Below are 72089 nucleotides of genomic sequence, written 5' to 3'. Positions count from 1 at the left end.
TTCCCCTCGAGGATTTTTCATGGAACCTAAGAAGCTCCAGGCCATCCTTAGTTGGGCGCAACCCACCAATTTAAAAGCAATTCAGCGCTTTTTAGGGTTTGCGAATTATTATAGGAGGTTCATTCATTCTTTTTCTGACCTGGTTGCTCCCATTGTAGCTCTGACAAAGAAAGGAGCGGATCCTACCAACTGGTCGCGTGAAGCTGAGTTGTCCTTTCGGGCCTTTGTCTCGGCTCCAGTCCTCAGACATCCCAATCCGGAATTGCCCTTTGTTGTGGAGGTTGATGCCTCGGAGGTTGGAGTGGGGGCTATCCTATCTCAAAAGGATCCGGAGTCTCTGGAACTACATCCTTGTGCCTTTATGTCCAGGAAATTCTCCTCCGCTGAATCCAACTATAACGTTGGTAATCGGGAGTTACTGGCAATAAAGTGGGCTTTCGAGGAGTGGAGGCATTGGCTGGAGGGAGCAAAACATACTATTTCAGTATTGACTGACCATAAAAACCTGCAATACATCGAATCAGCTAAGCGGCTGAATGCCCGGCAGGCTCGTTGGGCTTTATTTTTTACTCGTTTCAAATTTATAATCACTTTCAGGCCTGGTTCCAAGAATACCAAGGCTGACGCCCTGTCACGCAGCTTTCTTCCGGTTCACAATAACAGTCCTGTTACTCCCATACTTCCATCTTCAGTCATTTGGGCAGGCCTCACACAAGATTTATTTACCCAGTTAAAACAGCTTCAACACCAAGCTCCTGGAAATACTCCTGCTGGTCGTCTTTACGTCCCTGAGTTTTTGAGAGCTACTGTTTTGACTGAATTCCATGATAACAAAGTTTCCGGGCATCCGGGGATCTCTAAGACTTTGGAGTTAGTCTCCCGCTCAGTATGGTGGCCTGGTCTTTCTAAAGACGTTAAGGAGTTTGTTTTTTCATGTCAGGTTTGTGCACAGCATAAGGGTCCCCGTTCCTTGCCTATCGGGCAACTTATGCCCTTAAATGTCCCTCTCAGGCCATGGTCTCATATTTCCATGGATTTTGTGGTAGACCTTCCCCTTTCAGCCGGATTCCGAGTCATATGGGTGGTAGTGGACCGTTTTAGCAAGATGGCTCATTTCATTGCTCTTCCCCGACTGCCATCTGCTCAAGGATTGGCAGTTTTGTTTCTCCGCCATGTTTTCAGACTTCATGGCTTGCCCACTGATATTGTTTCTGATCGGGGTCCACAATTCATCGCACAATTCTGGAAGTGTTTTTGTGCTTCATTAAAGATGAAATTGTCGCTAACATCTGGTTACCACCCACAATCCAATGGGCAAACCGAGCGAGTTAACCAATCACTGAAACAGTATTTGCGTTTGTATTCAGCCAAACTCCAGAATGATTGGTCCGAGTTTCTTCCGTTGGCGGAGTTTGCTTACAATAATTCTTGTCATTCCTCCACTAATGTGTCTCCATTCTTTTCAGTTTTTGGTTTTCACCCCAGAGCTAATTCTTTTTTTCATCATTCCTCAGTTTCCTCGCTAACCTTAACCTCCCATCTCAGAGCCATTTGGAAAAAAGTGCACCTTGCTCTCAGAAAAGCGGCCTTTCGAGAGAAAAAAATTTCTGACAGGCTCCGACGTCCTTGCACTTTTAAGGTGGGAGATAGGGTATGGTTGTCGACTCGTAACATCAGGCTTCGACAATCCTCGGCTAGATTGGGACCCAAATTTATTGGACCATTTCTTATTATTAAAAAAGTCAACCCAGTTGCTTTCCGGTTACGTTTACCAAGATCTCTCAGGATTGAAAATACGTTTCATTGCTCCCTGTTGAAACCATACGTTTCTTCCAGTAGATTTCCTCGGAGGATCTCTCAGGGTAGATCTCCAGTGGATGTACAGGGACAACAGGAGTTCTTGGTGGAGAAGGTTCTCGATTCCAAATTGTCCCAGGGCCGGCTTTATTTTCTGGTTCACTGGAGAGGCTATGGTCCGGAGGAAAGGTCTTGGGTCCTGGACAAGGATCTTCATGCCCCGAGGCTCAAGAGGGCATTTTTTCGGGAATTTCCTCGGAAACCTGGCTTTAGGGGTTCCTTGACCCCTCCTCAAGGGGGGGGTACTGTTAGGCGCCGGGGTCCGCTCGTCTGCGCGGCCCGGCGCCTAGCAACCAGGGACGCCGTGCGCGTACAGCCACCGGCTCCCTGGCAACGCTAGACGCCGGGCGCGCTGAGCCGCACGGACCCTAGCAACGGGGACGCCACTGGCGGACCGCGTTCCCCGTTGGTGGGTCCATTTGAATTTATGGTGCACCTGGTCTCTGGCCGTGCAGCAAGGCAGCTGCACGGCATTTATGCTATCAGCTCTGTCAGCAGCTGATTGGAGGACTCCTGTTTAAATACACTCTCAGGGCTTCTCACAGACGCCGGTAATAGCTTCCTGCATGCTGTCTTTGTTTGCTGAAAGGCTGGTTCCAGTCCTGCTGTATCCGGTCGTTCCAGTCTTCTGGAGTCCTGTACTTGGGAGTTGTCATCTCGTCCCTGGAGTCCTGACTGATCACCGTTTAACATCCAGTGGTGTTCGTGAGTCGCGGCTTTGCCGTGTGCAGCGGCTTGGCCGCTTTACCCTTTATTATTTGTGTTTGGAGCATTTTGCGGAGGGTTCCGCTTCCACAGGTCCACTCTGGTATCCGGCGGTGCTGGGTAGGAGTATTGGACAAGTGGATTTTGGTTGTCTTTTTCCCTGGCGGTTTTTCCGCACATACTTTAGGTTTTGTTAGTTAGCTCGTAGCCCCTGGCCTGTTTGTTAGTTAGCGGTCCTCTTGTTATCATCCTGCCTCGGATTTCCCTTTGTCTCTCATTAAGACCGGGGGGCACTGGAGTTGGGCAGACATAATCCGCCCTTCAAACGTGGCTGCCAAGGGCTCAAGAAACCATAGTCTCGCAAGGGATTTCCGATAGCACGGGTGAGACAACAGAGTTAGGGCGCCAGGGGCTATTATTCTTTTCTGCTCCCGTTACCAGCATTCCATTCCAGTGCTCCGGCCATTATCATAAGATCTCCTCTGGCCAGGAGTGCTGGAATCATAACATTAAAGAGGAGGTAGAACGCCCACTGAGTTTTCTGTCCAAAGCACCCGGGTGCTATAAGTGCCCGAAATGCACCACTTGCTCTCATATGATGACTGGATCCTCGTTTAGACATCCTTATGAGGACGGGAATGTGTCCATCAAACATGTTCTTATATGCACTTCCTCTTATATCATCTACATCATAGTATGCCCGTGCAACTTGGTATACGTGGGCAAGTGCATTAGAATGATGAGGGAACGAATGGCCCTCCACCGGTCTGCAATCAAGAAAGCCACCTTGGGAAAAGTTGTTGATCAACCAGCCGCTAGACATTTTGTCGAAGCAGGACACTCCTTAAACGATCTGAGACACATGGCCATTGACCATGTAGAAAAGTCTTTGAGAGGAGGTGACCGTGAGAATAAACTTCTCCGGCTAGAAGCTAAATGGATCCACAAATTAGGCACCATTAGCCCAGTGGGCCTGAATGAAATTATGCCATGGAATTTATTCATCTATTAACAAGCCTTGATTTGTTGTGGTTTAGACGTATTATTCCCTCAGATTTAACATTGTCTTTGTTCAGATTCTAACGTACAATTCCCTATCGTCTGGTGGTTTTCCCGTATATTAACAGCTGGTTATTTAGTATACTGTCAGACACTAGGGTGCTGGGTTTCTTATAATACTATATTTTCCCCCTCTGTTTATTCTGTCAGAGTTACTTTATTTTAAAGTGCGTCTTTTTCTTCTTTCTTATTATGTTCCCGGACTCAGGAGCACTGTTTATCTACTCAGTTATATTTTTTCTGTACACACATTACAGGCAGTTCTCTCTCTTTTTTTGGCATATGGGCCCTCATTCCGAGTTGATCGGTCGCAAGGCGATTTTAGCAGAGTTACACACGCTAAGTCGCCGCCTACTGGGAGTGAATCTTAGCTTCTTAAAATTGCGACCGATGTATTCGCAATATTGCGATTACTAACTACTTAGCAGTTTCAGAGTAGCTCCAGACTTACTCTGCCTGTGCGATCATTTCAGTGCTTGTCGTTCCTGGTTGACGTCACAAACACACCCAGCGTTCGCCCAGGCACTCCCACCGTTTCCCCGGCCACTCCTGCGTTTTTTCCGGAAACGGTAGCGTTTTCAGCCACACGCCCCTGAAACGCCGTGTTTCCGCCCAGTAACACCCATTTCCTGTCAATCACATTACGATCGCCGGAGCGAAGAAAAAGCCGTGAGTAAAAATACTTTCATCATAGTAAAGTTACTTGGCGCAGTCGCAGTGCGAACATTGCGCATGCGTACTAAGCGGATTTTCACTGCGATGCGATGAAAAATACCGAGCGAACAACTCGGAATGAGGGCCATAGTCCTTACTAGTTTGTTGGATATTTCCTTTATGTTAATCTCTCTGTTTTAATCTAATTTTTTCCTATACAGTCTATCTTACTATATCATATATCAACTCTAAGGACTTATTAAGTTTTGATGCACACTGCCTGTGCTGTGTTTTAGGTGCAGGGTACTGTATTTTCTTTCTATCGTTTCACAGCGCACTACAATTCCCGTTAAGCTCAGCGGCAACAACGGAGCCCTGGTTGTCAAGACTCCGGGCAGCCACTTGATGATGACGTCACTTGATAGCGCCGAGCGGCAGCTCCGTTTGGCGCTTGCTGCATGCACACAAGGGGCTTCTATGCTATAAAGGTATGTGTTATACTGTTATTCACTGTTGAACACCTTGACAAAGGGGCATGTGAGTCCCGAACGTCGGACTTTCTATGTGTTGTTTAAATACAATATATTGACTTCAAGACGCCGAGTGCCGCTCTTTCTTCCTTCTTATGTATATATATATATATATATATATATATACAATGGTCGAAGTGGAGCGGTATACGGCAGTATGGTATACCGCCACTTCTTCCACTGACCCGGAAATGCACTGAAAGTGCAGCAGGAGGCGAGGGAAGTGGCCATCCTGCTGCACGTTGTGCTCCCCGTAACTGCGCGGCGGCCGGAGGCTGAGTGAAGTTCTGTATTAGCTCACAGCCGCCCTCTGCCGCTCACCACTGCCCACAGCACGCCACCAGCCGCTTACCACACGCTGCTCGCCGTCAGCCGCCCGCCGCCGCCAGCAGCCCACCGCTGCCAGCCACCAGCAACAAATGAGGTAATGTTCCCCTGCTGTCACTCTCACCGTCGTCACTCTCTCTCCCCGTCGTCACTCTCTCCCTGTCGTCACTGTCGTCACTCTCTCTCCCCGTCGTCACTCACTGTCGTCACTCTCTCACTGTTGTCACTCTCCCTGTCGTCACTCTCTCTCCCTGTTGTCACTCTCTCTGCCCATCATCACTGTCGTCACTCTCTCTCCCCATCGTCACTCTCTCCGTCGTCACTGTCGTCACTCTCCCCATAGTCACTCTCTCCCACTCGTCACTGTCGTCACTCTCTCCCTGTCGTCACTCTCTCTCCCCGTCATCACTCTCTTTCCCCGTTGTCACTGTCGTCACTCTCTCTCCGTCGTCACTCTCTCTCCCTGTCGTCACTCTCCCTGTCTTCGCTGTCGTCACTCTCTCTCCCTGTCGTCACTCTCCCTGTCTTCGCTGTCAGCACTCTCTCTCTCCCTGTCGTCACTCTCTCTGTCGTCACTTTCGCTGTCGTCACTCTCTCTCCCTGTCGTCACTCTCCCTGTCTTCGCTGTCGTCACTCTCTCTCCCTGTCGTCACTCTCTCTCCCTGTCGTCACTCTCCCTGTCTTCACTGTCGTCACTCTCTCTCCCTGTCGTCACTCTCCCTGTCTTCGCTGTCGTCACTCTCTCCCTGTCGTCACTCTCTCTCCCTGTCGTTACTCTCCCTGTCTTCGCTGTCGTCACTCTCTCTCCCTGTCGTCACTCTCCCTGTCTTCGCTGTCGTCACTCTCTCTCTCCCTGTCGTCACTCTCTCTCTCTGTCGTCACTCTCCCTGTCTTCGCTGTCGTCACTCTCTCTCCCTGTCGTCACTCTCCCTGTCTTTGCTGTCGTCACTCTCTCTCCCTGTCGTCACTCTCTCTCCCTGTCGTCACTCTCTCTCCCTGTCGTCACTCTCCCTGTCTTCGCTGTCGACACTCTCTCTCCCTGTCGTCACTCTCTCTCCCTGTCGTCACTCTCCCTGTCTTCACTGTCGTCACTCTCTCTCCCTGTCGTCACTCTCTCACCGTCTTCAGGAAAGCCATCTGGGTGAGACTGGACATTGAGAGGCCATCAGCGTATGATAATAAGGGACACACATCTCAGGACACCCGACATGACAGACACTGATCCAGCCGAGCAAGATAGAAGCCCAAGAGTCACCCAGAGCAGACGTACACTAATACTTATATTACTCACTTACAGAATACGATACAAAAATAAATAGTAAATAGGGTGTGAGAACGCAGACTATTTTCTGTGCTCACTGGATACACGGAAGCATAAATATAATTACACAGTGATCATTTCCTCAGGTCTTACAGCCAATATCACAGCTGGGTTTTACTAACAGGAACTTGCGGCAATTTATGGGCTGGATCTTGCAGCGATCCTTCCCTTCAGCAATTGGTGATCTACAATGTGCAAACGCACGTGTCAGCAGCCTATGAAACGCCAGAAGAGCCTTCACCGCACTCTCCAAATAGTCAATGTTGTATATAGGAAATAGTGTCCCACAAGCAGGTATAGTATATTAAAAGTATATTGTGAACAAAGTCACAAAATTTTGTGACCGCGTTAACAAGTCCTTGAGTGTTGTCCCTTTTCTCTGTATATGTATAATGATGCTATTCATCCCAGCTCACTTAGTGGCCACCTACATCTCTACGACAAGAGGTGGTGGTGGTGGGTGTGTGCAGGTTAGGGGGCGCTAGGCTGAAGCTCTGCCTAGGGTGCAGAGAGTCCTTGCACCGGCCCTGCATGTGTATAATATTATATGTTACAGGGCAGTCCTGCAGTGAGAAGGAGAAAAATGTTGACATCCCTGGGTGGTCTTGAGCCACCAACCTTTTGGTTAACATCCAAATGCGTTAACCAATTGCGCCACAGAGACCTGTGGTGCGAGTTTATATTTTATATATCTAGTTGGGAAAGATTGCTGTATTACCATCCCATAAACTATTGCAAAGTTTCTACAGCAGTGGTTCTCAAACTTTTTTGAATCACGGCGCCCTAGAGTAGCAGAATTTTTTCATGACACCCCTAGGCCAAATGTTTCTTATTGAGAAATTGCTAAATAAATATTGGACTAAGTAAATTGTGCTTATATGTCATCCTTAGGGTCAATTACGTGGTGAGGGCAGTGGTGCAAGTAGAAAAAATGTCTTACAGGTACTGTGTGCGCGCGCCCAAAAAATGGGTGCGGCCAAATGCCACATGGGGCGTGGCCAATGAAAATGGGGCCGTGATACACATATGGGGGGAGGGGCAGATACACATATGATCCCAATAGTGCCAAATACACGTTTTACCACAGTGCCAGATATACATTGCCCCACAGTGACAGATATACATTGCCCCACAGTGCCAGATACACATTGCCTCACTGTGCCAGATACACAAAAGCCCCCAGAGTGCCAGATATACATTGCCTCACAGTTCCAGATACACATTGCCTCACTGTGCCAGATACACAAATGCCCCCACTGTGTCAGATATACATTGCCCCCCAGTGCCAGATACAGAAATGCCCCCACAGTGCCAGATATGCCCCCAGTGCCAGATACGGAAATGCCCCCACAGTGCCAGATACAGAAATGCCCCCAGTGCCAGATACACATGTCCCCGCAGTTCCAGATATGCCCCCAGTGTCAGATACACATGTGCCCCCAGTGCCAGATATGCACCCAGTGCCAGATACACATGTCCCCCCAGTGCCAGATATGCCCCCAGTGCCAGATACATATGTCCCTCCAGTGCCAGATATGCCCCCAGTGCCAGATACACATGTTCCCCCAGTGCCAGATATCCCCCAGTGCCAGATACACATGTTCCCCCAGTGCCAGATATGCCCCCTGTGCCAGGTACACATGCCCCCCAGTGCCAGATACACATATGCCCCAATTGCCAGATACACATGCCCCCCAGTGCCAGATACACATGCCCCCCAGTGCCAGATACACATGTTCCCCCAGTGCCAGATACACATGTCTCCCCAGTGCCAGATACACATGTTCCCCCAGTGCCAGATATCCCCCAGTGCCAGATACACATGTTCCCCCAGTGCCAGATACACATGACTCCGCAGTGCCAGATACACATGCCCCCCAGTGCAGATACACATGTCCCCCCAGTGCCAGATACACATGTCTCCCCAGTGCCAGATACACATGTTCCCCCAGTGCCAGATACACATGCCCCCAGTGCCAGATACACATGTCTCCCCAGGCCAGATACACATGTCTCCCCAGTGCCAGATCACATGCCCCAGTGCCAGATACACATGTCTCCCCAGTGCCAGATACACATGTTCCCCCAGTGCCAGATACACATGTCTCCCCAGTGCCAGATACACATGCCCCCAGTGCCAGATACACATGTCCCCAGTGCCAGATACACATGTCTCCCCAGTGCCAGATACACATGTCTCCCCAGTGCCAGATACACATGTTCCCCCAGTGCCAGATACACATGTTCCCCCAGTGCCACATACACATGCCCCCCAGTGCCACATACACATGTTCCCCCAGTGCCAGATATCCCCCAGTGCCAGATACACATGCCCCAGTGCCAGATACACATGTCTCCCCAGTGCCAGATACACATGCCCCCAGTGCCAGATACACATGTTCCCCCAGTGCCAGATACACATGCCCCCCAGTGCCAGATACACATGTTCCCCCAGTGCCAGATATCCCCCAGTGCCAGATACACATGTCCCCCCAGTACCAGATACACATGCCCCCCAGTGCCAGATACACATGTCTCCGCAGTGCCAGATACACATGGTCCCCCAGTGCCAGATACACATGTCCCCCCAGTGCCGGATACACATGTCTCCGCAGTGCCAGATACACATGTTCCCCCAGTGCCAGATGCACATGTCCCCCCAGTGCCGGATACACATGTCTCCGCAGTGCCAGATACACATGCCCCCCAGTGCCAGATACACATGTCCCCCCAATGCCAGATATGCCACCTGTGCCAGGTACACATGTCCCCCCAGTGCCAGATATGCCCCCAGTGCCAGATATGCTCCCAGTGCCAGGTATACATGCCCCCCCAGTGCCAGATATGCCCCCTGTGCCAGATATAAATGAAGCCCCCCGCCAATCCCCTGCTGCTCACCGCTGCTGCTGCTGCTGTCCTGTGTGTGTGTGAGGGGAGGAGAGCGCAGCCTGCGCCTCTCCTTCCCCTCAGTCTCCGGCGGGTGCGGGTGAGTTCAATTCAGCGCTGATCCATGAGCCAATCAAAGCTTGCGGTCCAGCGGCCTTGGCTGCCGGTCCGTGAGCTCTGATTGGGTCACGGGCGGCGCTGAATTGAATGAAGACACTGAGGAGCAGGAGAGGCGCAGGCTGCGCTCTCCTCACCTCACATCAGCGGTAGCGGCAGTGAGCAGCAGAGGGAGGGAGGGGAGGAGCGGACGGGAGGAGCGGCAAAACCAATCATAAAATATGTGACAAACAGAAACAAATCTTGTCCCTCACCCAGCGGTGCAAGTGTGCGGGTACGGGTGGGTACGGCGTACCCTTAAGAATTTAGCCGTGGGTAAATTATTAACGACATTATACCTAATCTTCAAAAATTGTCACAAACAAAGCCCAGGTCTCTGTGATTTTCCCTTGTGTTGCTGGAGTGAGGTGAAGGAGGCATTCATGGGTTTTGATGGAGTTAGGTGAGGGAGGCATTCATGGGTTTTGATGGAGTGAGGTGAGGGAGGCATTCATGGGTTTTCATGGAGTAAGTGAAGACAAGACGAGCATCGACTACTGCTGATATTGGTTTGGGAGTGCTGGAGAAATACAATCGTATCAGAAAGCTGGTAGGTCCGACTTACGACAGAACCTATATAATGGCAACAGATCTTCAGGGTGTGCAGGCTGAGACTGAAGAAAAGATACATAAAGATTTGTTATTCACATATATTGATCCTTGTGTTCAGCAAAATGTCTGCCTGAGTGTAGAACATACTTGCCTACCCTCCCGGAATGGCCAGGAGGCTCCCGAAAATCGGATGGCCCTCCCGGCCCCACGGAAGGTGGGCAAGCCTCCCGCTTACCGTACTGCCTCTCCACGACCCTCCTCGGCTGCCCGCAGCAGACAACAAGTGGGTGGTCCGAGGGGGTCCGATGACGCAATTCGCGCTGAATTGTGTAATTGTAGCTCCGCCCCCGCTATACAGCGCCTCTTTTCTCGGCACTGCATAGCGGGGGTGGAGCCACGATGATGCGATCCTGATGCCACGCCCCCCATACTGTCCACTACCCTGTTGGCCACGCCCCCGGAGGAGGGGGCAGCAAAGTAGGTAAGTATGGTGTAGAACATTTTTTAAAAACACCCGACAGACTTTCAGCATTTTACAGAAAGTCGTACAAGTGCACCCGCCTGCTTGACAATGTTTTGAAGTGACATTTACCAGGAGCGGCACCTACGTCATGTACCAATCTCATCTACGTGTTGGGTTCCAGATTATGGGGGTTCTACGATCATTTACTCTGACATGCGGGGGAACGGCCAGCACAGGGCCAGTCCGCTCCCCCGCATGTCAACCTCTACCCCCTCTTCCCCCGCACAGGTAACAAAGCATTGCACGGCAGCAATACTTTTATACCTGGCGAGTGGCTCCCTGTAGGGGAGTGTACAGGTGAATGTATTACTAGCTATTGTGCTATTGGATTTGGGTGTTCCTATGATGTGTGTCTGCTGAGATACAGGGGGATGTATGTCATTGGGGTTTGGATCGTAGAGTCGACAACACTTAGGTTGACAGTGACAATGTCGACTCGAACAAGGTCGACACGGGAAAAGGTCGACATGAGGTTTTTTTATGTTTTTGGTGTTGTTTTCTTCGTAAAGTGACCAGGAACCCCAATTAGTGCGACGTGTCCCCTCTCATTCCCAATCCTAGTCCTCATGGATCGTAAAGTATGAAAAAGTTTGAAATAAATGAATTTTTTTTTAAAAACTCATGTCGACCTTTTACCATGTTGACCTATAGACCACGTCAACCTAATGCATGTCGACCAATAGTGGTCGACCTAATGACTGTTGACTTAAGTGTGGTCGCCCTTAAGACCGGATACTATGTCATTGTATGGTGAATGTAAGGTACCTCTATGACGTTAGTATATGTGTGTGCAACTCTGGCTCTGATACTAGCCAGTGCCTCCCTAGCCATGGACCTCACCGCACGTCACTGTCTGTATCCCAGTGTTCCCACTGGATTCAGAGAAAAGGGTTTAATCCAGATAAAAAAAATATATTTAATTTATTAAGTGACCAGAGGAAATGCAGCTATTTGTTTTTAAATAGTATTATATTGTATATCAGTATATTTAAAAATAAAATAATATGCATTCTAATTAAATGACAAAATTCCTTTAATTGGGTACATTTTTGCTTTCCCTAATTTCCACCTGACCGTGTGGCCTAATGGATAAGGCGTCTGACTTCGGATCAGAAGATTGAGGGTTCGAGTCCCTTCATGGTCGTCTTTTTTTGTTTGTTTTTTGTTTTTTACATCAATGTTGTTTTTTTCTATTAGAGAAAAAAAAGTCAAGTTTTTAATGTATTATTCCATGTGTAAGAATATAGACAGATTTCAGAAACATGAGCACAGAGATTGGAACAATTCTGGGAAAATACATGGCGCCGCCCTTGGAGGTTCATCATAAAATGTCCGCAAAGACAAAAGGTAGCAAAGCGGCACGGGATGTGTAGCCTGTAAGGGTAGCTAAGCACATAGGACCGATAAGGAGAAAATGTTTCCTACGTTGTGGTTATGGTGCCATGTTAGATCCCACAAGTTCATTAGTGTTGGGTGTGGATGTAACATGATAAGGGCATGAATAAAATCTGAGGGTGCCACAATAGAATTTGAAGGACTCCCAAAAGTGTCTAGGGATTGACACCATCCCCCTTACTAACATACTGGGGGAGAAGCCCATCTCTTGTAGTATGCAGCTCTGCCGCTCAGTGCCTGCACTTCCTGCTCAGAGAGGAAGTGATCATCAGTCTTCACCTAGTAGCAGAATTTTACATTGGAGCCCAAAAATGTCTGCTCAGTTTGGGGATTTAAATGCCTTACAGTGTTTGTGGACCCCCAGGGACACTTTGCTATATGGCAGATGTTAGCATGGTCTGGGGCAGCTACACCATCTCTCCAGCTGAGAGTCCCCTCATTTTCTGGGCCCTTAGCAGCTGCCACTATGGTGGTTATGCCGATGATTACACATCTTATAGCTTATGGCAACCGGCATTGATTACCTGTTACACAATGGAGGCAAATATTTGGTGAAATTAATAAATACTCATAACGCCTCGGTTATACAGAAACTACATCCCACTACTTGTTTTATGCAGTTTCCTACCACTTACATTTTCTAGTCCCTTGTTGATAGGTGGTGACTGGTCCACACTAATACTACTTTCAGACATAGCCTTTTGATCCATGTTATTGCTGGGAATTGCGGCTTGACCCGGGTCTCGGATATGTCTGAGCAATGTTCCGGGTCAGGCCTAATAGCAATTGGTTGGGACAGTAGCGCTTAGTGGTGATCTCATCTGCAAGCGTCCACTGTTAGATGGAAGACCTGGTTACTGGAAGACCTGGATCTGGTGTGATCGGTAATGACTCAGATCCATCACCCAGGTGTGAAAGGGGGTAATCATTGAAATCTCACCTTCAACCGGTGTTCAATGTCCTGGATCTAAGCCATGTTAAAGCCGGGGCTTATATGTGAAAGGGTTAAATGACAGGGCCAGGTTTCCCCCTTACAGTGAGTCTGGCACTGTTTCCCACTTTGGCTGGGGGAACACCACACTTCTTGTCCACCGCTTTAGTCGGGACCAACCCAGATTGACTATCCTTTGGGCTAGAAAAGATCTGCTCTACTGTTACTTTCTCTGACGTCCTAGTGGATGCTACTGGACACCATTAGGTCCAGAGGGATGGCACACAGGACCCGACCTCGTCGTCCGTTCCCGGAGCCGCGCCGCCGTCCCCCTTACAGAGCCAGAAGCAAGAGGGTCCGGAAAATCGTCGGCTGAAGACTTCTGTCTTCTGTCTTCTGTCTTCTCCAAGGTAGCGCACAGCACTGCAGCTGTGCGCCATTGCTCCTCATGCACACCACACACTGCGGTCACTGATGGGTGCAGGGCGCTGGGGGGGGGGGGCGCCCTGAGCAGCAATATTAACACCTTGGCTGGCAAACTGACACAATATATAGCCCCAGGGGCTATATAGGTGTATATTAACCCCTGCCAGAAATAATAAAATAGCAGGAGAAAGCCAGCCGAAAAAGGGGCGGAGCCATCTCCCTCAGCACACTGGCGCCATTTTCCCTCACAGCTCCGCTGGAAGGATCGCTCCCTGGCTCTCCACTGCAGTCCTGCACTACAGAAAAGGGTAAAAAAGAGAGGGGGGCACAAATTAGGCGCAGTATAAGATTATATGCAGCTATAAGGGGAAAACACTTTTATAGGTGATATCCCTGTGGTATATAGCGCTCTGGTGTGTGCTGGCATACTCTCCCTCTGTCTCCCCAAAGGGCTTTGTGGGGTCCTGTCCTCTGTCAGAGCATTTCCTGTGTGTCTGCTGTGTGTCGGTACTGCGGTGTCGACATGTATGATGAGGAAAATGATGTGGAGGCGGAGCAAATGCCTGTGAATGTGATGTCACCCCCTGCGGGGTCGACACCTGTGTGGATGGACGTATGGAAGGAATTACGTGACAGTGTCAACTCTTTACACAAAAGGTTTGACGACATAGGACAGCCGGCTACTCAGCTTGTGCCTGTTCCAGTGTCTCAAATGTCATAAGGGGCTTTAAAACGCCCGCTACCTCAGGTGACAGACACAGATGTCGACGCGGATACCGACTCCAGTGTCGACGACGATGAGACTAGGTTACCCTCCAATAGGTCCACCCGTTACATGATTGAGGCAATGAAAAATGTTTTACACATTTCTGATAATACCCCCGGTACCACAAAAAAGGGTATTATGTTTGGTGAGAAAAAGCTACCTGTAGTTTTTCCTGCATCTGAGGAATTAAATGAGGTGTGTGAGGAAGCGTGGACTTCCCCCGATAAGAAATTGATCATTTCTAAACGGTTATTGGCAGCGTACCCTTTCCCGCCAGAGGATAGGTCACGTTGGGAAACACCCCCTAGGGTAGATAAGGCGCTGACACGCTTATCAAAAAAGGTGGCACTACCGTCTCCGGATACGGCCGCCCTAAAGGAACCTGCTGATAGAAAGCAGGAAACTACCCTTAAAGCTATATACACACACGCGGGCATTATATTGCGACCAGCGATTGCATCGGCATGGAGGTGCAGTGCTGCTGCTGCGTGGTCAGATTCCCTGTCGGATAATATTGATACCATGGATAGGGACAATATTTTGCTGACGATAGAGCATATAAAAGACGCCGTCTTATACATGCGTGATGCACAGAGGGATATTTGCCGGCTGGCATCAAAAATAAGCGCTACGTCCATTGCCGCCAGAAGGGGGTTATGGACTCGGCAATGGTCTGGTGATGCCGACTCAAAACGGTACATGGAAGTTTTGCCCTATAAGGGGGTGGAACTATTTGGGGAGGGTCTTTCGGACCTCGTGTCCACAGCTACTGCTGGGAAATCGACCTTTTTGCCACAGGCTACCCCACAGCAAAAGAAAGCACCGTATTATCAGGTACAGTCCTTTCGGCCCCAGAAAAGCAAGAGGGCTAGAGGCTCATCCTTTCTGCCGAGAGGCAAAGGTAGAGGGAAAAAGCTGCAGCACACAGCTAGTTCCCAAGAGCAGAAGTCCTCCCCTGCGTCCGGTAAGTCCACAGCATGACGCTGGGGCTGCTCAGGCGGACCCGGGAACGGTGGGGGCCCGTCTCAGAAATTTCAGCGCTCAGTGGGCTCTCTCACAAGTGGATCCCTGGGTCCTTCAAGTAGTATCTCAGGGGTACAGGCTGGAATTTGAGACGTCTCCCCCTCCGCCGTTTCCTAAAATCTGCCTTACCGGCAACTCCCTCTGCCAGGGAGGTGGTGTTGGTGGCTATTCAAAAACTGTATTCACAGCAAGTGATTGTAAAGGTACCCCTCCTTCAGCAAGGAAAGGGTTACTATTCCACAATGTTTGTGGTACCGAAACCGGACGGTTCGGTGAGACCCATCTTAAATTTAAAATCCTTGAACACTTATATCAAAAGGTTCAAGTTCAAGATGGAATCGTTCAGGGCGGTTATTGCGAGCCTGGACAAGGGGGATTACATGGTCTCCCTGGACATCAAGGATGCGTACCTGCATGTCCCCATTTACCCTCCTCACCAGGAGTACATCAGATTTGTGGTACAGGGCTGTCACTATCAGTTCCAGACGCTGCCGTTTGGGTTATCCACGGCACCGAGGGTCTTTACCAAGGTAATGGCCGAAATGATGATACTCCTTCGCAAGAGAGGAGTTTTAATTATCCCGTACTTGGACGATCTCCTGATAAAGGCGAGGTCCAAGGAGCAGTTGGTAGTGGGGGTAGCACTTTCTCGGGAAGTGCTACAACAGCACGGCTGGATTCTCAATATTCCAAAGTCACAGCTGGTCCCGACGACACGTCTTCTGTTCCTGGGAATGATTTTGGACACAGACCAAAAAAGAGTGTTTCTTCCAGTGGAAAAAGCCGAGGAATTGTCATCTCTAGTCAGAGACATCCTAAAACCGGGACAGGTGTCGATACATCAATGCACACGAGTCCTGGGAAAAATGGTAGCTTCGTACGAAGCAATTCCATTCGGAAGGTTCCACGCATGGACTTTCCAGTGGGACCTGTTGGACAAATGGTCCGGGTCCCATCTCCAGATGCAACAGCGGATAACCCTGTCGGCAAGAACAAGGGTGTCGCTGCTGTGGTGGCTGCAGAGGGCTCATCTACTAGAGGGCCGCAGATTCGGAATACAGGACTGGGTCCTGGTGACCACGGATGCCAGCCTTCGGGGCTGGGGTGCAGTCACACTGGGAAGAAATTTCCAAGGACTGTGGTCAAATCAGGAAATTTCGCTTCACATAAATATTCTGGAGCTAAGGGCCATTTACAATGCCCTAATCCAAGCCAGACCACTGCTTCAGAACCAGCCGGTACTGATCCAATCAGACAACATCACAGCGGTCGCCCATGTAAACAGACAGGGCGGCACAAGAAGCAGGAGGGCAATGGCAGAAGCCACAAGGATTCTCCGATGGGCAGAGAATCATGTGTTAGCACTGACAGCAGTGTTCATTCCGGGAGTGGACAACTGGGAAGCAGACTTCCTCAGCAGGCACGACCTCCTCCCGGGAGAATGGGGACTTCATCCAGAAGTCTTCCAAATGCTGGTAAACCGTTGGGAAAGACCACAGGTGGACATGATGGCGTCCCGCCTCAACATAAAGCTAAAAAGATATTGCGCCAGGTCAAGGGACCCTCAGGCGATCGCTGTGGACGCTCTAGTGACACCGTGGGTGTACCAGTCGGTTTATGTGTTTCCTCCTCTGCCTCTCATACCCAAGGTACTGAGAATAATAAGAAGGCGAGGAGTGAAAACTATACTCGTGGTTCCGGATTGGCCAAGAAGAGCTTGGTACCCGGAACTTCAAGAGATGCTTGCAGAGGACCCTTGGCCTCTGCCGCTCAGACAAGACCTGCTGCAGCAGGGGCCCTGTCTGTTCCAAGACTTACCGCGGCTACGTTTGACGGCATGGCGGTTGAACACCGGATCCTAAAGGAAAAGGGCATTCCGGAGGAAGTCATCCCTACCCTGATCAAAGCCAGGAAGGATGTCACCGCAAAACATTATCACCGCATTTGGCGGAAGTATGTTGCTTGGTGTGAGGCCAGGAAGGCCCCAATGGAGGAATTTCAACTGGGTCGATTCCTGCATTTCCTGCAAGCAGGGGTGACGTTGGGCTTCAAATTGGGGTCCATTAAGGTCCAGATCTCGGCCCTGTCGATTTTCTTCCAGAAAGAACTGGCTTCACTGCCTGAAGTTCAGACTTTTGTCAAGGGAGTTCTGCATATTCAGCCTCCTTTTGTGCCCCCAGTGGCACCTTGGGATCTCAATGTGGTTTTGGAGTTCCTGAAATCACATTGGTTTGAACCACTTAAGACTGTGGATTTAAAATATCTCACGTGGAAAGTGGTTATGCTGTTGGCTCTGGCTTCGGCCAGACGTGTGTCAGAATTGGCGGCTTTGTCGTGTAAAAGCCCTTATCTGATTTTCCATATGGATAGGGCAGAGTTGAGGACTCGTCCTCAGTTTCTCCCGAAGGTGGTCTCAGCTTTTCACTTGAACCATCCTATTGTGGTGCCTACGGCTACTAGGGTCTTGGAAGATTCCAAGTTACTGGACGTAGTCAGGGCCCTGAAAATTTATGTTTCCAGGACGGCTGGAGTCAGAAAGACTGACTCGCTGTTTATCCTGTATGCACCCAACAAGCTGGGTGCTCCTGCTTCTAAGCAGTTTCTTGCGCGCTGGATTTGTAGCACTATTCAGCTGGCGCATTCTGCGGTGGGATTACCGCAGCCTAAATCAATAAAAGCCCATTCCACAAGGAAGGTGGGCTCATCTTGGGCGGCTGCCCGAGGGGTCTCGGCTTTACAACTTTGCCGAGCAGCTACTTGGTCAGGGGCAACACGTTTGCAAAATTCTACAAATTTGATACCCTGGCTGAGGAGGACCTGGAGTTCTCTCATTCGGTGCTGCAGAGTCATCCGCACTCTCCCGCCCGTTTGGGAGCTTTGGTATAATCCCCATGGTCCTTACGGAGTCCCCAGCATCCACTAGGACGTCAGAGAAAATATGAATTTACTCACCGGTAATTCTATTTCTCGTAGTCCGTAGTGGATGCTGGGCGCCCATCCCAAGTGCGGATTGTCTGCAATACTTGTACATAGTTATTGTTACAAAAATCGGGTTGTTATTGCGAGCCATCTATTCAGAGGCTCCAGTGTTATCATACTGTTGTTAACTGGGGTTCCTATCACGAGTTATATGGTGTGATTGGTGTGGCTGGTATGAGTCTTACCCGGGATTCAAAATCCTTCCTTATTGTGTCAGCTCTTCCGGGCACAGTGATCCTAACTGAGGCTTGGAGGAGGGTCATAGGGGGAGGAGCCAGTGCACACCAGATAGTCCTAAATCTTTCTTTAGAGTGCCCAGTCTCCTGCGGAGCCCGTCTATTCCCCATGGTCCTTACGGAGTCCCCAGCATCCACTACGGACTACGAGAAATAGAATTACCGGTGAGTAAATTCTTATTTTTATAATTCAACCATTCAATGAGTGGGAAAAGCAGCGATTTCCAGAAAAAAACAAAACTATTTCAATCACTAGGTCCAAATAATTTCAAATAGCTGTAATCTGTTTGGTTCAATAACATTTGCAAGATTAGAAAGCTCCGTTAATAAATTGACAATTTTATTTTGTCCACTCTCAGCGATTTGTCATAATACAAAAAATTAAAACACCCCTTACTGTATTCCATTGACAGATTTGTTCTAGAGTTGGCAGTTGGTGTGGCCTAATGGCTGTCTTCTGATTTTGTATCATGAGTTACAGGGTTCAAATCCATAAATGGTCAATTTTTTTTTTAAAATATATAGTAAAGGTTTATTGTAATGCCCTTTTTTTTTTTTAAATTAACCATTTTTTTTCCAGTTTGGCAAATAAAAAAAAGATGCAGGTTGTGTTGCTATAGTGAATTCGCTCATTGACCACGTACAATATTATTGGGAAAATCAAATGTGCACGAAAATGACCCATTGCATCCACGTCTTGGACATCTACTGTTGAATGTTTTTAGTATGTGATCCACAAACCTAAGTTTCTGAGTAATGGATATGGATAGGCCTCTCCAGCTGCTGTAGAACTACAAATCCCAGCATGCCCTGACAGTTTTAGCATGCTCTAACCGCAAAACTGACAAGGTATGCTGGGAAGTATTTCCACAGGTTGGCCTACCCCTGGTATATATAATATCATATGATTGTTGAAGCCAAGTTTGTTCACAAAAAAAAAATCATGTCAGAAGTGGGATTTGAACCCACGCCTCCATACAGAGACCAGAACACCCATGTGTAGGGAAGAGCTTCCTCTTGAGTCTGGCGCCTTAGACCGCTCGGCCATCCTGACAACTGATGATGTATGTGACCTCTGACACTATATCTGTAGAATGTAATCCACAGACCTGAGTTTCTTCTACTTATAAAAGACCTTTCTAGTGTTATCTGGTGCTCATTGCAAACCTTTGTGTCAGTAAGCAGATGTAGGAATTGGAATTGTAGGGAAGAAATCGGTCTCCTAAATATAGTCAGATATACAGTACCCGATGTTGTATATTAAATTACTCACCAACCAGTGAAGAAAAAATAATTCACATCATGTGTCGGCGTTCAAGCCTACCCAGGACTCTACACCAACCTTTTGGTTTACAGTCAAATGCACAAACTGATGGCACAGTTGAAAATGGCCGACATTCATATCTCTAGGGAAAAAACTCAAATGATAAGACCTGTGTTGGTGGTAACTGTTCTTCTTGGCTTCTGAAGGGCGCCCCTAAATTTCTGCTGAAACACCTAGTGAAAATGGTGGATATTGAGCGATGTTCTCCCTAGTAGTTCCACTGGACTCTACCATAAGGCATTCATATTGTTAAAAGCTTCAATTCAGTGTTATCTTTTTTACGCATGCATCCCTTTCCCCATGTGGTTCTCCGGTCACAAGATGAGGATTATCTTATGCTGATGTCTTCTCAATGCATTATCTCACCCAGATGTCTTTCCTGACTTCATTCCTGCCTCACAGTGTGAGAGGGTGCATTCTGCAGAGGGGAATTAGCTCAGATGGTAGAGTGCTCACTTAGCATGCGAGAGGTAGCGGGATCGATGCCCAGTTTTTTTTTTAAAGTTTTTTTTTAAACCCATCACATTATTTATTGGAAATCTCCTGCGCTATATCACTGAGGCTAATAAGCCTGAATGCATTATTTTATTGCTTTTATATTTCCTACAGAAGACCAGACAAATGCGGAGTTGCGTGTGGGTGTGTTGGGAACCATGAGCAGGCTGCTACATTGCCCCAGTCAGCCCCTACCCACCTGCTATTTATTCTGTGTTCTGGTAAAACATTGCAGTGAATTAGCAGCAGCCTCTCATGTGCCCTCAGGAGATCACTGGTCCTCAGTCCTGGCTGACACTAGCTGCAGCCCCGTCTGCAGAGTCAGTAACCTCTCATGTGCCCTCAGGAGATCACTGGTCCTCAGTCCTGGCTGCCACTAGCTGCTGCCCCGTGTGCAGAGTCAGTAACCTCTCATGTACCCTCAGGAGATCACTGGTCCTCAGTCCTGGCTGCCACTAGCTACAGCCCCGTGTGCAGAGTCAGTAACTTCTCATGTGCCCTCAGGAGATCACTGGTCCTCAGTCCTGGCTGCCACAAGCTGCAGCCCCATGTGCAGTCAGTAACCTCTCATGTGCCCTCAGGAGATCACTGGTCCTCAGTCCTGGCTGACACTAGCTGCAGCCACGTATGCAGTCAGTAACCTCTCATGTGCCCTCAGGAGATCAGTGGTCCTCAGTCCTGGCTGCCACTAGCTGCAGCCCCGTGTGCAGTCAGTAACCTCTCATGTGCCCTCAGGAGATCATTGGTCCTCAGTCCTGGCTGCCACTAGCTGCAGCCCCGTGTGCAGTCAGTAACCTCTCATGTACCCTCAGGAGATCACTGGTCCTCAGTCCTGGCTGACACTAGCTGCAGCCCCGTGTGCAGAGTCAGTAACCTCTCATGTACCCTCAGGAGATCACTGGTCCTCAGTCCTGGCTGCCACTAGCTACAGCCCCGTGTGCAGAGTCAGTAACTTCTCATGTGCCCTCAGGAGATCACTGGTCCTCAGTCCTGGCTGCCACTAGCTGCAGCCCCGTGTGCAGTCAGTAACCTCTCATGTGCCCTCAGGAGATCACTGGTCCTCAGTCCTGGCTGCCACTAGCTGCAGCCCCATGTACAGTCAGTAACCTCTCATGTGCCCTCAGGAGATCACTGGTCCTCAGTCCTGGCTGCCACTAGCTGCAGCCCCGTGTGCAGTCAGTAACCTCTCATGTGCCCTCAGGAGATCACTGGTCCTCAGTCCTGGCTGCCACTAGCTGCAGCCCCGTGTGCAGTCAGTAACCTCTCATGTGCCCTCAGGAGATCACTGGTCCTCAGTCCTGGCTGACACTAGCTGCAGCCCCGTGTGCAGTCAGTAACCTCTCATGTGCCCTCAGGAGATCACTGGTCCTCAGTCCTGGCTGACACTAGCTGCAGCCCCGTGTGCAGTCAGTAACCTCTCATGTGCCCTCAGGAGATCACTGGTCCTCAGTCCTGGCTGACACTAGCTGCAGCCCCGTGTGCAGAGTCAGTAACCTCTCATGTGCCCTCAGGAGATCACTGGTCCTCAGTCCTGGCTGCCACTAGCTGCTGCCCCGTGTGCAGAGTCAGTAACCTCTCATGTACCCTCAGGAGATCACTGGTCCTCAGTCCTGGCTGCCACTAGCTACAGCCCCGTGTGCAGAGTCAGTAACTTCTCATGTGCCCTCAGGAGATCACTGGTCCTCAGTCCTGGCTGCCACTAGCTGCAGCCCCGTGTGCAGTCAGTAACCTCTCATGTGCCCTCAGGAGATCACTGGTCCTCAGTCCTGGCTGACACTAGCTGCAGCCCCGTGTGTAGTCAGTAACCTCTCATGTGTCCTCAGGAGATCACTGGTCCTCAGTCCTGGCTGACACTAGCTGCAGCCCCGTATGCAGTCAGTAACCTCTCATGTGCCCTCAGGAGATCACTGGTCCTCAGTCCTGGCTGCCACTAGCTGCAGCCCCATGTGCAGTCAGTAACCTCTCATGTGCCCTCAGGAGATCACTGGTCCTCAGTCCTGGCTGCCACTAGCTACAGCCCCGTGTGCAGAGTCAGTAACTTCTCATGTGCCCTCAGGAGATCACTGGTCCTCAGTCCTGGCTGCCACTAGCTGCAGCCCCATGTGCAGTCAGTAACCTCTCATGTACCCTCAGGAGATCACTGGTCCTCAGTCCTGGCTGACACTAGCTGCAGCCCCATGTACAGTCAGTAACCTCTCATGTGCCATCCGGAGATCACTGGTCCTCAGTCCTGGCTGCCACTAGCTGCAGCCCCGTGTGTAGTCAGTAACCTCTCATGTGCCCTCAGGAGATCACTGGTCCTCAGTCCTGGCTGACACTAGCTGCAGCCCCGTATGCAGTCAGTAACCTCTCATGTGCCCTCAGGAGATCACTGGTCCTCAGTTCTGGCTGACACTAGCTGCAGCCCCGTGTGTAGTCAGTAACCTCTCATGTGTCCTCAGGAGATCACTGGTCCTCAGTCCTGGCTGACACTAGCTGCAGCCCCGTATGCAGTCAGTAACCTCTCATGTGCCCTCAGGAGATCACTGGTCCTCAGTCCTGGCTGCCACTAGCTGCAGCCCCATGTGCAGTCAGTAACCTCTCATGTGCCCTCAGGAGATCACTGGTCCTCAGTCCTGGCTGACAATAGCTGCAGCCCCGTGTGCAGTCAGTAACATCTCATGTGCCCTCAGGAGATCACTGGTCCTCAGTCCTGGCTGCCACTAGCTGCAGCCCCGTGTGTAGTCAGTGACCTCTCATGTGTCCTCAGGAGATCACTGGTCCTCAGTCCTGGCTGCCACTAGCTGCAGCCCCGTGTGTAGTCAGTAACCTCTCATGTGCCCTCAGGAGATCACTGGTCCTCCCACCCCCTGCCAACTCATATCAATGAATTGTGTGCTGCAGCCACCAGCCGCTATAAGAAGAGGCCCCACTCTCAGCCGGCTGTCAGGAAGAGGAGGTGCACCCGCCTACTCTCCGCATCACGCCCACCCGCTCCCGCACCCACCACAATCACCTGTTGCCGCTGGGGAGCTGTGTAAGCGTCCAGGGGAGTGTCCGCCATGGCTGTCAGCGGGGAGGGAGAAATCATTGCCAGCTTCCCGCTCAAAGCTGCTGCTGCTGCTCCCGCACTGCCAGGAGGCTGTCAGGCCTGAACAATGGCGCTGTCTGTGCACTGCTGTCAGATGGTGGAACACTATAGGACTGACAGCCTCCTTCCTGCCCCGCTGCTGCTATTCCCGGGCAGAGGGAGGGGGGGGGGGGGGGGGGGCGAGAGCACTGAGATAGCTGCAGCACCAGCAGCTATCTATAGAACTCTGGCTGCATAAGAGTGGCAAATGTTTTTAATGCAGCATAAATGACCCCTTGCCCACTGTTTTTGCTCCCCGGCGGCAGAGATCTCTGCAGGGAGCTGATCCAGTCAGGCGCTCCGGAAATTGGTCCAGTCCGGGTTTCACCGAATCCCCACTGCTGCTGACAGGGGCTGAGTCATGAGTAACATGAGTAACGTACGCTACTTTGCTGTGTAATGTGAGTAACGGCCGCTAAGGTGCTGTGTAATGTGAGTAAAGTATGCTACTGTGCGGTGTAATGTGAATTGGTACTATTATGTGCCCACACCCCTTTCCCATGAAGCCATGCCCCTATATATTTGATGCACGCCTCAGGCACGTTCTGTCCCTATTTTTAGTTGGGGGGCGCCAGAAGAAAATTTCGCCCTGAGTGCCACAAGGTCCAGAACCACCCCTTGATCTTGTATTGCTAAATATATTACCCAGCCATATTACTGCATCTACCTGGTGCAATGTGTATAAGAGGCTCTACCTGGTGTAATGTGTATAAGGGGCTACCTGGCGCAGTGTGTATAAGGGGCTTTACCTGGTGCAAAGTATATAAGAAGCTCTACCTGGTGCAATGTGTATAAGGGTCTACCTGGTACAATGTGTAAGAAGCTCTACCTGGTGCAATGTGTATAAGGTGCTACCTAGCTAAATGTGTATAAGAGGCTCTACCTGGTGCAAAGTGTATAAAGGTCTACCTGGTGCAATGTGTATAACGGGCTCTACCTGGTGCAATGCGTATAAGGTGATACCTAGCACAATGTGTATAATGGGCTCTACCTGGTGCAAAGTGTATAGGAGGCTCTACCTGGTGCAATGTGTAGAAGGATCTACCTGGTGCAATGTGTATAAGAAGCTCTACCTGGTGCAATGTGTATGAGGTGCTACCTAGCTAAATGTGTATAAGAGGCTCTAGCTAGTGCACTGTGTATAAGGGGCTACCTGGCGCAGTGTGTATAAGGGTCTCTACCTGGTGCAAAGTGTATAAGAAGCTCTACCTGGTGCAATGTGTATAACGGGCTCTACCTGGTGCAATTTGTATAAGGTGCTACATAGCACAATGTGTTTAAGAGGCTCTAGCTTGTGCAATATGTATAACGGGCTCTACCTGGTGCAAAGTGTATAAGAGGCTCTAACTGGTGCAATGTGTATAATGGTCTGCTTGGTGCAATGTATATAAGATGCAATGTATATAAGTAATCCCACCTACTTTGTTATTGGCTCCGCCTACAGTTGGTTTGGTGCCACCCACATGAGGCCACTTCTAGATTTTTTTCCAGGGACACTTTTGTTTCCCAATGTGCCCCTGAACAACGGTATAGCTAATCTTCAACATTTTTCCAAACTGGACTTTTAAGAAAAACAGGGAGTGATAAAGAATGGAAGACCAAAGCCTGAGCCAAAGGGTCTACTTCAAATGAGAGGACAGAAGAAAATGACACGGTCATGTCAACTGGCGTGGTACCAACAAAATGGCTGACTGTGTCACCTTTACCTAAGTTCCCCTGCCTTCTGTTCACCACTGACAATGGTGGTCATTCCGAGTTGTTCGCTCGCAAGTTGCTTTTAGCAGCTTTGCACACGCTAAGCCGCCGCCTACTGGGAGTGAATCTTAGCTTATCAAAATTGAGAACGAAAGATTAGCAGAATTGCGAATAGACACTTCTTAGCAGTTTCTGAGTAGCTCCAAACTTACTCGGCATCTGCGATCAGTTCAGTCAGTTTCGTTCCTGGTTTGACGTCACAAACACACCCAGCGGTCGCCAAGACACTCCTCCGTTTCTCCGGCCACTCCCGCGTTTTTCCCAGAAACGGTAGCGTTTTTTCGCACACACCCATAAAACGGCCAGTTTCCGCCCAGAAACACCCACTTCCTGTCAATCACATTACGATCATCAGAACGAAGAAAAAACCTTGTAATGCCATGAGTAAATTACCTAACTGCATAGCAAATTTACTTGGCGCAGTCGCACTACGGACATTGCGCATGCCATTAGCGACTAATCGCTCCGTTGTGAGAAAAAAATAACGAGCGAACAACTCGGAATGACCCCCCATGTTTTGGACTAACGCAGGATTGTGTGACTTCAAAAATCTACCAAGGTGCCTCAGCAAACATGAAACGTCGACACATTAAAGCCAAATTGCTTTAAAAACTTTTGGAGCCTCAAGGGTAGATCTGTTCTTTGTTTGAACAGTGGAGATTAAATATCAGACTCCACAATGCTATGGTAATGGAAAACAGTGACATTTTAAGATACCTTATAAATATGACTAGCTTCCTAGCCAAACAGGAGTTAACATTTTGTGGCAATGATGAGAGTGCAAACTCATCTAATCGTGGCAACTATGTGGAGCTACATTGGTGCTTGAAAGTTTGTGAACTCTTCAGCGTTTTCTATATTTGTGCTGAAATTTGGCCTTAAACTACCTCAGATTTTCACACGTGTTCTAAATAGTAGATAAAGAGAACCAAATCAAACAAATGAGGTAAAATTATTTTTAGACATGCTCATTTTTTATTGAGGAAAATTATCCAATATCACATATCTGTGAGTGGCAAAAGTATGTGGACCTTTGCTTTCAGTATCTGGTATGACCCTCTTGTGCAGCAATAACTGCATGTAAATGTTTCCAGTAATTGTTAATTAGTCCTGAACATCGGATTGGAGGAATTGTACCTAATTTCTCCGTATGAAACAGCTTCAACTCTGTCATGTTGGTGGGTTTCCTCCCATGAACTGCTCACTTCAGGTACTTCCACAGCATTTTGATTGGCTTAAGGTCAAGACTTTGGCCATTCCAAAACTTAAAATATATTCTTCTTTAACCATTCTTTGGTGGAATGATTTGTGGGCTTTGGGTCATTGTCTTGCTGCATGATCCACGTTCTCTTGAGATGCAACTCATGGACAGATGTCCTGACATTTTCCTTTAGAATATTCTGGTATCATTCAGAATTCATTGTCATGTGCTGCAGAACAAAATAATGGACATTAGATTTTGCTGTGCACAAGTCTGCGACTCGGAGGGAGCTATAGAACACCAGAGACAAGAGTTTGACAGTTTCTATAAATGTTTGGAGCAGAAGTGCATCACACTTGGCCAGGCAGATGATGCATGAAGTAACCAGTTGATTAGGAAAAGATGCTTTATAACACGCTGGACAATATCAGTGTTGAAATTAAAGCTATGTTATCATGTTGCTGAGCAAAATTTCCTTGGTTTGGTCAATTGCACAAAATTTGATGAAATGTCAAAATTTTTGATGATGCCAAACTGCTGAGCCTATCAAATTATGCAAGGTGCTTTGACCTTGTTAGACTAAAGGGGCCTACACACCTTAAGATTTTCTGCCCAATCTTGCTGTTTGGAACGAAAATCTGGTAATGTATGAGAGCAAAGGACAGCTGACCATACACTAGAGAACAGACAAAAAAAATGGTAGTTCAGACAATTTGGTTAAATCTATTTGATTTAACCAATTTGTCCAAATGACCATTTTTGTTTGTTTTGTCCATTTTCTGGCGTTTGGGAGCAAATGATTGATTGTCATTTTCTCCCATACATTACCAGATTTTCTTCCCAACCAAATTAGACAAATAATATTAATGTGTGTAGGTCCCTTTAAGGCTGTTTTTTATTTTTTGGATTTTATAGCTCACAAATAGTGAGGAACGCATGCAAATCATCCAGACAGCACCTCAACTTTGAGGCCCAGAATGATCTGATGTAGATGGTTCTTGAGGTGGCCAAGTTACTCCAGCTGGGGCTCACTGTCACATCCTGGGTCCCTGTGAACTCAGCTGATGGTTGCGAGAGGGGTTACTGGGTTGGAATGCCACAATACTCGAGGAGGGGGAATATAGGACCTCCTCATGTACTGCTAGAACCGGATGTTGATGAGACCTGACCAGAGGCGCGGAGTCTAGCCCACTGAGAGGTTTTCACCAGTGACACCCTCCTATGAGGATTTGGGTTTTGTGCCACCTGATGAGCAGGTCGCGGCCCCCTGGACACAGATACCCGCTAAAAGCTGAGGAGTCAGAGGATAGATAGCTAGAGGTAGTCTGTGAGATATGAAGTAGTCTCTGGTGGAACAGTCAGAACTAGACATTAGGTACGGATTGCCTGGAGGACCTGAGAACCTGGAGAAACAACAAATTACAGTATATAGAATTTCTGATTATACTTGAAGCATTGGAGAACTGGAAGTTACTTGAAGAAGCAATCAATGGTAACCGATGGCATATTGTACTTGAGACACTGCAGAAATAGAAGATAGTTGAAGAAGCAATCAATGATATCCAGAGAACACGTAGAGATATCTGAAGGTAATCGGCACTGGAGCACATGTAGAGATATCTGATGGTAATTGGCATTGGAAAACACGTAGAGATAGCCGCTGCTGTCCTGGAGATTGCTGAGAGCACACAGCACCAGGAAGCACTTGGAGAAGTTTGATGAGTGATAATAAATATTGAATTAATGTTGATTAACTCTGGGCGATAATCAATGTAGAAATGCTCTGGGAAACACAGTGGCACCTGGAACCTGTAGCAGTAGCATGCACTGAAGAAGTACTCAAGGACCCTTCCTGTTCTCGGAGACCAGCTTTATACCCTTAGGTAGGATTCCATTGGAGGAAGGAGTCAGCTGAGGATTACTAGCACTCCTATTGGTAAACAATCCGGTCAGCTGACCAGGTAACATGGAAACAATGCACAGAGAGACCTAGATGCTGTACACAAGATTTGGTCAATTACTCACATAGAGAAATTCCTACACAGGTGGCTTAATCAGGAGTGAGCAACACAAACACATCCTGTAGATAGGAAACTGAATACTGCATAGAGCTTACAAGACTAAGTGAAATCCCAAAACACCTGCAGATCAAGAGGTAAGCTACAATGAGCACCTAGTATAAGCATGAAATAGTCCAGGATCCTGATACTCACTGTATCTAATACTACAGCGTCACGTGATAGGTCGGTCTCTGCTTTTAGGCAATTTAAAACATACAGTCAGAATTGAACTCATCAATGACAACTTTCATCCCTGGAAATCGTCCCTGTTGAGACGGAGAGACTTTTAAAGGTAAAGGAAAATACAAAGGACTTTTACAACTGCCAGCTGTGTCTGGAAGAATAGGTGAATGGGCCTCATTTACAAGTAAAGGTAAGACCATACAACATATGTTTGCATTTGTGTTGAATAAATATGAATAGAGGAATTGTATTCAGAACGCTGTGTGATCCTATAAATATGTTTTGGTGTTAGGACTAAACTAGATAAATGAGTTTCTATACAGGAACATAGCCACCTCTTGCACAAATCAGTAATTCCTGTGTTGTTAAGATACAGGTGAATGTATTACTAGCTATTGTGCTGTTGGCTTTGGGTGTTCCTATGATGTGAATTCTGCTGAGATACAGGGGGATGTATGTCATTGGGTGGTGAATATAAGGTACCTCTATCACGTTATTAGATGGTAGCTCTGATACTAGCCAATGCCTCCCCAGCCATGGACCTCACCGCACGTCACTGTCTATACCCCAGTGTTCCCACTGGGTCCAGAAAAAAAGGTTTTTACCCAGGTACAAAAATACAATTAATTTATTAAATGACCAGAGGAAATGCAGCTATTTGTGTTGACATAGTATTATATTGTATATCAGTATATTTAAAAAAATAAAAAGTACAAATTCTAATTAAATCTCAAAATTCCTCTAATGATGCAAATTTTTGCCTTTCCCAATTTTCATCTGACCGTGTGGCCTAATGGATAAGGCGTCTGACTTCGGATCAGAAGATTGAGGGTTCGAGTCCCTTCATGGTCATTTTTACATCTGTGTTATATTTTTTCCTATTAGAAAGAAGAAAAAAAAAGTCAAGTTTTTAAGACTATAGATAGATTTTAGAAACAAAAACACAGAGATTGGGACAATTCTGTGAAAATACATGGAGCAGGTCTTGGAGGTTCATCATAAAATGTCAGCAAAGACAAAAGGTAGCAAAGCGGCACAGGATGTGTAACCTGTAAATTAGTGTTGGGTGTGGACTTAACATAAGTAATACACACAAGGGCTTGAAAGAAATGTGTGGGCCCCACAACAAAATTCGAAGGAACCCCGAAAGTGTCTAGGGCTTGACACCATCCCCCTTACTAACATACTGGGGGAGAAGCCCATCTCCTCTTGTAGTATGCAGCTCCGCCACACAGTGCCTGCACTTCCTGCTCAGAGAGGAAGTGATTATCAGTCTTCACCTAGTAGCACAATTTCACATTGGAGTCCAAAAATGTCAGCTCCCAGTTTGGGGATTTAAATGCCTTACAGCAGGCATTCCCAACCGTGGTCCTCAAGGCACACCAACAGTGCAGGTTTTAGTGATATCCAGGCTTCAGCACAGATGGTTAAACCAAAATAACTGAGCTACTAATTAAGTCACCTGTGTTAAAGCCTGGATATCACTAAAACCAGGACTGTTAGTGTGCCTTGAGAACCGAGGTTGGGAAACAATGCCTTACAGTGTTTGTGGTCAAACAGCAAAGAGCTCATTAGACACAACCCCCCCCCCCCCCCTCCCCTGCTGACCAGGGACACTTTGCTATACGGCAGACGTTAGCACTGTCTGTGGCAGCTACACTATCCCTCCAGCTGAGAGTCCCCTCATTTTGTGGGTCCTTAGCAACTGCTGCTATGGTGGGTATGCCCATAATTACACACCGTATAGCCTCATGCCCCCCGGTTTTATTACCTCTTACACAATGGAGGCAATCATTTTGTGAGATCAATAAACGTACCTCATGCTTCCGTTATTCACAAATCAAATCCCACTATATGTGTTATGCAGGTTCCTACCACTTACATTTTCTAGTCCCTTTTTGATAGGTGGTGACGGGCCCACACTAATACCCCTTTCAGACATAGCTCTTTGACCCAATCTATTGCTGGGTATTGTGGCTAGACCCGGGTATTGGATATGTCTGAGCAATGTTCCGGGTCATGCCTAATAGGAGTTGATTGGTGGAGACAGTAGCACTTAGTGGTGACATCACCAGGCACCCACTGTTAGATGGAAGACCCGGACACTGGAAGACCTGGATCTGGTGTGATTGGTGATGACCCGGAAATAAATAATGAGTGGGAAAAATAGTAACTTTCAGAAAAACAAAACTGTCTCAATCCCCAGGTCCAAATAATTTCAAATAGCTGTAATCTGTTTGATTATATAACAACACTTACAAGATTAGAGAGTTTAGTTAATAAATTGACAATTTTATTGTGGCCACTCTCAGGGATTTGTTATAATAGAAACATAAAAAAAACACCCCTTGCTGCATTAGACTGACAGATTTTCCCCTGGGCTGATGGGTTGTGTGGTTAAGAATGGATAAGCATTCTGGTTTTGTATCAGAAGATTGAGGGTTCAAATCTAGAGATGGTCAACTTTTTTCTTATTATTAAAAGTATATTGTATTGCACTCTTTTTTTATTTGGCCACTTTTTTTCCAATGTGGCAACTAAAAAAAAATAAGAAAGACGCAGGTTGTGTTGCCATAGTGAATTCGCTCATTGAACACGTACAATAATGTACTATTGGGAAAATCACATGTGCACTAAAATTACCCATTGCATCCATGTCTGGGACATCTACCGTTGAATGTGTCTAGGATGTGATCCACAAACCATACGTTTCTGAGTAAAGGATATGGATATGCCACTCCAGCTGCTGTAGAACTACAAATCCCATCATGCCCTGACAGTTTTAGCATGCCCTAACCGCAAAACTGACAAGGTATGCTGGGAAGTATTTCTACAGGTTGGCCTAACCCTGGTATACATAATATCAGAGAAATGTACGATTGTTGAAGCTAGGTTTGTTCGCCAAAAAAACTAATGTCAGAAGTGGGATTTGAACCCACGCCTCCATTCGGAGACCAGAACACCCATCTACAGGTAAGAGATCACTCTTGAGTCTGGCGCCTTAGACCGCTCGGCCATCCTGACATCTGATGTGGATTGTGACGTCTGACACTATATGTGCAGAATGTAATCTATAGCCCTTTGTGTCAGTAAGCAGTTGTTGCAGGAATTGTAATTGTAGTGAAGAAATCTATCTCCTAAATATAGTCCGATACATACCTCCCAACATGACCCTCTCCAGGAGGGACACAATGCTCTGCTTCTGGACTTTTCCATTTCTCTATGATTGCCGGCACCTGTGTTGAACAGGTTAATGGATAAGAAAGGTGTTTCGGCACAGGTGATCACAGTCACAAATTAAGAGGGAAGTCCAGGATCAGAACATTATGTCCCTCCTGGAGAGGGTCATGTTGGGAGGTATGCAGATATACTGTACCTGATGTTGTATATTAAATGACGATTCACCAAGCAGTGAAGGAAAAATATTTCACATACCCGTGCGGGCTTTCAAGCCTACCCAGGATTGAACACCAACCTTTCAATTAACAGTGGAATGCACAAACTGATGGCACAGTTGAAAATGGCCGACATTCATATCTCTAGGGAAAAGCTCTCACGTTATTCAAATGATAAGCTTCACATTCTTGTGCTGGTGGAACCTGTTCTCTTTCTTGGCTTCCGAAAGACACCCCTAAACTCCCACTGAAAATGGTGGACATTGAGCGATGTTCTCCCTATTTCCGCTGACTTTTTCCATAAGGCATTCATAGCATTAAATTCTTCAATGTTAATGCTTTTCGGCATGCATTGTCCTTACCCTTGTTTTTATCCGGTCACAAGATGAGGACAAGATTAGAATCAGAGTAAAATGGACCATCTCTCTTGCAGGGGTTTAATCACTCAAGTAAAGTTTTTTTATGAACATCTTCTTGGGTCAGGAACCCAAAAGTGATCCGCCTCCAAAACTGATCCATATGCACCTGTGTTATACTGAACATTTTTGGGTGAACTCGCCCGGGCTGATTTCCAGCTGCATCATACCCCAACTACGGCGGTTCCAGTGCTCCTTGTGCAGTGCTGTGTAGCTGGAGATGTTTCCATCTATTTTCCACATATGATTTCCCAGTTGCTGACAATCTTATCTGGTTCTCTAGCGAGTTTGGTTGTGATGTAAATTCCTCTTCTCAGTTTCTCTGTCACCAATTATTTTCTGAAATGGCCAAATGTGCTCTAGAATCTAAATGTGGTTTCTGCGCTGACCAGTAAACTGCAGCCACGCAGCTTAAAGGAGAACAGCTATAAATCTCCACAGGACACTAATGCAAAAACATAAAATTGTGTGTAGGTGCTGTTCACTTGCAGTATACTGTTCTTAAATCCTTCAATATCTGTGAGTGGTACACCGGGAAACACACCCTTTTAATTAAGAACTTACATTAGGGTTCTCACCCGCAGGCCAAACACGGTATCTTTAACCCCCGATATAATTTCTTCAGTATATAATAAAACGGGGTAACTTCATAAAAGATGAACACTTACATATTAATTCTGTCATACGTTCACATAAGGGTATCTTTAGATCACCCCAGGAAACAGCTGTCCAGTACAATGTATGGTCCAAAAAGCTGATGTTTAATATTAAAAGATGATATACAATAAAATCACGAAGTTTGCAGCACAGCAAGAACAACACTGGGAGTCGGGTGCGGAAGCTGGTTCCACTCATGGCAGGGTCTTGCTGCAGTCACGAACAGGGTATAGATGATATGCGCTGCTCACTCGATCACTGGTGAAGTTAATTGCTGAAGCTGGTTACATGTAACGGCAGGTCTGTAACATGTTTCGGGGATTCCTATCCCCTTTATCAAATGTGCTCTGCTTGGAGAGGGCTTGTATTCTTTACATAGCAGTCAACGTACACGTTTCACCACGGTAAAACATAGGCTTCCTCTGGGTCGTAGTAAGACTCAGCCCATATATCGCTACAAAGTTCTGTTAGTAAAACCCAGCTGTGGTTTTTGCTGTAAGACCTGAGGAAAGTAATGTGCAATTATACTATGGTTCTGTGTATTGTGTGAGCATAGGTAATAGTCTGGCTTCCCACTCCCTATTTACTAGCCATTTTTTACCCATTTAATACAATAGAACCTGTCAGGCTACTGTTGTGCTTATTTTTTGAAGCAATAATACATTCAAACATTGACAAATAATATACTAAGATAATATAATGTGACAGTGTATATAGGCTGTGTGTAATAGGTGTATTCTGTATGGTGAGTGACATACGTATTGGTGTATAGTGACATCTGCTCTGGGTGATTCTTTAGCTCACAACTTCCTTGGCTTTTCCAACGTCTGTCATGTCGGGTGTCCTGAGATGTGTGTCCCTGATTATCTCACACTGATGTCTTCTCAGGGGTAGCAGTTGATTTACCAATGGACACAATACAGACGGTAATCTTGACAGCCATTGACTGACAGTCAAAATACTGACATTTGAAGTGCCGACATGCTAAAATGCCGACATGCGTTTTTAAGGATTTTTTCAGAAAAACATACTTGTTCATACTTTACCATCCTAGTGGACCTGGAGTGGGAATATAATAGTGAGGGGACGCGGTACTCTTAGTGCCCATGTTGACCTATGTCAGCATTGAAACTAAAAAAACAGATAAACTCATGTCGGTATTTTGACATGTTGGCTTTTGAAATTACGTTATTCTGACTATGTCGACATTTTGAACATGTCGGCACAATGAATGTTGACATTTTAACCATGTCAGTATGTTGACTGTAGGTTAATGGCTGTCGGGATTATGACAGTTGGTATTGTATCCAATCAATACTGAACCCCTCCTCAATGCCGCATCACACCCAGGTGGCTTTCCTAACCTCGTTCCTGCCTCACAGTGTGAGAGTGTAGGTTCTGCAGAGGGGATTTAGCTCAAATGGTAGAGTGCTCGCTTAGCATGTGAGAGGTAGCAGGATCGATGCCCGCATTCTCCAGAAATTTTTTGAATTTTTTTATTTATCACATTATTTATTGGAAATCTCCTGAATGATATCACTGAGGATAATAAGCCTGACTGCATTATTTTATTGCTAAAAAATTGCTTGCGGTTCTGAAACCCATGAGCAGGCTGCTACATTGCCCCAGTCAGCCCCGGCCTTGCCTGTTATTTATTCTCTGTTCTGGTAAAACATTGCAGTGAATTAGCAGCAGAGATCCCTGGCCCTCAGTCCTGGCTGACACCGTGTACAGAGTCAGTAACCTCTCATGTGCCCTCAGGAGATCACTAGTCCTCTGTCCTGGCTGCCACTAGCTACAGCCCCGTGTGCAGTCAAACGTCCTGTGCATTGAAGAATCAGCTGTCTGGTAAATGTGATCAGATATACTGTACATGTGTATAATATTATATATTACAGGACAGTCCTGCAGTGAGAGACGAAGAAAAACATTGACGTCCCTGGGTGGGCTTGAACCACCAACCTTTCGGTTAACAGCCGAACGCGCTAACCAATTGCGCCACAGAGACCTGTGAGGCTGGCTCAGATTTTATACCTAGCAGGGTAAGATCGCTGTACAAGCAGCCTATACACTGTCACAGAGGTAATAGTAATACACAGCTGTAGTTTTGGCCATAAGACCATTAGAAATGATCGCTGTATAATTATACTATGCTTCCCAAGTGCAGTTACAGGCGTCCATTTCTATATTTCCCCCCAGCAGTTCAGGGATTGAATCTGGACCTCTATGACCCATATATGAGACATCCCTGTGGTCATGAAGAGGTTCCGGATCTCCCCCTGAGCACCTGACGTCATGACATTCCACAGTGGGGGAAGGACTGCTGGCGCGGGATACGGTCATTAGGTCAACAAGACTTAGGTCGACAGTCATTAGGGCGGCCACTATTGGTCGACATGCATTAGGTCAACATGGTCACTAGGTCGACATGGTCATTAGGTCGACATGTAGAATGGTCAACATGAGTTTTTCAGTTTTGTTTTTTTTGACACCAAATAAAGTTAAAAAAACTCATGTTGACCTTTTCTCATGTCGACCTTGTACATGTTGACCTAGTGACCATGTCGATCGAATGCATGTCGACCAATAGTTTTTAGATCTCCCACCCATGGCAGTCCTTAACCTATGGTGGATACACACATTCAAGGCAACCTATGAGGGTATAAAGGAGGAGGAGCTTTAACTGCTGCTGGTACATTTTTAGAATACCCAAGCTACTGCCACCGCACTATACCCCAGTGTTCCAGTGCCCCCCATTGGATACAGAGAAAAGGTTATTATAACCCAAATACAAAAATACCATTTATTTTTTTAATGGACAAAAAGTTTGTATTTTATTGTATATCAAAATATTGGAAAAAGGAAAAGATACAATGTAATTAAATTGCTAAATTTCTTTAATTGTGTGAATATTGGTGTCATAGGAATCCCATCTGACCGTGTGGCCTAATGGATAAGGCGTCTGACTTCGAATCAGAAGATTGAGGGTTCGAGTCCCTTCATGGTCGTTTTTACATCTATGTTGTTTTTTTTTCCTATTAGAGAGAAAAAAACTTTTAAGAATATAGATAGATTTCAGAAACACACAGGGATTGGAATAATTTCTGGAAAATACATGGAGCAGGCCTTTGAGGTTCATCATAAAATGACAGCAAAGCGGCAGAGGATGTGTAACCTGTAAGGACCCATAAGAAGAAAATGTTTGCTACGTTGTGGGTATGGTGCCATGTTAGATCCCACAAGTGCATTGGTGTTGGGTGTGGATGTAACAGGATAAGTAATACACACAAGGGCTTTAGTAGAAATGTGTGGGCACCACAACAGAATTCTAGGGAATCCCAAAAGTGTCTAGGAATTGACACCACCCTGTAATCTGCCTACTGCAATCTGAATCTCTGCAACAAACAATCTCTGTAGTAAATTAACACTATGCAAACAATTTGTTAGACACATTTGTGATTTCAGGATTTGTTTGCAATTTAAATTACCTGCGTTTGAAATTTTGGTCAGTGCCGCATATTTAATGAAGGCAGACTGGGCTGGTGTTTGCATAGTCAAACACTGGGCAATTTAACACATTTGATTAGTGGGACATTTACCACAGCTGTAGCTGTCTTAATTTAAACCCCTTTCACATCGCACAAATAACCCGGTATCGACACGGCATATTGCCGTGTCGAACCGGGTCAGTGTGCGATGTGAAAGGTCCTTGGTCGTTTTAGCGGGTCGCATGACCCGGTAATTCAACCCGGTAAAAAAGAAGAGTTTTACCCGGGTTGATTACCGGGTCAGGTGCGGTGTGAATGGGAGCCGTGTCGATGCGACACGGTTCCCATTCACAGCATAGGGAGAGGCGGCGCAGGAGATGAGCTCATCTCCCGGCGCCGCCTCCACCCCCGCCCCTGCTGCTGCCGCGCCCCCCCGCTGCTATGGCAACCGACCCGGTATATTGCCGGGTCGGAAAGCCAGCAGAGGGGAGCAAATGCCGGATCCCACTCGGTAAGGACACGTTTCTTTTACCGGTTGGGATCCGGCATTTGAGATCTGAATGCGGTATTACCATAGTATATCTGTAGCCTCAACCATGCACAGCTGTGCGTTCCAATACTCAAAGCGTTCCTATCTCTATGAGCAGTTGAACAACATCAAGAAAGAATTCCGGAACATTATGTGGACTCACCAAACCTCTGCAATGAAATCACCAGGACCAGGCCTACGAACCCTCTGGCAGAGAACATCAGTAGTGCCTTACAGGCCTAACCCTCAAGGTGAGCAGGGAGCAATGGGGGGGAGCACCAAGGCCAGGCCCAGGAGGGTCATTTTCATTGGACTTTAGTGAGCTCCCCACATTATCATACCCCCCCCCCCCCTCCCCCCCATACTGATCCTATGAGACCAGGATACTTTCCCTCCTTTCATTGGTTACCTGCATAGGTGATCTCACCATGTGCTTTTTTTAAAAAACAAAACATTTTTACTGCATACTTCCACCCCACCGTGTGGTATTCCTGTGAGGTGTACCTCCACTGATTGCACACCCTGCCAGCAGCATCTAACACAGTGCACCCCAAATGGGGGCCTCTGATGGTTCCTCTGTGGGCAGGATGTGCCTCACGTGGATTGTTCATACAGGTTATATCATACGATTACACAACTGCCCGTTCTCCCATGTATGCATTGGGCCCGTGTATGGCTTACACCCCACAGTATAACCTTTGTAGTGTGCCCAACATGGCTGCGTCATCTGGTACGCTTGTGGATGAGCTGAAAATACATGGACCCGATAGTTTTGTTGGTTCCCTACTCTGAACGTTAGGACGCTGCAATCACCCCCATTTTGTGTCATCTCTTCTAGGGGTGGACTATTCCACCCAGGGTAATCCTACGCAGTGCGCCCAAGATGGATGCCGCACCTGGTACCCTGTGAGGGTGGAATACACAACCCATGGAAGTTATTACCCAAAATGCCTTCACCAGTCCTGCATTATGATTACTCTATGCGTTCTAGGTTTTCATTTTTATATCTGTGTGGCCTGTGTATTGCTGTATTACTCTTCTGTATCATGTTTATTGCTTTGATGTCTGTAAAGCGCCTTGAGTCCTGTTTGGAGAAAGAGCGCTATATAAATAAAATTCTTATTATTATAATTATTACCATCCCACCAGTTCCTTGACTGGTTCACACTATGACAGTGCCAGGTCTCCCCCTTACAGTGGGCCCGTCCTAGCCTGCTACTCTTTCCACTTCTTGTCCACTTGTTTTAGTCGGGACCAGCCCAGACTGACTAGCCTTGGGTCTAGTAAAGATCTGTTTGTGTAGGGTACACTTTTCTTTTCTAACTATTCATTTTCTCCACCATTACTTTCAATTATGCATTCATTTTAATGGTCACTCTGAATGTGGCACATTGAAATGCATGAACCATTAAAATGCAGGGGAAAATCGGTATTTTCAGAAAAACTCAACTGTTTTAATACCCAGTGTCAGGGTTGGCTGGTTTAAATCACCTTGGTTTTAACCAAATTTTTTATTTTTTAAACACCTTTTTTTTTATTATGCTGAGACTGCAGGCACTGCACAGTAACTTATTATAAAAAGCATATTATAAGGGAATCTCCCTGGTATTATTTCACGTTTTTGTTGCTTGTGGTCTGCATTTGTGTGAGCTGAACCAATGCAGTAAATTCACACAAACAGTGATAAAGGGAGGATAGGAGGGTGAACCAGATCTGAGAGGTACTAAATCCGTCTAGCATCAGCTACGCCTCCACAAACTCCTCCTTTAACAATCCTATAGGACAGGAGAAAACCAAAACTAACATTCTCAATCTAAAAAGGATAAACAATTCTAACACATTAAAGAGACAATATAGAGACAATCACCTCATAGTTTAATCTCATTCATGTTCATTTCAATTCAAAACTTTCAGTCATCTGAGATGTATCTGAGGGGATCAGTATGTGATCCCGGCGTTCATTATATCGACGACGGGATCCCAGTCATTAGAATGCCGGCAGGGGAGACAAGCGTAAAGAAGCCCTGTGTGAGCTCGGCAGTGAGCTTTGCTCGCCACAGGTTCTATTCTCGCTATATGGATGTTATGGACACCCACAGAGGGGGAATCACCTACCTCGCCAGTATTCCGGCGGCTGTATGGTGCCCCTGGCGGGTTTCCCAGCGTCGGTATTGTGACAGCTGGGATCCTGTCCATCGGTATGCTGGTCGCATACCTATCCGAGTGTACGTTGTATGTTTTTAATATGTTTAGTCCATCTACATACTGTATATTCACATGTAAAATAAATCATATTGAATCCTAATGTTAGAAAGCATTAAACATAGTTAATCAAGGGTTCTAATACATAGCAAAATTGACATGATAAAAAATAATAGATACCCTCAAATTTATGTAACACTATATTGTCCCATGAAAAAAATTGTCTCCCCCCCCCCCCCGTCTCTATTTCTCCCCTATACATTAAATTAATTTCTCTCCCAACTGCTTTCACACTGATTTATTTCTCCCTTAGTGTGTGCACGCAGGTGTATAGTGCACACAGGTGTATAGTTCACACATGTGTATAGTGCACGCAGGTGTATAGTGCACGCAGGTGTATAGCGCACGCAGGTGTATAGCGCACACAGGTGTATAGTGCACACAGGTGTATAGTGCACACAGGTGTATAGTGCACACAGGTGTATAGTGCACACAGGTGTATAATGCACACAGGTGTATAGTGCACGCAGGTGTATAGTGCACGCAGGTGTATAGTGCACACAGGTGTATAGTGCACACAGGTGTATAGTTCACACATGTGTATAGTGCACGCAGGTGTATAGTGCACGCAGGTGTATAGCGCACGCAGGTGTATAGCGCACACAGGTGTATAGTGCACACAGGTGTATAGTGCACACAGGTGTATAGTGCACACAGGTGTATAATGCACACAGGTGTATAGTGCACGCAGGTGTATAGTGCACGCAGGTGTATAGTGCACACAGGTGTATAGTGCACGCAGGTGTATAGTGCACGCAGGTGTATAGTGCACACAGGTATATAGTGCACACAGGTGTATAGTGCACGCAGGTGTATAGTGCACGCAGGTGTATAGTGCTCACAGGTGTATAGCGCACGCAGGTGTATAGTGCACGCAGGTGTATAGTGCACGCAGGTGTATAGTGCACAGAGGTGTATAGTGCACAGAGGTGTATAGTGCACGCAGGTGTATAGTGCACGCAGGTGTATAGTGCACGCAGGTGTATAGTGCACAGAGGTGTATAGTGCACGCAGGTGTATAGTGCACGCAGGTGTATAGTGCACGCAGGTGTATAGTGCACACAGGTGTATAGTGCACGCAGGTGTATAGTGCACGCAGGTGTATAGTGCACAGAGGTGTATAGTGCACGCAGGTGTATAGTGCACGCAGGTGTATAGTGCACGCAGGTGTATAGTGCTCACAGGTGTATAGCGCACGCAGTTGTATAACGCACGCAGGTGTATAGTGCACGCAGGGTGCACGCAGGTGTATAGCGCACACAGGTGTATAGCGCACGCAGGTGTATAGCGCACACAGGTGTATAGCGCACACAGTTGTATAGTGCACGCAGGTGTATAGTGCACGCAGGTGTATAGTGCACACAGGTGTATAGCGCACACAGGTGTATAGCGCACACAGGTGTATAGTGCACACAGGAGTATAGTGCACACAGGTGTATAGTGCACACAGGTGTATAGTGCACACAGGTGTATAGTGCAGACAGGTGTATAGTGCACACAGGTGTATAGTGCACGCAGGTGTATAGCGCTCGCAGGTGTATAGCGCACACAGGTGTATAGCGCACACAGGTGTATAGCGCACACAGGTGTATAGCGCACCAGGTGTATAGCGCACGCAGGTGTATAGCGCACGCAGGTGTATAGTGCACGCAGGTGTATAGTGCACACAGGTGTATAGCGCACACAGGGGTATAGTGCACACAGGTGTATAGCGCACACAGGGGTATAGTGGGTATACACGGCACCTTACCTTATTTTACTACTACTGGGATTATCCCCCTTTGCAAATTTGCAAGTGATCTGCGCTACCTCTGTAATGGCAAGGAAATGCAGAGGGCAAGCAGCTGAGGCAGATGGACTGGGGAATGGGGGAAGGGAAGAGGATTACTGTTTTAATCTGATGAGAGTACAAATAATATACTGCTGGTAAATATATGCTCCCTGCATTTGCACCAAATGTTTGTCAGAAGTGGAGTTTGAATCCAAGACCCTGTTCTCAGACTAGAATAGCGATGTACAGGTAAGAGACCATCCTTGAGCAGGGCTGCCATCAGAAATCGTGGGGCCTGGGATTGACAGAATAGGCAGCCCCCCCCCCATCCCCCCAAAAAAATAATAATATAAATTACAGTAGAAAAATATAAATAGACCACACTCACTCCTACCTCTGCTTCTCCCCCGAGCTCCCAGCTGCCACAGAACATAAAAGAGTTCCGCTCCAGGCCAGTTCCCCATCACTCCCCCTCCTAACTGCCAGCTGCTTCCAATGCTCGTCGGAGACGAGAGTGAGGGTCCGCTGCTGCCGCCACTGCAAAGTGGTCACCATGTCGCCCCGCACTGCCACTGGTATGACGCTGTGTGCCGAGGCCGGCCATCAAGTTCCGCCCCCGGTCTACATGCGCAGGCTGTAGGATTCCAGGGAATTCAGCAGGCTTTCCAGGGCAGCGTGAGAATAGCCTCTGGAATGGAAGCCTGAGTATCGGCAAGGATGTGCAGCGGACGGTGCCGGCGGAAGACGTAGACTGACGGCGGCAGGCGAGCGGAGGCACAGGCAACCAGGGCCCTCTCCTCTCTGTTAGAAAGACCGGGCCCAGGACTGCTGTGCCCGCACCACCCCCCTGATGGCGGGCCTGTTCTTGAGACTGGAACCTTAGACCATGCTGACATCCTCACATCTTCTGTTTATAGTTCTCTATCTCAATTTCTCAGTCTGTGCAACCACTGAGTTTCCGTATTTGCCACATCATTGGTCATTATTTATTACAATTACTATTATCCTGGCACCTATTGCACCAGGCATCCCATGAAGGGCATAGCTGGCTCTTTGAGGAGAGGGGGCACATGCCTCAACGATTGGCTCTAGAATGGGGAAGGAATGATTGCTTATTAATACTTCACATTATGGCTGTCCTTATTATAGTAAGATTGGGTTCATCCTTTCCTAATTTTCTTCCAATTGACCCCCTACTTAGTGGGGACCAGCCCGGGCTTACTGGCATTGTAGCTTGTGGGAGTGTTTTTTTCCCTATTCATTTCAATGGGTCTTCTCCATGTACTGCACACACAAGATGAGTCCAATAAAATGCATGGACCTTCAAATGAACGGGGAAGTGCCAGGTTTTACAAAACTATACAAATCCTCACTTCCAAATTGTTAAAATCATCATAATTCATTTGTTTTAGGACCAGGGACAACTGGGGCCTCATTCCGGCCCTGGCATCCATGTGCTCGCGTGTGCCCAATGCACGACAAAGGGATGCGCGGAGACTTCAAACGGGGGCGTGCCACAAGTATTTGGGTGTGGACTCATGGCATGCCTCCATATTGCTTAGCAATGGGGCACTATGGGCGGCAGCGTTGGACAAACCAGAGAGCTGGGAGCTGCACTGCGCGCAGACTACCCTACTCTCTGTGGACTGGACCGGCCCATCAGCCCTTCTGGCATTTGCCAGAAGTGACAGACGGGCAGTCTGGCCCTGTTTAGGACTAAAATCTCTTTGCTAGGTTGACCGTCTGGTCAGGAATGGTTTATGAATTCAATGGGCCTGTGTGTTACCAGTGGGGTTAATGTTAAAATTCATGTGACGCTTGTCCCACCATTGATAGTATAAGGCCATTCCCATGGGTACTGTTCAGACTCGCATGTGCAGATGGGTTGTTTTTTGGTCTAAGTTATGAGATGGTTGGCCTTGAGAACAGGTAAATAGACATAATATTATTTAGTTATAACCATAAATAGAGCAATACTGCCCCCTGTCGCTAATAAAAGCATCAATGTATGGATGCTATATAGTTTGTAAACAATTCTGGGGAGACACCGCTCCTATTCTTAAGAGAGATAAAAGGTTATGATCTTGGCCTCTTTGTAACTGCAGCTGATATAGATGGAGATGTTCAGTGTCCACGTACTTCAATCCGGGAGCAGGCCCAGTCTCTGGTAGGAGAGGGCTGAGGTACAGTAACTCCCCTCCTCTTGGTAAAATCACCCAATAGAGAAAGTGATCTGTGCGGTTCCTCTGTGGCCGCAGTGAAGGGAACCTCAGGGAGAAGGGAGGAGGATGACCGGCAATTATGGTGAATTTCAGCTATATAAGGCTGCCGGAAAACGTTGCCTCTTAGCGCTGTTTCTGACTGCATGGCCTTATGGATGAGGTGCTGGACTTTGTATCAGAGAGTCCAGGGCTTCCATTGTAGTTTGTTGGATTATTTAATAAAAATGACCAGAATAATCCTGAATAGCTTAAATATATGATATAGTGCAGGTATATTGATGATGAATAAGGATATAATGTACTGATTTGGACCAGTTTATTAAAGATTATTTTTTTATCACATCTAATGGTTTAGTTCAGTGGTAGGCAATCTGCGGCACTCCAGCTGCTGTGTAACTACAATTCCCAGCATGCCCTTGCACATTTGTAGTAAGCATTAACAGCAAAACTGTGGCAAGGCATGCTGGGAAGTAATTGCAGAGAGCCACATGTTGCCTACCCCTAGAAAATGTCAGAGAAATATACAACCAATTTTGTTCACAAAAATATCACATGTCAGAAGTGGGATTTGAACCCATGCCTCCATTCGGAGACCAGAACACCCATATACAGGTAAGAAATCACTCTTGAGTCTGGCGCCTTAGACCGCTCGGCCATCCTGACAGCTGATGTTGTGTGCACAGAATGTAATCCAAAGACCTGAGTTTCTTGTTCTGGTTATAAAAGCCCTTTAGCGTTATCTGATGCTTGTTACAAACCTTTTGTGTCAGTAATCAGATGTATGAATTGTAATGAAGAAATCAGTCTCCATCTCTCCACAGGACACTAATGCAAAAAAAATAAAACTGTGTGTAGGCGCTGTTCACTTGCAGTATACTGTTCTTAAATCCTTCAATATTCATGAGTGGTACACCAGGAAACACATCCTCTTAATTAAGAACTTACATTAGGGTTCTCACCCGCAGGCCAAACAAGGTGTCTTTAACCCCCGATATAATTTCTTCAATATATAATAAAACGGGATAACTTCATAAAAGTTGAACACTTACATATTAATTCTGTCATGCGTTCACATGAGGGTATCTTTAGATCGCCCCAGGAAACAGCTGTCCAGTACAATGTATGGTCCAAAAAGCTGATGTTTAATATTAAAAGATGATATACAATAAAATCACGAAGTTTGCAGCATAGCAAGGACAACACTGGGAGTCTGGTGCGGAAGCTGGTCTCTACTCACGGCTGGATCTGGCTGCAGTCACGGACAGGGTATAGATGATATGCGCCACTCACTCGATCACTGGTGAAGTTCATTGCTGAAGCTGGTTACATGTAACGGCAGGTCTCTAACATGTTTTGGGGATTCCTATCCCCTTTATCAAATGTGCTCTGCTTGGAGAGCGCTTGTATTCTTTACATAGCAGTCAACGTACACGTTTCACCCCGGTAAAATATAGGCTTCCTCTGGGTTGTAGTGTTGTAGTAAGACTCAGCCCATATATCGCTACAAAGTTCTGTTAGTAAAACCCAGCTGTGGTTTTGGCTGTAAGACCTGAGGAAATGAATGTGTAATTATACTATGGTTCTGTGTATTGTGTGAGCATAGGTAATAGTATGGCTTCTCACTCCCTATTTACTAGCCATTTTTAACCCATTTAATACAATAGAATCTGTCAGGCTACTGTTGTGCTTATTTTTTGAAGCAATAATACATTCAAACATTGACAAATAATATACTAAGATAATATAATGTGACAGTGGATATAGGCTGTGTGTAATAGGTGTTTTCTGTATGTTGAGTGACATACGTATTGGTGTATAGTGACATCTGCTCTGGGTGACTTTTTAGCTCCCAACTTCCTTGGCTTTTCCAGCGTCTGTCGTGCCGGGTGTCCTGAGATGTGTGTCCCTGATTATCTCACACTGATGTCTTCTCAGGGGTAGCAGTTGATTTACCAATGGACACAATACAGACGGTAATCTTGACAGCCATTGACTGACAGTCAAAATACTGACATTTGAAGTGCCGACATGCCAAAATGCCGACATGCGTTTTTAAGGATTTTTTGCAGAAAAACAGACTTGTTCATACTTTACCATCCTAGTGGACCTGGAGTGGGAATATAATAGCGAGGGGACACGGTACACTTAGACAGTGCCCATGTTGACCTATGTCAGCATTGAAACTAAAAAAACAGATAAACTCATGTCGGTATTTTGACATGTTGGCATTTCAAATTACGTTATTCTGACTATGTCGACATTTTGAACATGTCGGCACAATGAATGTTGGCATTTTAACCATGTCAGTATGTTGACTGTAGGTCAATGGCTGTCGGGATTATGACAGTTGGTATTGTATCCATCGGTAAATCATACTGAACCCCTCCTCAATGCCCCATCACACGCAGGTGGCTTTCCTGACCTCGTCCTGCCTCACAGTGTGCGAGTGCAGGCTCTGCAGAGGGGAATTAGCTCAAATGGTAGAGCGCTCGCTTAGCATGTGAGAGGTAGCGGGATCGATGCCCGCATTCTCCAAAAAGTTTTTTTTTTAATTTATCACATTATGTATTGGAAATTTCCTGAATTATATCACTGAGGATAATAAGCCTGACTGCATTATTTTATTGCTAAAAGGTTGCTTGTGGTTCTGGAACCCATGAGCAGGCTACTACATTGCCCCAGTCAGCCCCGGCCTCGCCTGTTATTTATTCTCTGTTCTGGTAAAACATTGCAGTGAATTAGCAGCAGAGATCACTGGTCCTCAGTCCTGGCTGCCACTAGCTGCAGCCCCGTGTGCAGAGTCAGTAACCTCTCATGTGCCCTCAGGAGATCACTGGTCCTCAGTCCTGGCTGCCACTAGCTGCAGCCCCGTGTGCAGTCAGTAACCTCTCATGTACCCTCAGGAGATCTCTGGTCCTCAGTCCTGGCTGACACTAGCTGCAGCCCCGTGTGCAGTCAGTAACCTCTCATGTGCCCTCAGGAGATCACTGGTCCTCAGTCCTGGCTGCCACTAGCTGCAGCCCCGTGTGCAGTCAGTAACCTCTCATGTGCCCTCAGGAGATCACTGGTCCTCAGTCCTGGCTGCCACTAGCTGCAGCCCCGTGTGCAGTCAGTAACCTCTCATGTACCCTCAGGAGATCTCTGGTCCTCAGTCCTGGCTGACACTAGCTGCAGCCCCGTGTGCAGTCAGTAACCTCTCATGTGCCCTCAGGAGATCACTGGTCCTCAGTCCTGGCTGACACTAGCTGCAGCCCCGTGTGCAGTCAGTAACCTCTCATGTGCCCTCAGGAGATCACTGGTCCTCAGTCCTGGCTGCCACTAGCTGCAGCCTCGTGTGCAGTCAGTAACCTCTCATGTGCCCTCAGGAGATCACTGGTCCTCAGTCCTGGCTGACACTAGCTGCAGCCCCGTGTGTAGTCAGTAACCTCTCATGTGCCCTCAGGAGATCACTGGTCCTCAGTCCTGGCTGACACTAGCTGCAGCCCCGTGTACAGTCAGTAACCTCTCATGTGTCCTCAGGAGATCACTGGTCCTCAGTCCTGGCTGACACTAGCTGCAGCCCCGTGTGCAGAGTCAGTAACCTCTCATGTGCCCTCAGGAGATCACTGGTCCTCAGTCCTGGCTGCCACTAGCTGCAGCCCCGTGTGCAGTCAGTATCCTCTCATGTACCCTCAGGAGATCACTGGTCCTCAGTCCTGGCTGACACTAGCTGCAGCCCCGTGTACAGTCAGTAACCTCTCATGTGCCATCAGGAGATCACTGGTCCTCAGTCCTGGCTGACACTAGCTGCAGCCCCGTGTGCAGTCAGTAACCTCTCATGTGCCCTCAGGAGATCACTGGTCCTCAGTCCTGGCTGCCACTAGCTGCAGCCCCGTGTGTAGTCAGTAACCTCTCATGTGCCCTCAGGAGATCACTGGTCCTCAGTCCTGGCTGACACTAGCTGCAGCCCCGTGTACAGTCAGTAACCTCTCATGTGCCATCAGGAGATCACTGGTCCTCAGTCCTGGCTGACACTAGCTGCAGCCCCGTGTGCAGAGTCAGTAACCTCTCATGTGCCCTCAGGAGATCACTGGTCCTCAGTCCTGGCTGCCACTAGCTGCAGCCCCGTGTGCAGTCAGTATCCTCTCATGTACCCTCAGGAGATCACTGGTCCTCAGTCCTGGCTGACACTAGCTGCAGCCCCGTGTGCAGTCAGTAACCTCCCATGTGCCCTCAGGAGATCACTAGTCCTCAGTCCTGGCTGCCACTAGCTGCAGCCCCGTGTGCAGTCAGTAACCTCTCATGTGCCCTCAGGAGATCACTGGCCCTCAGTCCTGGCTGACACTAGCTGCAGGCCCGTGTGCAGAGTCAGTAACCTCTCATGTGCCCTCAGGAGATCACTGGTCCTCAGTCCTGGCTGACACTAGCTGCAGGCCCGTGTGCAGAGTCAGTAACCTCTCATGTTCCCTCAGGAGATCACTGGTCCTCAGTCCTGGCTGACACTAGCTGCAGACCCGTGTGCAGCATCAGTAACCTCTCATGTGCCCTCAGGAGATCACTGGTCCTCAGTCCTGGCTGACACTAGCTGCAGCCCTGTGTACAGTCAGTAACCTCTCATGTGCCCTCAGGAGATCACTGGTCCTCAGTCCTGGCTGACACTAGCTGCAGCCCCGTGTGCAGTCAGTAACCTCTCATGTGCCCTCAGGAGATCACTGGTCCTCAGTCCTGGCTGCCACTAGCTGCAGCCCCGTGTGCAGTCAGTAACCTCTCATGTGCCCTCAGGAGATCACTGGTCCTCAGTCCTGGCTGCCACTAGCTGCAGCCCCGTGTGCAGTCAGTAACCTCTCATGTACCCTCAGGAGATCTCTGGTCCTCAGTCCTGGCTGACACTAGCTGCAGCCCCGTGTGCAGTCAGTAACCTCTCATGTGCCCTCAGGAGATCACTGGTCCTCAGTCCTGGCTGACACTAGCTGCAGCCCCGTGTGCAGTCAGTAACCTCTCATGTGCCCTCAGGAGATCACTGGTCCTCAGTCCTGGCTGCCACTAGCTGCAGCCTCGTGTGCAGTCAGTAACCTCTCATGTGCCCTCAGGAGATCACTGGTCCTCAGTCCTGGCTGACACTAGCTGCAGCCCCGTGTGTAGTCAGTAACCTCTCATGTGCCCTCAGGAGATCACTGGTCCTCAGTCCTGGCTGACACTAGCTGCAGCCCCGTGTACAGTCAGTAACCTCTCATGTGTCCTCAGGAGATCACTGGTCCTCAGTCCTGGCTGACACTAGCTGCAGCCCCGTGTGCAGAGTCAGTAACCTCTCATGTGCCCTCAGGAGATCACTGGTCCTCAGTCCTGGCTGCCACTAGCTGCAGCCCCGTGTGCAGTCAGTATCCTCTCATGTACCCTCAGGAGATCACTGGTCCTCAGTCCTGGCTGACACTAGCTGCAGCCCCGTGTACAGTCAGTAACCTCTCATGTGCCATCAGGAGATCACTGGTCCTCAGTCCTGGCTGACACTAGCTGCAGCCCCGTGTGCAGTCAGTAACCTCTCATGTGCCCTCAGGAGATCACTGGTCCTCAGTCCTGGCTGCCACTAGCTGCAGCCCCGTGTGTAGTCAGTAACCTCTCATGTGCCCTCAGGAGATCACTGGTCCTCAGTCCTGGCTGACACTAGCTGCAGCCCCGTGTACAGTCAGTAACCTCTCATGTGCCATCAGGAGATCACTGGTCCTCAGTCCTGGCTGACACTAGCTGCAGCCCCGTGTGCAGAGTCAGTAACCTCTCATGTGCCCTCAGGAGATCACTGGTCCTCAGTCCTGGCTGCCACTAGCTGCAGCCCCGTGTGCAGTCAGTATCCTCTCATGTACCCTCAGGAGATCACTGGTCCTCAGTCCTGGCTGACACTAGCTGCAGCCCCGTGTGCAGTCAGTAACCTCCCATGTGCCCTCAGGAGATCACTAGTCCTCAGTCCTGGCTGCCACTAGCTGCAGCCCCGTGTGCAGTCAGTAACCTCTCATGTGCCCTCAGGAGATCACTGGCCCTCAGTCCTGGCTGACACTAGCTGCAGGCCCGTGTGCAGAGTCAGTAACCTCTCATGTGCCCTCAGGAGATCACTGGTCCTCAGTCCTGGCTGACACTAGCTGCAGGCCCGTGTGCAGAGTCAGTAACCTCTCATGTTCCCTCAGGAGATCACTGGTCCTCAGTCCTGGCTGACACTAGCTGTAGACCCGTGTGCAGCATCAGTAACCTCTCATGTGCCCTCAGGAGATCACTGGTCCTCAGTCCTGGCTGACACTAGCTGCAGCCCTGTGTACAGTCAGTAACCTCTCATGTGCCCTCAGGAGATCACTGGTCCTCAGTCCTGGCTGACACTAGCTGCAGACCCGTGTGCAGCATCAGTAACCTCTCATGTGCCCTCAGGAGATCACTAGTACTCAGTCCTGGCTGACACTAGCTGCAGGCCCGTGTGCAGAGTCAGTAACCTCTCATGTGCCCTCAGGAGATCACTGGTCCTCAGTCCTGGCTGACACTAGCTGCAGCCCTGTGTGCAGCATCAGTAACCTCTCATGTGCCCTCAGGAGATCACTGGTCCTCAGTCCTGGCTGACAGTAGCTGCAGGCCCGTGTGCAGAGTCAGTAACCTCTCATGTGCCCTCAGGAGATCACTGGTCCTCAGTCCTGGCTGACACTACCTGCAGCGCCAGTAACCAGACGTCCTGTGCATTGAGGTGTCAGCTGTCTGGTAAATGTGATCAGATATACTGTACATGTGTATAATATTATATATTACAGGACAGTCCTGCAGTGAGAGATGGAGAAAAACATTGACGTCCCTGGGTGGGCTTGAACCACCAACCTTTCGGTTAACAGCCGAACGCGCTAACCGATTGCGCCACAGAGACCTATGAGGCTGACTCAGATTTTATACCTAGCAGAAGAAGGTCGCTGTACAAGCAGCCTATACACTGTCACAGAGGTAATAGTAATACACAGCTGTAGTTTTGGCCATAAGACCATTAGAAATGATCGCTGTATAATTATACTATGCTTCCCTTAGTGCAGTTACAGGCGTCCATTTCTACATTTCCTCCCAGCAGTTCAGGGATTGAATCTGGACCTCTATGACCCGTATTTGAGACATCCCTGTGGTCATGAAGAGGTTCCGGATCTCCCCCTGAGCGCATGACGTCATGACATTGCACAGTGCGGGAAGGACTGCTGGCGCAGGATAGGTCATTAGGTCGACAAGACTTAGGTCGACAGTCATTAGGTCGACCACTATTGGTCAACATGCATTAGGTCAACATGGTCACTAGGTCGACATGGTCATTAGGTCAACATGTACTAAGTCGACATGGTCATTAGGTCGACATGTACCTGGTAGACATGGAAACGGTCGACATGAGTTTTTCAGTTTTTATTTTTTACATTTTTTTTGAACTTTTTCATACTTTATGGTCCACGTGGACTATGATTGGGAATAGTAACTTGTGCCAAGCACAGCGGTAGTGGAGCGAGGCACCTTGCCCGTTACATGGCGAGTGAAGAGAGCCATGCGAGGGGACAAGGTGCACTAATTGGGGTTCCCGGTCACTTTACAAAGACAACGACACCAGAAAAAAGTAAAAAAAAACCTCATATTGACTTTTTTCATGTCGACCTAGTACATGTTGACCTAGTGACCATGTCGATCGAATGCATGTCGACCAATAATGGTCGACCTAATGACTGTCAACCTAAGTCTTGTCGACCTAATGACCCATACCCACTGGTGAGAGCAGATTTTAGATCTCCCTCCCCATGGCAGTCCTTAACCTATGGTGGATACTCACATTCAAGGCAACCTATGAGGGTATAAAGGAGGAGGAGCTTTAACTGCTGCTGGTACATTTTTAAAGTACCCAAGCTACTGCCACCGCACTATACTCCAGTGTTCCAGTGCCCCCCATTGGATACAGAGAAAAGGTTATTATAACCCAAATACAAAAATACCATTTATTTTTTTAATGGACAAAAAGTTTGTATTTTATTGTATATCAAAATATTGGGAAAAAAAGAAAAGATACAATGTAATGAAATTGCTAAATTTCTTTAATTGTGTGAATATTGGTGTCATAGGGATCCCATCTGACCGTGTGGCCTAATGGATAAGGCGTCTGACTTCGAATCAGAAGATTGAGGGTTCGAGTCCCTTCATGGTCGTTTTTACATCTATGTTGTTTTTTTTCCTATTAGAGAGAAAAAAACTTTTAAGAATATAGATAGATTTCAGAAACAAACACAGAGATTGGAATTATTCCTGGAAAATACATGGAGCAGGCCTTGGAGGTTCATCATAAAATGACAGCAAAGCGGCAGAGGATGTGTAACCTGAAAGGACCCATAAGAAGAAAATGTTTGCTACGTTGTGGGTATGGTGCCATGTTAGATCCCACAAGTGCATTGGTGTTGGGTGTGGATGTAACAGGATAAGTAATACACACAAGGGCTTTAGTAGAAATGTGTGGGCACCACAACAGAATTCTAGGGAATGCCAAAAGTGTCTAGTAGTTGACACCACCCTGTAATCTGCCTACTGCAATCTGAATCTCTGCAACAATCTCTATACTAAATGTATGTTCATATATCACCCTGTAATCTGCCTACTGCAATCTGAATCTCTGCAACAGACAATCTCTGTAGTAAATTAACACTATGCAAACAATTTGTTAGACACATTTGTGATTTCAGGATTTGTTTGCAATTTAAATTACCTGTGTTTGAAATTTTGGACAGTGCCGCATATTTAATGAAGGCAGACTGGGCTGGTGTTTGCATAGTCAAACACTGTGCAATTTAACACCTTGGATTAGTGGGACATTTGCCACAGCTGTAGCTTTGTTAATTTACCATAGTATATCTGTAGCTTCAACCATGCACAGCTGTGCGTTCCAATACTCAAAGCGTTCCTATCGCTAAGCGGTTTGATAATGAGCAGTTGAACAACATCAAGAAAGAATTCCGGAACATTATGTGGAATCACCAAACCTCTGCAATGAAATCACCAGGACCAGGCCTACGAACTCTCTGGCAGAGAACATCAGTAGTGCCTTACAGGCCTAACCCTCAAGGTGAGCAGGGAGCATTGGGGGGGGAGCACCAAGGCCAGGCCCAGGAGGGTCATTTTCATCGGACTTTAGTGTGCTCCCCACATTATCATACCCCCCCCCCCCCTCCCCCCATACTGATCCTATGAGACCAGGATAATTTTCCTCCTTTCATTGGTTACCTGCATAGGTGATCTCACCATGTGCTTTCTTTAAAAAACAAAACATTTTTACTGCATACTTCCACCCCACCGTGTGGTATTCCTGTGAGGTGTACCTCCACTGATTGCGCACCCTGCCAGCAGCATCTAACACACTGCACCCCAAACGGGGGCCTCTGATGGTTCCTCTGCGGGCAGGATGTGCCTCACGTGGATTGTTCATACAGGTTATATCATACGACTACACAAGTGCCCGTTCTCCCATGTATGCATTGGGCCCGTGTATGGCTTACACCAGGCCTGGCCAACCTGTGGCTCTCCAGCTGTTGTAAAACTACAAGTCCCATCATGCTTTGCCACAGTTTTGCTATTAGGGAATGCTAAAACTGTGGCAAGGCATGCTGGGATGTGTAGTTTCACAACATCTGGAGAGCCACAGGTTGGCCAGGCCTGGCTTACACCCACAGTATAACCATCGTAGTGCGCCCAACATGGCTGCCTCATCTGGTACGCTTGTGGATGAGCTGAAAATACATGGACCTGATAGTTTTGTTGGTGCCCTACTCTGAACGTTAGGACGCTGCAATCACCCCCATTTTGTGTCATCTCTTCTAGGGGTGGACTATTCCACCCAGGGTAATCCTACGCAGTGCGCCCAAGATTGCTGCCGCACCTGGTACCCTGTGAGGGTGGAATACACAACCCATGGAAGTTATTACCCAAAATGCTTACACCAATCCTGCATTATGATTACTCTATGCCAGGCCTGGCCAACCTGTGGCTCTCCAGCTGTTGTAAAACTACAAATCCCATCATGCTTTGCCACAGTTTTGCTATTAGGGAATGCTAAAACTGTGGCAGGGCATGCTGGGATGTGTAGTTTCACAACATCTGGAGAGCCACAGGTTGGCCAGGCCTGCTCTATGCGTTCTAGGTTTTCATTTTTATATCTGTGTGGCCTGTGTATTGCTGTATTACTCTTCTGTATTATGTTTATTGCTTTGATGTCTGTAAAGCGCCTTGAGTCCTGTTTGGAGAAAGAGCGCTATATAAATAAAATTATTATTATTATTACCATCCCATCAGTTCCTTGACTGGTTCACACTATGACAGTGCCAGGTCTCCCCCTTACAGTGAGCCCGTCCTAGCCTGGTACTCTTTCCACTTCTTGTCCACTTGTTTTAGTCGGGACCAGCCCAGAATGACTAGCCTTGGGGCTAGTAAAGATCTGTTTGTGTAGGGTACACTTTTCTTTTCAAATTATTCATTTACTCCACCATTACTTTCAATAATGCATTCATTTTAATGGTCACTCTGAATGTGGCACATTGAAATGCATGAACCATTAAAATGCAGGGGAAAATCAGCTATTTTCAGAAAAACTCAACTGTTTTAATACCCAGTGTCAGGGTTGGCTGGTTTAAATCACCTTGGTTTTAACCAAATTTTTTTTTTTAAACACTCTTCTTTTTTTATTATGCTGAGACTACAGGCACTGTGCAGTAACTTATTATAAAAAGCATATTATAAGGGAATCTCCCTGGTATTATTTCACATTTTTGTTGCATGTGGTCTGCATTTGTGTGAGCTGAACCAATGCAGTAAATTCACACAAACAGTGATAAAGGGAGGATAGGAGGGTGAACCAGATCTGAGAGGTACTAAATCCGTCTAGCATCAGCTACGCCTCCACAAACTCCTCCCTTAACAATCCTATAGGACAGGAGAAAAACCAAAGCTAACATTCTCAATCTAAAAAGGATAAACAATTCTAAGACATTAAAGAGACAATATAGAGGCAATCACCTCATAGTTTAATCTCATTCATGTTCATTTCAATTCAAAGCCTGCAGTCCTCTGAGATGTATCTGAGGGGATCAGTGTGTGATCCCGGCGGTCATTATATCGACGACGGGATCCCAGTCATTAGAATGCCGGCAGGAGGGGGCAAGCGTAAAGAAGCCCCGTGTGAGCTCGGCAGTGAGCTTTGCTCGCCACAGGTTCTATTCTCCCTCTATGGATGTTGTGTACACCCACAGAGGGGGAATCGCCTACCTCACCAGTATTCCAGCGGCTGTATGGTGCCCCTGGCAGGATCCCGGCGTCGCTATTGTGACAGCCGGGATCCCGTCCATCGGTGTGCTGGTCTGGTGTACTTTTTATGTTTCGTCCATCTATAGGGGGAGTCTCGTACCTCACCAGTATTCCGGCGGCTGTATGGTGCCCCGGCGTCGGTATTGTGACAGCTGGGATCCTGTCCATCGGTATGCTGGTCGCATACCTATCTGAGTGTACTTTGTATGTTTTTAATATGTTTAGTCCATCTACATACTGTATATTCACATGTAAAATAAATCATATTGAAGCCTAATGTTAGAAAGCATCAAAACATGGTTAATCAAGGGTTCTAATACATAGCAATGCTTCACAGTATTAATATAATAAGCGGGATTCATATTTTTTTCCCATTAAAACATTAAATAAAAAAAAATAAAAATGGGGTTTTTTTTTACTTTTTCCCCCCTTCCTGCCCAGTAGCAAATAATTGTCACTCGCTGTAATTTGTTTGCTTTAATAACAAAATTGACATGATAAAAAATAATAGATACCCTCAAATTTATGTAACACTATTGTCCCATGAAAAAAATTGTCTTCCTCCCCCCCCACCACCTCTCTATTTCTCCCCTATACATTAAATTAATTTCTCTCCCAACTACTTTCACTCTGATTTATTTCTCCCCTCGTGTGTGCACACAGGTGTATAGTGCACACGGGTGTATAGTGGGTATTCACGGCACCTCACCTTATTTTACGGCTACTGCAAATTTGCAAGGGATCTGCGCTACCTCTGTAATGGCAAGGAAATGCAGGTACTGCAGAGGGCAAGCAGCTGAGGCAGATGGACTGGGGAATGGGGGAAGGGAAGAGGATTACTGGTTTAATCTGATGAGAGTACAAATAATATACTGCTGGTAAATATATGCTCCCTGCATTTACACCTAAATCATACCTCCCAACATGACCCTCCCCAGGAGGGACACAATGCTCTGCTTCTGGACTTTTCTCTTCATTTATGATTGCTGGCACCTGTTTTGAACAGATTTGTGGATAAGAAAGGTGTTTCATCACAGGTGATGGTAATTATAAATTAAGAGGGAAGTACAGGAGCAGAGCATTCTGTCCCTCCTGGAGAGGGTCATGTTGGGAGGTATGCCTAAATGTTTGTCAGAAGTGGGGTTTGAATCCATGACCCTGTTCTCAGACTAGAATAGCGATGTACAGGTAAGAGACCATCCTTGAGCAGGGCTGCCATCAGAAATCGTCAGGCCCGGGACTGACAGAATAGGCAGCCCACCCCCCTACCCCCCAAAAAAAATTAATAATAAAATAATATAAATTCTAATAAAAAAAAAAAAATATATATATATATATATATATATATACGACAAACCAAATGGAGGCACTCGGAAAGAAGAAGAGACGACACTGAAAGGATCCCTACCTCTCTTTGATTACCTCGATGTGATGGCCACTGACGTCAGTGAGAGCAATCCTTAACGTTACACATAATACACGACACCATGTAGTTAAGAATCACTCTGCGTTTATTGTTCATAACAATGGTATATAAGGCATCATTGTCTAGGGAGGGATTGGAATGTCCAGGGAGGGGTAGGCAAAAGTAAATACTTTATTGGTTTAACTTTACTGCATAGGAGGGATAAAACAGGCTACATGGGGGGGATGTAGGATACAGCCTAGTACTTCATCTAGGGGTGGTGATTTCACACAGTTCCCAACAAACTATGGGTGGAACTATATTTATTTTATGCAATGCAAGCTAAATCCAAGGCAAAAGAAAAAGAAACAATATTTACACAATGCACAATGACAGAGGAGATTTAACCCTTCAATCCCCTCTTAGAATCATGATTGTTATACGACATGATTCTTCTGTAGAGCCCCCTTTTTGTTTCTCCAATTTTTTAGATATTGAACATAATCATCGGGTCCCTTACTATCAGAGGAGGTGACAGGACTGGGGGTTATATCATAGTACATCAGGGCCTTATCAATGCCTTTGGAGGTAAGTTTCTTTCCACAGGGAATTACACAATAAACTATAATGCCTAAAAGAATTAAAGTTACAAGTATGAATATGCTTATTTGCACCAGAGCCTGTTTCCAATTTTCAAACCACCCAAAATATTGGCTCCATGGGTTATCAATACCTGAATTTTTCTTGAGTTCTATGGATAAGGTTTCTAACTTGTTTATGGCTAAAGTAACCTTACCATTGGGACCAGTGTTGTCAGGAATATATGTACAACAGCCTTCCACCTTACTAATGTAAACACATGTACCGCCTTTTTCTGCTAGAATCATGTCAAGGGCCATTCTATTTTGAAATGTCATTTGGGAAGTGGCTTCTAGCTGTTCAGCTATACCTTTAAGAGCATCTTTGGTATCATTAACAAATCTTTGTTGATTATAATATATATAATTAATCCAGGCTACGTTTTTATTTACAGTTACTATAGGGAACAATGATTCAAAACCCGCAGCCACCTCATCTCTAGCTTTGAACTCATTTGGAACACCTCTTGGGACCCCTATAGCATCAATGTATACGTGGGGGTCAAAGCTACCTCCTGGGAGTGCTCTTTTCTTTCGATTAGCAGGAGTATTAGAGGGAGGAGTGGGGTCATCGGTGATCATTAGGAGTGGCATTATGACTTTGGCCAGGGCACACTCACCATACCATGGTGTGTCTAATTTAGTTCTAAGCTTCATATCCCCACATATATAATAAATGTCACCTAGTGATCTAGTTTGGTTAACTAAAACAGTTGTTCTTTTATTTGCACAATACCCTGGTGGGAAGGTTTTTAAATTTCTACCTGTGGTAGTGTTAGATGTATAACAGGTATAGTTTCCAGGATATATGGTTATGGTGCTTCCTGGGTTGGGATTTTTTGACAATATGGGATATTCCCTTTTCCACATTTCGCACTGACTGTCATTTGTTTTGGTGTCATTAAAAAGGCTGAAAAAACAATTTTCCTGTTCTAGGGGTATATTAAGGGGCACTGTACCTAGGTGGGGCCTAGATTTGCCACAGACATAACAGTTACTTTTATTATGTTTGCTAGCACTATACTTCATCCATTCTAACCAGAAATTGATGTCAGAGAAACCAGTTTCAATAGCTAGGGTGTCTTTAAAGGTAGGATTGTTAACGGCCATCATATCCTTGAAGGTGGTTATATGAGGTTTCAAGAGGTTGGGGCGTGGTTTAGGGGGCTTGAGCTGGGCATACTTTTCATTGTTAAACATATCCTGTAACAAGAATGGTGTAAGGGATGGGTTTAAAAAAAAGGATTCACCTAGGACATAGGTGCCTGCATCAGTAGACTGGGGATGTTTTATGCTTAATATGAATTTACTATCACATCTGTTTTGTCTATGAAGGGTAAGACGGGTAAGCAGGGACTCACCATATTTGTCTTTTCTTGAGAGAGCCTCTTTGGGCTGGTATCCATAACTATGGCCAGAATTCCATCCCACTGATCCCCAATACGCACATTTATTTCCCCAATATTTACTAGTAACACAAATATAGGCTTCAGTGGGGGTATTACGTGTACCATACTGATCACACTGCCAGGCATAATGTTTGTTAAGACAGGGAGCAATGGTACAGAAATCTATTTTATAGGCGGCAACCTCAGTATTGGAGGAGTTATACCAAAATGTGTAGGTGCCGGATTTTTGTGTAATGTCTACTTCAGCTGTAGCTTGGCAAGTGAGGACCATTAGGATTATCAACATAGTCCCCAGGATAGAGGTAGGGGACAGGTTCCTCATCCTCCTCTGTTCTTCTGTCTTCGCTAGGTGGGAGGTCAGGGCTGTCTGCCCCCGTTTGTACCTCGCTGGAATCACTTGCTTCCCTCTCTAGGTCTGGTCTAGGAATCTTTTTCACTCGGGATGCATGGATCCAGGTGGGGCTTTCCTCTGTCAGGACTGCTGTTCTGGTTACTGCTACGACCTCTGTCTCTGGACCGTAGGTAAAGTCTCCTGGGCTCTTGTTCCTGGGGAGCACCTTCACCACGACTCTGTCTCCGACTTTAAAGGGGTGTGTAGGTTCCTGTGGATTCAAAGGGTTTTTACAAACAACCTCATGTTCAATTTCATTCAGTTTTATTATCAGGGACCTGACATACTCTTCTCTGATGAGTTCTAGATCTCCTTCCTGTATTACTAATGGTTTCTTAGCCCAAGGTGTAGGGAAGGGCCTACCCATTAATATTTCAAAGGGGGAGTAACCCAAAGTCTTTTGTGGTGTCATTCTAATTTCTGCCAAGATAATGGGAAGGACCTTCTTCCATTTATGGAAGGTACCCCCTGTGGCCTTCCTAAGCTTGTCTTTGAGGGTCCTATTCATGCGTTCTACGACCCCTGAACTCTGCGGGTGATACGGGATGTGGAATTTCCATTCCACCTGCAGGGTCTTTACCAGAGCCTGTGTAATTTTTGCTGTAAAGGCGGAGCCTTTATCACTATTGATTTGCAATGGGCACCCCCATCTGGGGATGATTTCCTGAGTTAGGATCCTAGCAACTGTCTTTGCATCCTCAGATTTAGTGGGGAATACCTCTGGCCATCGAGAGAACATGTCTACAATGACCAGGGCATATTCCTGTTTACCAGTACCTGGGATATGGGTGAAGTCAATTTGCAGGTGTGTAAAGGGTGTGGTGGGGTATTCAAGATGCTGATGTTTTGCCTTGTCAGGGTTGTTGGGGTTGTTTCGCAGGCAAGTGATGCATCTACTGACATACTGATCTACTAATGACTTGGCATCCGTGACATAGAAATCATTACGTAAGAGTAAGGTAGTTGTTGCCTTACTGTGGTGTCCTATGCCATGGTAGTGGGCAATAAACAAGGGTGCACTGGACTGGGGTATACAAGGTTTCCCCTCTTTGCAGATTAATCCTGTTTTAGGATTCTTCTGCAAAACTGGGTAAGTCCAGTCAGCTAGGTCGGCATTGGAGGCTGAGGCCTGTAACTGGGTGATCAGGTAATGGTTGTCGAGAGCTGGGGGGGTCATGATGGTCATGTGGGCCTGAGTGATGGGCTGTGAGGCTGCATGTTTGGCAGCAGAGTCAGCAAGGGCATTTCCAAGGGAGACTGCATCCTTCCCCCCGGTGTGTGCCCTGCAATGGAGGATTGCAATGTCAGAGGGTAAGGTTATGGCATGCAGAAGGTCAGAGATGAGTTGGGCATGTGATATGCCTTTTACATCAGCTCCAAGGAAACCACGGCGTTGCCAAATGACCCCATGGTCATGCACGACGCCGTACCCGTATTTGGAGTCAGTGTAGATGGTGACTGGTTTATTCCGGTAAAGGTGACAAGCCCTTGTGAGAGCAATGAGCTCTGCAGCCTGTGCTGACTGGTAAGGAATGGGCTGTGCTTCCAGAATAATGTCAGGGAGAGTGACAATAGCATAACCCGCTTGGTACGTGGTGTCATTGGGTCTGCTACAGGAACCATCTACAAAAATGACATCCGCGTCGGGGACAGGGACAGGGGACATGTCCAGTCTGGGGGATGTTTCTGACTCAATGGAGGCCGAGCAGTCATGGGGTTGAGGAGGGTGGTCTTCAGGACCTTTGAGCCCCAGTAGAGCGTTGAGAATGGGTGCAGGACCTGAAGAGTTGGTGGCATACTTAATGGTGAGGGAGGGGTTGTTCAAAAGGAGAACCTCATATCCACTGAGGCGCTGAGCTGACATGTGTTGTGTGTGTAACCCTTTTAAAATGGTTAGAACATCATGAGTGGTGTGAAGTATTGTTGTGTGGCCTAGGGTGAGTGTGGTGGCCATTTCAGTTACCATTGCACAGGCTGCAAGTGCCCTGAGGCAAGCAGGCATACCTTGCACAGTGACAGGCATTACTTTGGAAAAAAATGCCACTGGGCGCAACTTTCCTCCATGAAACTGTGTGAGCACCCCCGCCATGGTTTTACAATTGTCCCTTGCAAACAAATGAAAAGGTAGTACATAGTTGGGGAGGCCAAGTGCCGGACTTTTCATTAACATACACTTTAAGCTCTCATATGCAGTTAACATTTCCTGTGACCATTGTACAGTGTTAGGTTTGTCTTTCAGTGTGGCTTGTCTCAAGATGTTATCATAATAGGAACAATCAGATATCCACTGTCTGCAGTAATTTACCATACCCAGAAAAGACAGCAGTTCTCTCTGGGTAGTTGGGGTGACCAGGCCCAATACAGACTGAATGCGCTGTGGACTGACTTTCCTTTCCCCCTGAGTGAGCACAAAACCTAAGTAATCCACATGCTTCTTACACCATTGCATTTTTGTTTTGGACACCTTGTGTCCACATTCACAGAGCCAGTTTAACAGTGATATACCATCCTCCCGGCAGGCCTCCTCAGTTTGACTACAGAGCAGCAGATCATCTGCATACTGTAGCAGGACTGAACCATGGTGAGGGTGCCAGGGCCCCAATGTGGCCTGGAGTACAATGCTATACACAACAGGTGCGTCAATGAAGCCCTGGGGTAAACGACACCAGGTGAGTTGCTTGCCCTCAAAAGAAAATGCAAAAAGTAACTGTGTCTGTGCATCCACTGGAATGCTAAAAAATGCATTTTTTAAATCAATTACCGAAAAAAATGCAGCATCTGCAGGGATAGCTGAAATGAGTGAGTTAATGTCAGGTACAATGGGTGCTATAGGCACAATGAGTTGGTTAATTGCCCTAAGGTCTTGTACAAACCTTACACTGCCATCTGACTTAGCAACAGGGTTGACTGGTGTGCAGTAAGGTGAGATTACGTGTCTGAGAATGCCTTGTTGGAGAAACTGTTGTATCATTGGTCTAAGACCTTCAACCTTCTCTTGTGACAAGGGGTATTGCTTTTGATAGACAGGTTGTGTGTCAGGTTTCAGGGTTGCTCTATATGGTGTGCAAGGAATGAGGCCAGTGTCATAGGGACCCTCCGACCATAGAGCAGGGTTTACTTTGTCAAAATCAGGTGTAATGTCTGTTGCTTCCCACACCGGTAGGTGTGGGGACTCGACCTCCAGGCCACTGCTAGTGGGTGAAGGGAGAATGGAGATTTCGAGTTTGCTAAGAAGATCCCTTCCCAGAAGATTAATTGGACATTCAGGTATTACAGTGAAATTGTGTTTACCCATATACGTGCCTCCCGTGGTTCTGACACTAAGGGCATCTGTCAGGTAAGCATCTGTGGGTATCCCATTGATTCCCATTGAAGGAGCAGTCTTTTCCAAATGACCATCGTACAGGTCGACACACAAAACACTAGTAGTTGCCCCGCTATCCACCAGGAAAGGGATTGCTCTCTTTCCTATAATCAAGGTTAGTAGCGGTGGGTCCTTCCAGTGTCTGGTGAGTTGGGCAAAGGCTGGGATACCCTCCTCCGGGCCCCGTCAGTGGGAGGGGTCCTGCCAGTCAACTCGGAATCGGACATGATCCTGAAAGGGGTTGTTGTGTGACTGTCGGGGATGATCCCGGGAGGGAGCCGGAGCTTGGGGCTGTCGGTGGTTTTGTGAGGGACAAGGGCAATCCCTTGCCCAGTGATCGTCCCTTCCACAGTTGAAGCAGGAGGTTTGTTTCCTGCTGGCAGAGTCAGGGGGGTGGGGTGGCCTGGCTTGTGGGTTTTGATATCGGGCTGGATTACGGGGTGGGCCAGTGGAGTGCTGCTGGCGTCTATCTCCCCGACCTCTCTGATTTTGGTAATTATGAGTTGGGGCATTCTGCAAGGGTTTTTTAACATCAAAGCATCCTGCAGCTTCCTTTTCATATAAGTGCTTTTCAAATTCCTTAATATTATCAGAGGTCCAGGAAGAAACACCTTGCTTAACTGGGACCATAACAGATGGCAACAAGTTATTTACAAAGGTAGAAATTAGTAAATGGTCTGTATCTACAAGAGTAAGACCTGCATCTTCAGACCAACACTTTTTAAACCTCTTCCAAAACTCAGTGACAGTTTCAGTGGGCTTTTGTTTACATGCTACGGCAATAGGAAGAGAAGCTCGGGTTTTAAAAATCTCTTTCATATGGGTCTCAATTTCCTTCCACATCTCCGTTACACCGTCCCCAGTATTGAGAGGGTAGCGAACGGCATCGTTAAGGGTGGTAGGAGTGTTTATGGTGGGAATCTTTTTCCAATCCCACCCGTTGTAATGGTCTATAACCCCATCTATGATCAGCTTCATATCTTCTTGAGTATAGCTGCGTCCTGTGCAAGCCTTTTTCAAGTAAGCTATGCAGCCGTCAGGTGCAACAGTGGGTTTGGGACAGTTCTTAACAATTCTGTCTAAATCCTCTATTTCAATGGGTTTCTTTAACAACTGATCCCCTACTGTCATGAAGGGCAGGTGGGTGGCGACACCGAGGAAACCAGTGCCGGATCGCGTTGTGGAGGGGGTGAGAGGGTTGTCAGTAGCAATAGTTAAGTCAGCGTTGCGGCGGGAGACGGTTTGTCTGTTAGGAGTAGGGGCACTAGGGGCGGGGGTGGTTACGTCTATGTGGAGGGTACTGTCAGGGGGGGCTATTCCTCCTGAGCCTCCTTCTCCTTCCCCTTCCCCTCCTCCCCCTCCCCTTTGCATCGGAATTCGTGACAAAGCAACTGCAGCTAAAAGATCTGTGTCTTTTAAGGAGGGGTATAGGGGAGTGTAAGGCGGGGGAGAAGAATTTTTCAGAAACTTGTTGCTTCTAAATTCCTCAGCTTTATGCAGTCTGGAAGTTACAGATTTTATTCTACGCTGTTTCTGCTTGATATTCTTGTCATACCAATGAGGTGCTATCGTGAGCCATTGCTCTCCTCCAGCACGCATATATGTCATGTCCCATTGTGGGTCATGATCATACCATGGCCAGGCTTCCTTATCTTCCAGACAAAGACCTTTGACCATGTCCATATAAAAGGGATAATTAATACCGTCACGGGGGAATGGACTGGGGCTGCCAACTTTCTCTGTCCATCCTGCTAAGTTATCCACCCAAGGGTTAACTAAATAATAATCTGTGGTGGAGTTACGGGCAACATACTCTTTACATGTCTCCCCTGGTAAAGGTGGAGGATAAATGACTGTCTTACTCTGACCCCCTCCCATAGTAAAGAATACAATCTACACCAGCTTTCTACGCAATTTCTACAACAACTTATAACAACTGTCTATGCAATATCACAACAAAAATGCAGTTTACAAAAAAAACATTCTATGCAATTTCACAACAAAAATACGTTCTATGCAATTTCACAACAAAAATACGTTCTATGCAATTTCACAACAAAAAATGCAATTTAAAAACTTTCTATGCATGCATTAGCTAACACCAGTTAATTAGTCATTGACAATATCACAATATTATCTGTATAATGAGAACATGAAATCTTTTGACGGGTACGCTTACCTTCGTACAAGATGTCAGAAAAAAATACAGCGTTTTAAACAGGAAGCAAGAAAAGAGTTTTGAGTAAAGATATCTGGCAGACGAAAACTTACCAGCCGTCTGAACCAAATATAAGAACTTATCTCACTACAACATACAAGAATATATATATAGACGATCAGATCGAGGTATAGTCTACGTTACGTATAGACCCCAGGTCTATTTTTTTTTTTTTAAGTATCCCAGATACTAACGTCTTTGGAGAATTGCGCTTTTCTCAGACGTATCTTTAAGTCCCAGACATTAAAGATTATATGGTATCCCTGATACCTGTTTTATGGCTTTACATAAAACTACGTAATATTAAGTCCCGGACTTAAATATTACCTTGTCACGTGTTCCCGGAACACGGAGCGAGTTCAAATTCAGTGTTTGAACGCAATCCCTTACGGAAAAGACAGACAATGAATTCTCTATCTTACCGATTCGGGGGCGATCAACTGAATCCAGGACTGAGCCCCCACTTGAAAGGATCCCTACCTCTCTTTGATTACCTCGATGTGATGGCCACTGACGTCAGTGAGAGCAATCCTTAACGTTACACATAATACACGACACCATGTAGTTAAGAATCACTCTGCGTTTATTGTTCATAACAATGGTATATAAGGCATCATTGTCTAGGGAGGGATTGGAATGTCCAGGGAGGGGTAGGCAAAAGTAAATACTTTATTGGTTTAACTTTACTGCATAGGAGGGATAAAACAGGCTACATGGGGGGGATGTAGGATACAGCCTAGTACTTCATCTAGGGGTGGTGATTTCACACAGTTCCCAACAAACTATGGGTGGAACTATATTTATTTTATGCAATGCAAGCTAAATCCAAGGCAAAAGAAAAAGAAACAATATTTACACAATGCACAATGACAGAGGAGATTTAACCCTTCAGACACACCGCTGGATAGGTCGACGTTTCAGGGACGGATCCCTTTTATCAAGACACGACCAGCATATACAAAAGAACACATATTTATACACAAAAACAACTTACCAAACACCTGTTGTGGATCTGAGGCCGCCGCGTCCAGCCGAGTTGCGATGACGTCACCTGTGCGCCCAAGCGCCGGGAATCATCGTCAGTCGGGTAGGGGGTGCGGCCGGCCAGAGTCAGTGAGCGGTTGCCTAGCAACCACGCTAAACATGCATACCAGATCACGAATAGAGAATCCGGTATAAACAATACAAAAAAGTGAAACAAAACACAAAAATGAAGAACATAGCCGCTACTGCAACGCCCCTATAGTTGATACCATAAATATTGTAACTAACTAAGACGCTGCATCCATTTTATAGAATATCAATACAGCTATAGAAATATAAGCGACAGCGAATCTGAAAAAGTAACTCTCTTGAGCAACATAACTCATAAAAAGCAATTAAAGCTTAAAGATTCATTGAGGCCCTGGGGATGCACAGTTTGTAACTTATGTATCCACCAGGCCTCTTTTTGTAGCAGAATTTTGCCACGATCACCGCCCCTTCTGTTGGCGGGGACGTGGTCAATCATTTTGTACCTGATGGTAGCCAGACTATGATTGTGATTTTTAAAATGCCTGGCTACCGGTAAATCACTACCCCTATCTTCCAGCGCAGCGCGAATGCTTGATCTGTGTAAGGCAATGCGTTCTTTAAACTGCCTAATACTTTTACCAACATACAGCAAACCGCATGGGCACTTAATATAGTAAACTATAAATTTGCTGGTACAAGTCAAGGCATATTTGATAGAAAAGGATTTGCCTGACCTGGGATGAGAGAAAGTGTCTCCCACCTCCAAGCAACTGCAGGTGGTACACCCTGTGCACCTGAAGTTTCCTGGTTTACGGGTCAAAAAATGTGAGGGTCGAGGTGGACCAAAGTCAGAAATATCATTGTGGACAACAATGTCCTTGATGTTACGTCCACGTTTGTAGGCAGTCCTTAGAGATGTATTCTGGAAACACCTTAGCTCCTTATCTCGTGAGACTACTGGCCAGATGTGTTTGGCTTGTTGGGATAAAGCTGGACTTGCTGTAGTAAATTCCTGTGTCCAAATCATCCAATCTTGTTGTTGCTTGATGATTTTTGGAGCCAAAGCCACTTCCCTGGGGGTGGCTATAGCTTTTTGTTTCGCTTTTTCCAGAATTTCTGGAGAATAACCCCTAGACAAAAACTTCTGAGCCATATCGTGAATCTGTTGTATAGCATCATCCTTGTTGTTACAGATGCGGATAATTCTCAGAAATTGAGAATATGGCAAACTCCATTTGGAAGGTGCCGGGTGATGACTTCTTGCACTTAAAAACGTGTTTCTGTCGGTGGGTTTAAAATAAATGCTTGTGTTGATCAAACCATCCACCCCCTGGGAGATGGCGACATCAAGATAGTGGACAAATTCCTTACTGCATTCAAAGGTAAATTTAATAGCGGGATCCTTTAAATTAATCTTCTGCATCATCTCTCTGAACTCCACCTCAGTACCCGACCAGACCACTAGGATGTCGTCTATGTACCTGCGGAATAATTTAATCTTACAAGCGAATTCTTCATCGTCAAAGAACAGCAGTTGTTCCACATCGCTCATAAACACATTAGCGAAACTGGGTGCTACACATGATCCCATGGCGCACCCAGTTCGCTGTCGAAATATCTGTTTGTCGAACAGGAAGTAATTTCTTCCCAAGGTCAATTCCAATAACCTTAAAAAGAATTTAATGTCCGGACCGGTGTAATCTGGACGACTGCTCAGGAATCTATCAATGGCTTGTAATCCTCTATCGTGAGGAATACTGGTGTATAAATTCACGACATCTATTGTACATAGCAGATGGTCTGTCGGTAGTGGAGAAATTGACTGTAGAGTATGAATGAGGGAAGTGGTATCTTTAAGACACAAAGGAAGTCCTTGAATCAATGGCTGCAAATAAAAATCCAAATATCTAGAAAGATTATAATATAATGAATCTTTAGCAGCGATAATGGGGCGTCCTGGCGGATCAACCGGGTTTTTATGCAGTTTAGGAATTGTGTAAAAGACTGGAATAATTGGAAACGGTACACTCAAAGCGTCTTTCACTTGGGTGGTGATGATGTTATCCTGTGCTGCTTGACTTAAAATATTATCCAACTCCAACTTGTATTGTAGTGTGGGGTCATCTGGTAATATTTCATATACGCTTTGGTCATTCAACTGGCGATATATTTCCTCTTTGTAATTTGACAAGTCCTGGATAACAATTCCTCCCCCCTTGTCGGCGGGGCGAATTGTAATGTCCTTGTAGCTGCCCAGGTTCTTGAGTGCTGTATGCTCCTGCATGGTGAGGTTGCGTGGACCTTTGTAGGAGTTGAAGGATTTGTCTTCTATAAAGCTCTCAAGGCAGTTGGTGAACGTTTTAATACTTTTATTATTGGACAATGGATTAAAGGTAGATTTTTTGTAGACTGGAGTCGGGTCGACTGTAGTTGTTTTATCTGCAAAGTGTTCTTTTAATTTCATGCGTCTATTCAATTTAAATAAGTCCACTTTGTTTGTAAATATATCCGGTGTGTGTGTCGGGACAAACGACAGGCCTTTATTCAAAACTCGTATTTCATCATCCGTAAATTGCCTCGATGATAAGTTGAAGACTATGTTTTCTTTGGAGCCTTTTTTGCTTGCTTCCCTACGGTTTTGGCCCCCCCGGCGCGTGCGGGCTCTTTTGTCCGCTCGTTTTTTGAGCGGGTGTTAACTCCTGCAGCTGTTTGCTTCGTCCCAGATGTGGAAGCTCTTTCAGTGTCACTGGATGACGCACCGGTACTGGATTGTTCGGTTTCCAAGGGGAATTTCTTTGGTTTGCGTCGGAATCTTTGGTTCCTGAAGGCCCCCGTATCTTTCTGGAACACCCAATTGTATACCTGATTTGAAGCGTAATCCCTATCCACCGTAACCCTTTTGGATTTCTTGAACGTAATCAGGTCTGCTTGATACTTGTCAACCTGTGTTGTCAGCTGTTCAAGCCAATCCGGTGGTGCACTAGTATGTATTTTTGGTAAATTGATTTTTTCAAACGCATCAATTTTCTCTTTAGTAATAGTCAATTCTCTTCTTGATTCCGCTATAACTAATAGCATTAAATCAAAAGAGCAATGATTCAGGACAGCCGCCCATTTTCTACAAAAATCAGGATTATGCCGACCTATCGTCGGGATGTTTCTGATCCTGAACCCTCTGGGTATACGTTTGTCTCTAAAATAATCCGACAGGGTAACCCCATGTAACAAAAAATCAACTGCTCTTTTTTTGAGTTTACAGAGCTGAGCTATCAATTGCTCAAATGATTCATCACCTGCTATAGTGAGAAGGTCTTTCTCAAACAAAATAGATTCAACTTCTGTGTCAGTATGAGTGAGAGTTTCACCTTCTGGGAGCACTGTGATATTAAACCCCGGCAGTTCTTCATGTGTAGACATCACCACTCGTGAAAATACTACTATATACAAAGTGCACAATACACTTCCACTGTGTCTGTAAAGTCCAAAATAAACGTAATTTTAAGGTGCCTTGGCTAGCAATCACAAATGTGAAGACTTCAATATATATACCATATGTCCGGCACTCACAGTTTCAATAAGACCAACTTGTTCCGGTGCGCAACCTCATGCAGAGCATACAGACGACAAACCAAATGGAGGCACTCGGAAAGAAGAAGAGACGACACACCGCTGGATAGGTCGACGTTTCAGGGACGGATCCCTTTTATCAAGACACGACCAGCATATACAAAAGAACACATATTTATACACAAAAACAACTTACCAAACACCTGTTGTGGATCTGAGGCCGCCGCGTCCAGCCGAGTTGCGATGACGTCACCTGTGCGCCCAAGCGCCGGGAATCATCGTCAGTCGGGTAGGGGGTGCGACCGGCCAGAGTCAGTGAGCGGTTGCCTAGCAACCACGCTAAACATGCATACCAGATCACGAATAGAGAATCCGGTATAAACAATACAAAAAAGTGAAACAAAACACAAAAATGAAGAACATAGCCGCTACTGCAACGCCCCTATAGTTGATACCACCGGATTGGCTTGAACAGCTGACAACACAGGTTGACAAGTATCAAGCAGACCTGATTACGTTCAAGAAATCCAAAAGGGTTACGGTGGATAGGGATTACGCTTCAAATCAGGTATACAATTGGGTGTTCCAGAAAGATACGGGGGCCTTCAGGAACCAAAGATTCCGACGCAAACCAAAGAAATTCCCCTTGGAAACCGAACAATCCAGTACCGGTGCGTCATCCAGTGACACTGAAAGAGCTTCCACATCTGGGACGAAGCAAACAGCTGCAGGAGTTAACACCCGCTCAAAAAACGAGCGGACAAAAGAGCCCGCACGCGCCGGGGGGGCCAAAACCGTAGGGAAGCAAGCAAAAAAGGCTCCAAAGAAAACATAGTCTTCAACTTATCATCGAGGCAATTTACGGATGATGAAATACGAGTTTTGAATAAAGGCCTGTCGTTTGTCCCGACACACACACCGGATATATTTACAAACAAAGTGGACTTATTTAAATTGAATAGACGCATGAAATTAAAAGAACACTTTGCAGATAAAACAACTACAGTCGACCCGACTCCAGTCTACAAAAAATCTACCTTTAATCCATTGTCCAATAATAAAAGTATTAAAACGTTCACCAACTGCTTTGAGAGCTTTATAGAAGACAAATCCTTCAACTCCTACAAAGGTCCACGCAACCTCACCATGCAGGAGCATACAGCACTCAAGAACCTGGGCAGCTACAAGGACATTACAATTCGCCCCGCCGACAAGGGGGGAGGAATTGTTATCCAGGACTTGTCAAATTACAAAGAGGAAATATATCGCCAGTTGAATGACCAAAGCGTATATGAAATATTACCAGATGACCCCACACTACAATACAAGTTGGAGTTGGATAATATTTTAAGTCAAGCAGCACAGGATAACATCATCACCACCCAAGTGAAAGACGCTTTGAGTGTACCGTTTCCAATTATTCCAGTCTTTTACACAATTCCTAAACTGCATAAAAACCCGGTTGATCCGCCAGGACGCCCCATTATCGCTGCTAAAGATTCATTATATTATAATCTTTCTAGATATTTGGATTTTTATTTGCAGCCATTGATTCAAGGACTTCCTTTGTGTCTTAAAGATACCACTTCCCTCATTCATACTCTACAGTCAATTTCTCCACTACCGACAGACCATCTGCTATGTACAATAGATGTCGTGAATTTATACACCAGTATTCCTCACGATAGAGGATTACAAGCCATTGATAGATTCCTGAGCAGTCGTCCAGATTACACCGGTCCGGACATTAAATTCTTTTTAAGGTTATTGGAATTGACCTTGGGAAGAAATTACTTCCTGTTCGACAAACAGATATTTCGACAGCGAACTGGGTGCGCCATGGGATCATGTGTAGCACCCAGTTTCGCTAATGTGTTTATGAGCGATGTGGAACAACTGCTGTTCTTTGACGATGAAGAATTCGCTTGTAAGATTAAATTATTCCGCAGGTACATAGACGACATCCTAGTGGTCTGGTCGGGTACTGAGGTGGAGTTCAGAGAGATGATGCAGAAGATTAATTTAAAGGATCCCGCTATTAAATTTACCTTTGAATGCAGTAAGGAATTTGTCCACTATCTTGATGTCGCCATCTCCCAGGGGGTGGATGGTTTGATCAACACAAGCATTTATTTTAAACCCACCGACAGAAACACGTTTTTAAGTGCAAGAAGTCATCACCCGGCACCTTCCAAATGGAGTTTGCCATATTCTCAATTTCTGAGAATTATCCGCATCTGTAACAACAAGGATGATGCTATACAACAGATTCACGATATGGCTCAGAAGTTTTTGTCTAGGGGTTATTCTCCAGAAATTCTGGAAAAAGCGAAACAAAAAGCTATAGCCACCCCCAGGGAAGTGGCTTTGGCTCCAAAAATCATCAAGCAACAACAAGATTGGATGATTTGGACACAGGAATTTACTACAGCAAGTCCAGCTTTATCCCAACAAGCCAAACACATCTGGCCAGTAGTCTCACGAGATAAGGAGCTAAGGTGTTTCCAGAATACATCTCTAAGGACTGCCTACAAACGTGGACGTAACATCAAGGACATTGTTGTCCACAATGATATTTCTGACTTTGGTCCACCTCGACCCTCACATTTTTTGACCCGTAAACCAGGAAACTTCAGGTGCACAGGGTGTACCACCTGCAGTTGCTTGGAGGTGGGAGACACTTTCTCTCATCCCAGGTCAGGCAAATCCTTTTCTATCAAATATGCCTTGACTTGTACCAGCAAATTTATAGTTTACTATTGTAACCCTACCCTCAATACCTTGAACGAGAGCTGTCTATGTATTCTATTAAGGGATGGTTACCTAATAGCTGTGCCTCCACTCAAGCTATGTGTAGTATTTAACTACCGTTAAGGCTTGCTTGAGTAAGCCTGATCTCTATCCTTAGGGGATGATTCCCTTATATCATAGATATATTATCTAATATACCTGTCTCTTTCTTCCTGGATCTTCAGATCAACTTCCAGACGGACCAGACACACATGGAAAGTATAACACTTTAATGACCAGTACCAAATGGATTAAGTATACAATAACATTTCATCAATTACACATTCCCCTTTAAGTCATTAATCCATGCTAACCCCCGGTCAATTAGGCCTATACACAGTACCTGCATGCAATACAACAAATCCTTTTTCTTTTCAAGACACCCTTAGGTGTTAGAGTGACCCGGGTACTCTTAATATGATAGTGCACTATAAGGGCCCATAAACTTCCTAAAAATAACAGCAGTTAATACAGAATGTCTGACACTATGTTTTAGTATCAACTATCAGTTCTCCCTTCAGTTAAAGAGAAAGATGTTTGGCTCAGTCTACTTATGGTAGCGATTACTTTCCCCTTTAAGGTTACTTATAGTTCCTCCTTGGCAGATAACAGAAAGTATCTATTTAGCTCATAGATAGTAACATCAACAGTTGATTACCAAGGAATCTGTATCCTTTCCTCAGTAAAAATGTTACCGTAGTTGTCCAGTATTAAACTAAACTCCTAAGAAGCTGGTATGATAAACCTTTGTTATGCTGCGTCCTTGTGTCCATTTGAAGTAGCTGATGCT

General features: G+C 46.5%; 9 non-coding genes across 9 annotated transcripts; 4 read left to right on the top strand and 5 right to left on the bottom strand.

The window, feature by feature from the left end:
* Positions 1 to 11641: 11641 nt before the first annotated feature.
* Positions 11642 to 11714, top strand: TRNAR-UCG (transfer RNA arginine (anticodon UCG)). The gene has a single exon. It is a non-coding gene; the product is annotated as a tRNA-Arg (tRNA).
* Positions 11715 to 19270: 7556 nt separating this feature from the next.
* Positions 19271 to 19380, bottom strand: TRNAL-CAA (transfer RNA leucine (anticodon CAA)). Its single transcript has 2 exons — positions 19343 to 19380; positions 19271 to 19316 (listed from the first exon to the last, which is right to left on the bottom strand). It is a non-coding gene; the product is annotated as a tRNA-Leu (tRNA).
* A 9852-nt stretch (positions 19381 to 29232) lies between these two features.
* TRNAR-UCG (transfer RNA arginine (anticodon UCG)) lies at positions 29233 to 29305 on the top strand. Its single transcript has one exon. It is a non-coding gene; the product is annotated as a tRNA-Arg (tRNA).
* A 2062-nt stretch (positions 29306 to 31367) lies between these two features.
* On the bottom strand, positions 31368 to 31477 carry TRNAL-CAA (transfer RNA leucine (anticodon CAA)). Its single transcript has 2 exons — positions 31440 to 31477; positions 31368 to 31413 (listed from the first exon to the last, which is right to left on the bottom strand). It is a non-coding gene; the product is annotated as a tRNA-Leu (tRNA).
* Positions 31478 to 34855: 3378 nt separating this feature from the next.
* Positions 34856 to 34929, bottom strand: TRNAN-GUU (transfer RNA asparagine (anticodon GUU)). Its single transcript has one exon. It is a non-coding gene; the product is annotated as a tRNA-Asn (tRNA).
* Positions 34930 to 35856: 927 nt separating this feature from the next.
* TRNAR-UCG (transfer RNA arginine (anticodon UCG)) lies at positions 35857 to 35929 on the top strand. The gene has a single exon. It is a non-coding gene; the product is annotated as a tRNA-Arg (tRNA).
* Positions 35930 to 43746: 7817 nt separating this feature from the next.
* Positions 43747 to 43856, bottom strand: TRNAL-CAA (transfer RNA leucine (anticodon CAA)). The gene is made up of 2 exons: positions 43819 to 43856; positions 43747 to 43792 (listed from the first exon to the last, which is right to left on the bottom strand). It is a non-coding gene; the product is annotated as a tRNA-Leu (tRNA).
* A 6134-nt stretch (positions 43857 to 49990) lies between these two features.
* TRNAN-GUU (transfer RNA asparagine (anticodon GUU)) lies at positions 49991 to 50064 on the bottom strand. The gene has a single exon. It is a non-coding gene; the product is annotated as a tRNA-Asn (tRNA).
* Positions 50065 to 51291: 1227 nt separating this feature from the next.
* On the top strand, positions 51292 to 51364 carry TRNAR-UCG (transfer RNA arginine (anticodon UCG)). Its single transcript has one exon. It is a non-coding gene; the product is annotated as a tRNA-Arg (tRNA).
* The last annotated feature ends 20725 nt before the right edge of the window (positions 51365 to 72089 follow it).

This window comes from Pseudophryne corroboree, chromosome 8, assembly GCF_028390025.1.
Source record: "Pseudophryne corroboree isolate aPseCor3 chromosome 8, aPseCor3.hap2, whole genome shotgun sequence".
NCBI lineage: Eukaryota > Metazoa > Chordata > Amphibia > Anura > Myobatrachidae > Pseudophryne > Pseudophryne corroboree.
Note: the sequence above shows the minus strand (reverse complement) of the source record. Positions and strands in the feature narration are given on the sequence as shown.